Source organism: Festucalex cinctus, chromosome 2, assembly GCF_051991245.1.
Source record: "Festucalex cinctus isolate MCC-2025b chromosome 2, RoL_Fcin_1.0, whole genome shotgun sequence".
NCBI classification, from domain to species: domain Eukaryota; kingdom Metazoa; phylum Chordata; class Actinopteri; order Syngnathiformes; family Syngnathidae; genus Festucalex; species Festucalex cinctus.
In genome coordinates, this window is record NC_135412.1 from 35,823,936 (window position 1) to 35,891,090 (window position 67,155).

At 40.6% G+C, this 67,155-nt stretch overlaps 5 protein-coding genes across 7 annotated transcripts in view; 3 read left to right on the plus strand and 2 right to left on the minus strand.

Moving 5' to 3' along the window:
• Positions 1-5,253, minus strand: part of dnajc16 (DnaJ (Hsp40) homolog, subfamily C, member 16) — a 9,367-nt gene extending 4,114 nt beyond the window's left edge. The window contains exons 1-13 of one of the 3 annotated variants that reach the window (XM_077514876.1): positions 4,963-5,244; positions 4,206-4,349; positions 3,170-3,351; positions 3,034-3,100; positions 2,637-2,964; positions 1,545-1,729; positions 1,361-1,465; positions 1,132-1,290; positions 930-1,060; positions 674-860; positions 420-599; positions 234-310; positions 1-34 (exon numbers count right to left, since the gene is read on the minus strand). The exon at positions 1-34 is cut by the window's left edge and continues 47 nt beyond it. In XM_077514876.1, coding sequence (XP_077371002.1) covers positions 1-34; positions 234-310; positions 420-599; positions 674-860; positions 930-1,060; positions 1,132-1,290; positions 1,361-1,465; positions 1,545-1,729; positions 2,637-2,964; positions 3,034-3,100; positions 3,170-3,342 — 1,626 coding nt within the window. In that variant the 5' untranslated portion in view covers positions 3,343-3,351; positions 4,206-4,349; positions 4,963-5,244. Of the gene's footprint in view, positions 35-233; positions 311-419; positions 600-673; positions 861-929; positions 1,061-1,131; positions 1,291-1,360; positions 1,466-1,544; positions 1,730-2,636; positions 2,965-3,033; positions 3,101-3,169; positions 3,352-4,205 lie in introns of all 3 variants that reach the window. The other 2 variants (XM_077514877.1, XM_077514875.1) reach the window with 2 other exon arrangements.
• On the plus strand, positions 4,582-10,377 carry casp9 (caspase 9, apoptosis-related cysteine peptidase). The gene is made up of 10 exons (XM_077514878.1): positions 4,582-5,292; positions 6,274-6,478; positions 6,574-6,642; positions 6,724-6,803; positions 7,682-7,858; positions 7,933-8,022; positions 8,235-8,382; positions 9,210-9,398; positions 9,538-9,647; positions 9,746-10,377. Exons 1-10 carry the CDS (start codon positions 5,161-5,163, stop codon positions 9,860-9,862), a joined length of 1,317 nt encoding a protein of 438 aa, XP_077371004.1. The 5' UTR covers positions 4,582-5,160; the 3' UTR covers positions 9,863-10,377.
• Positions 10,378-27,682: 17,305 nt separating this feature from the next.
• Positions 27,683-33,965, plus strand: LOC144014694 (L-rhamnose-binding lectin SML-like). The gene is made up of 10 exons (XM_077514881.1): positions 27,683-27,767; positions 28,288-28,352; positions 28,923-28,955; positions 29,037-29,105; positions 29,313-29,448; positions 31,922-32,031; positions 32,115-32,159; positions 32,304-32,436; positions 33,293-33,396; positions 33,806-33,965. Exons 2-10 carry the CDS (start codon positions 28,319-28,321, stop codon positions 33,817-33,819), a joined length of 678 nt encoding a protein of 225 aa, XP_077371007.1. The 5' UTR covers positions 27,683-27,767; positions 28,288-28,318; the 3' UTR covers positions 33,820-33,965.
• Positions 33,966-41,554: 7,589 nt separating this feature from the next.
• On the plus strand, positions 41,555-60,716 carry LOC144013221 (rhamnose-binding lectin-like). The gene is made up of 18 exons (XM_077511816.1): positions 41,555-41,680; positions 43,046-43,078; positions 43,154-43,222; positions 43,997-44,132; positions 45,525-45,634; positions 45,717-45,761; positions 45,925-46,057; positions 46,479-46,582; positions 46,963-46,997; positions 52,765-52,819; positions 58,408-58,440; positions 58,544-58,609; positions 58,798-58,933; positions 59,443-59,552; positions 59,630-59,674; positions 60,078-60,213; positions 60,282-60,405; positions 60,609-60,716. Exons 1-17 carry the CDS (start codon positions 41,647-41,649, stop codon positions 60,391-60,393), a joined length of 1,392 nt encoding a protein of 463 aa, XP_077367942.1. The 5' UTR covers positions 41,555-41,646; the 3' UTR covers positions 60,394-60,405; positions 60,609-60,716.
• On the minus strand, positions 50,571-53,358 carry LOC144014697 (L-rhamnose-binding lectin SML-like). The gene is made up of 9 exons (XM_077514885.1): positions 53,226-53,358; positions 52,893-52,925; positions 52,724-52,789; positions 52,401-52,536; positions 51,754-51,863; positions 51,608-51,652; positions 51,078-51,213; positions 50,884-51,018; positions 50,571-50,691 (listed from the first exon to the last, which is right to left on the minus strand). Exons 1-8 carry the CDS (start codon positions 53,257-53,259, stop codon positions 50,913-50,915), a joined length of 666 nt encoding a protein of 221 aa, XP_077371011.1. The 5' UTR covers positions 53,260-53,358; the 3' UTR covers positions 50,571-50,691; positions 50,884-50,912.
• Positions 60,717-67,155: the final 6,439 nt, after the last annotated feature.

Genomic DNA, 67,155 nt, shown 5'->3' on the forward strand with positions numbered 1-67,155 from the left:
AAAGATGAGTGACAGTAAAGGCATCATCTCACGCCTGCAAATCACCAAAAACGTAAATCACCAAAATGTGTCATTTTCACACTTTGTTATGCTGTCCGATGAACGAAGCAAAGTTTTGTTTCTACGGCCACTGAAATGCATCGAATTGAACAGTCACTGCAAGTGGATGTAACACACAGTACACTAAAGTGTACAGTAACTCTCGCAAAAGTTTTGTAAAATCTCCCACTCACCAGTTGTTGTGCAGAATGTCATCAATGACTTCAGAGAGGTAATCATAAAATGCATAGATCCATTGGATAACAAACATCTACAGAGAGACAACATTAGTTAGTGGCAGTGCTCAGTTCATTACCAAAAAAATGTCATATTCTTAGCACATTTGTGCAGCCAAACTATTTTTCAGTCAAATAGCATACCGATGCAAACTCATTGTTGAGCTCAGGCAGCATGGCATCATGGATCAGAATGGACGGGTCCTTCTGGAGTCGCTCCAACTCCTCCACCAGGCGCTGCTTGTCTTCCTCACTGCCATTCCAAGGAGTCACTGGCTTGAAAAAGGCCTTCCCGGCAGCATTGCGCCTCTCCAGGATCACCACCTGCAGAAAAGGTGCACATATACAAAGGTCAATCTGAAAGTAATAATACCTTATATATACACAGTGTGACATACCTGCGGTGGAGGTGTCTGTGTGCTGTCCTTACTGCTCATCAGGATGTTACAAAGCGGCTGCTGTAGCTGTTGGTAAACATAAGCAAATCTCACAACTTCCTTCGCGTTGCGCGAGGCAAAAGACAGAAAGGCTCGGTTCCCTGAAGAAAAGCCTTCGTCGTCGCGCGTAATCAGCAGCACGCAGTACCTGACAGGAAGAAAAAACGCAGTGATGAAGATAGCGTTTGAGGGTGCAGACAAACGCACATTCTCTTACTTCCTTCGTCTGTGGAACTGCTTGACGGGACAGAGCTCATCAAAGAGTTTCTGATTCACCAACCTCGGTGCCAGGAGAAATTTGTTGTTTGACATGAACTCGTCAATAATCTGCTTTTTCATTCCCTTAGTCTGCAAAGACCAATGGCAGCTTGGTTGCAAAAAGTCTCGCCTCTTCTCTCCTTTCTTTCGCCGTGACTCACCTGTATAATGTCAGCGGGGTTGTCTGTGTTCTCTTTGAAAACCAGCATGGTCGGGGCGTAGGTGTTGATATTAAACTGTCTCTGCAGATTGACCGTCTCCGACAGGCCCTGGTCCACATAGCCAAATTGCATGTAGTCCTTATACGCAAAAGCTGCCAACTATGAAAAGCGAGAGATTAAAACCAATCAACACATTTGAGCTGCGTAAGCAGTCGTGAAGTCACCTCACTTTATAAAGTAAGGGAACGACTGGCACTTGGTCAAACAGGAGCACGTGTGGCTTGTTGATTTCATGCCAACTGTTCAAGAACTGCTTGTTGTTCTTGTCGCTGACCTGAAAAGATAAAATCATAATTTGACAAAACTTTTTTATCCACGAGTATAGTACATAGTATAGAAATTGAGCTGCGTACCCACTCCACGAGTCTTTGAGGGAGAAGATCTTCCACAAACTGCCTCAGGTGCTCCTTTGCCACAGCGTAATGGAAGAACGTCACTTTGCCATTGATAACTCCCAGTATTGATGGCGTGCGATGAGCGCCGAGGTGATTGGCTAACCGTCTCTCATAGCCAACATCCACCACGCCGACTCCGACACCTGTGACGAGGAGATGTACGCCCTTTGACTTTCATCATTTATGTCAAAATATCAAGGCTGCTAAATCAGGGTTTCTGCAGGGATAAGCTAATCGAATTATTTTTTTAATGCCATTTTTAAAGTGACTTAAAACTGATTTAATGCTGATGTCATACTGCATACACATACGCACACGTATAGATAAATATATGCATTACTGTTTATATATTAGGTCTGTCAGTCAATTACAATTTTTAATTGTAATTAATCACATGATTTCCAAAAACTTATGAATAATTTTAAAATAATCACACGTTATAAATGTACATAAGGTTTTTCATATTTTTGTTAATTAAGTAAACAAATTGCTACCAAATCCTAATGTGATTGCATCTTTTAAATTATTGGTAGAGTAATTTTAAAAATGTAATTCATAGTTATTTGAAGTTTTGAAAAAGTACACTAACCAGTTAAGAGTGTGAAACACCAAGTCAGATTTGTGTTGAGGCAATTTTCTGCCACTAGGTGGCATTAGTGTTTCATGTTGGACATTGGGGACAAGAATAGTACATTTTGCTTTTCAGATTCAGAGCAACTGGTATTTGGAACATGAAGCAACTTGTGGATTCCAGGCCATTTTAATTACTGTAAATTACAACTTGTCACCAACAAATACACAGATATTAATCACATTTATTATTGCCATATTGTGTTATGAAGACATCTTTGCACAACGTATGTAAAATAAAGTATGATAAACAATGTATTTACATCAATAGTATTTAAAGTTTTAATGCCTCTTGACATCACATTTAATGCCTTTTAATGTCATGTTTAATGCCTCAATTTGAGCAAAATATATAAATAAATAAATAAATAAATAAAAATAATAATAATAATAATAGTAAATAATTTGTTGATTCCGAACCTAGCGTCTCCATTTCTTGCACCACCTCTTTCCACACAGGCTCGATGTGGATGCAGTTGAAGCACCAGTCAGAGGTGATCTTGATCAGGTACGGTCTCCTGAAGCTGTCAGGCACCACATCGTTGACATATTGGTTAAAGTGCAGCGAGTACTTGTTGTCGGAAAAATCCCGCTGGTTCTTGCTGTTGAATGGGAAGTTAAAGAAGGACTCTTCAAAGTTGAAGTTATCGTGACGGTAACCGCTATAGCGGCCCCTGCCATACGGCTGGGTGTCATCCGTCTGTCCGTAGCGGTCATAGTTGGCACGTTTGTCCTCATTGGATAGAATCTAGATAGTGTGTAAAACAGATATTTGTTTCTGTGACAATTAGAAGACCTGTCTGACAACTTTACTCACCTCGTACGATTTGGTAATGCTGATAAACATGTCCTCAGATCCCGGATTTTTATTTTTGTCAGGATGCCTTGAAAAGAACATATTTATTACATAGCTGTTAGCAAGCCTATGCTGTTTTTGTTTTAAATATACTCACCATTCTCTAGCAAGTCGCTTGTAAACTTTCTTAATCTCAGCCTGACTTGCGCTTCTAGTGACGCCCAAGGTTTTGTATGGGTCCAGCTCTGGTCCAGCGTGGGTCGCTCCTAGCTCCAGTACAGAGATAAGCACCACGGCAGCCAATTGCAGTGACATCTTTATTTCTGCCATCACTGTTACCTTAACAACATAAGATAATCTGTCACCATCAACTGTTGCATCTCAAGATGTTCAAATTTAAATGGCAAGACTTAGGATACTTAATTTCATTGCGGGCTACATCATAGACCCCACTGGGACCTCTCAGAGTTCTGGTTATAACAGTTGTATATGTGTAATTGCTAGGGTGTAGTATGCAAAAATCGAGGTTTGGTTTGTGCCTGATTTATAAGGTCACAGTTTGGTTAACATCGATACAATAATATAACAAAATGCAAAAACCTGTTTATATTTTGAGCACACCGGAGCACATTTTATGGCATTTAAAATGCAACATCAATAGCTTCAATGGTAAAATCAAAATTTTGTCTTGTTTTTATGAAATGAACGATACAGACAAGTGCAACAGTAACAGCTTGAAGTGGAAAAGTGAATTATTACACTTTTTGCCTTTTACCTAGTAATTTGTTGTAGGATATACTGTATACAACAGATGTGGGTTGGGAACCCCAATAATTGCCAATACATTTGCATTCGTTTTCATTTATGGCTAAGTATTTTTGAACAGAATGACGCTCACAGAATATTCACACTTCAAATTACTGTACATTACATCATCTTAATCTTAATATCACGCGAACAGAACCATTGGCCGTGATTAGAATGGAAGGAGGCAAGAGAGAAAAAAAATGTAGTGTAGTATACAGAACAAATAACAGTATGCCACCGTATGGGATGCCACTATATGTCACCATGCTACCGTCTTATCGGAATACTACCGGATGTAAAATGTTGTGTACAGCATGTATTTTGACTGTTTTAATCGCGTTGCTACAAAAATTGTCAATTTCTGATGAAAATACAAACTCGGGCACCTTAAACAGCTGCAGTCAACCAGCACTACGCCACATTTTTACGGCAGGTGTTGTTGGTCGTCGGGGTCTTGGTGGATGCTGGACGACGGCAATCACAAGGTGTGTTCGGCGGCAATTCCTCGCTCCTCCAGGGCACGGATACATCTACGAAGACGACAAATCCAAAGTACTGTTGGGAGGTTGAGTACTGTATTTCATAAACCCATCTGCATTTATGTATTCGTGATTGGTTTATATACCGTCGCGCCCCGACATTTACTATAACCCAATGTGTTCCTTGCTGAACTGTGGTTTACTAGAGTTCGGTAGATGTCAAACAAATCAAACGCACCTCTTTTTTTTTAGCGTATCCTCCGAGTTGGCCAATCACAAACAAGAGTGATGTAAACAAGGAAGTAAGACTTGTAATCGACCATAAACAAGATGCATTAAAAGAACGTGTATTTTACAATAGTTTGTTATAATTTTAACATATTTTAGCGAAAGGTCACATGACAGCTAGATGTGTTGAAAAATTAGTTTGTGTTTTGAAAAGCTAAATCTTTTAATTTTAACGCACTACAGAAACAAAAGCTGGTCAAGGAGAAAACCATTGCATATCCAATGGTTTGAATTTGGACACGAAATCCGATGCGATGTGGAAAGCTGCTGAGATAGGCTTGTTAAAGAGAACGTTCATAAATGGGATACAACGAAAAATACTTGAAACAATAACAGCGAGTCACCGATTGAAGGCAGAAAACGTGCCAAACCGTACCAATTCTCCCTGGAAATACGTCGTAGAAGAAGGAGAAAGGTGGCGCCAACCAACACGGTGACGTCATTCTGAAAACAATCGAGAAACCAGACCAGGAAGTAGAAGCTCTCGTCGGCACAAATCCCACCAAAATAACAATTACGGCTTTGTCTGTTTTTATTGCACCGTTTATGACACTCGGAAAGTATTTAATGGAGAATGGAGGAAGGCCACAAGAAGATTCTTCAGCGCTACAGGATAAATATTGTCACGAGTTTAGACCCATCAAGTCTGTATGACCTCCTCCTTCAGAAAGGGGTCTTCACTCCAGACATGATCGAGAAAATAAAGGTAGGATTGCATTTGGGTAGTTTAATTAAAGACTAGTGATAATCAGTTGTGATTCTTCCATTTAAAATTGCGGAGAATGGTGAAAAGTTCCGTGCAGCAGATCGTCAACATCACCGTTCGGGTCGGTTCTGGGTTCGAATCTCTCCTGAAGTCTTGTTCTGGACATGCTTGCGTAGACTTTCCAAAATATGCATGTTGCTGTAGTGTAAAGTTACTTGATGGCTAAAAAGTGTGAATGTATTGAAAGCTTTTGATTGTTGTTTAAAATGGAAACCAAAACCAAAACGTGTTTTAAAACAAATATCCAGAAATAATAATGGAATTATGAAGTAAATCACCGATATATAACGCCCCTAGATTTAATTACAGCCATGATAAAACGTAAAATCACTATCCTGTAAATTGACAAATATGGAATTTGCCCCCTTGATTGACTGCCAACGAGTCCAGGGTGTGACCCACTTCTCGCCCATTGTCAGCTGGGATAGGCTACAACTCACCTTTAAAAATAACAATCTACCCAAGAAAATAGGTGAATGTAAAAAAGAAAAAAAAGATGAGTGTTTCATATACACTGTTATGTACATCCATCCATCCATTTTCTTGACCGCTTATTCCTCACAAAGGTCGCGGGGGGTGCTGGCGCCTATCTCAGCTGGCTCTGGGCAGTAGGTGGGGGACACCCTGGACTGGTTGCCAGCCAGCCGCAGGGCACACAGAGACGAACAACCATCCACACTCACATGCACACCTAGGGACAATACCCTGCCCAATTAACCTGCCACGCATGTCTTTGGAATGTGGGAGGAGACCGGAGTACCCGGAGAAGACCCACGGGGGCACGGGGAGAACATGCAAACTCCACCTTGGAAGGCCGGAGTCCTCAGAACTGGGAGGAGGATGTGCTAACCACTCGACCACCGTGCCGCCCTGTTATGTACATATGTATTCAAAAATTAGTTGGTCAATATATCTTAACAGAGCTCAGGACCTAGACGGGACCAAGCCAGACAGCTGGTGCGGGACCTGGCGACCCGTGGGAGTCGCGCCTTCCCTCTCTTTCTGGAATGTCTTCAGGATTCAGAACAGCACAGTTTGGCAGAGCTCCTCCAAAGTGGAGCGCCTGTGGTACAGGGCTCAGTGTCCAACCGCCTCATTCACCCTGTTGTCCGGACTCTTCCAGTTTGTAAGTGCACATTACTCATGTACATTGACCCATAATTACTAATAATCATGTTTATGGTCAGTGGATGTGTTTAAAAACTACTTCAACTTGTACAGCCACTGCAGTGGATTTTCAGAAGCAAATAAAGACGGTCCCTATCTATCCAATAAAGACTCCCACTCCATGTAAGCTACCGTATGTGTGTTGGCTCTGAAGTTTGGGTGATTGACCTATTAATTGACCATGAACGGATGCTTTTGCCACAGCACCTGATTCGGAGAACCTGCGAGCGCAGACGCAGGTCAGAACTCGCATGCAAGGCAGGACACGGCGGGACAGCCTTCAGGTAAGCACTATTTACACCCAGTTTGTTGAATGGGGTAAGGGAGCTGTCATTTATTAATTTCCACTGTAGGTAGCAACACATTTTAAACTTTTTTTTTAATTATTATTTTTTAAATTGCACCACACCTACAAATGATCGGGACCATCTGTCTGTTATTAAAAATAATGCTGTGTGTATTGAAATGCGAGCAAAAATCCACATGCTGTCGTAAAGTTTACATTGTGGACATCAACAGCCATTTAGACTTAATACAACTTTGGGTATTATGTATTAGATTATGGGGTGGAAAAGTTCAGTTAAATTTTATGGAAAGTTTCTGGTAAATTTTCATGGAAATTTGGAAATATTTCAAATTGGAAACTTTCCATGGTAATAATTTATGAGGACTAACTTGGGGTTTGGGGTTAATCTACCAGTATGCTATCATATTCAGGCATAAATGTAAACATTTTGTTTTGTTATGGGCAGATATCCATGCAAAATAGATAACTCTCATTGGTTGCATGACAGGGCATCACAGTCCCTAATTTCTCCATTTTCTCTTACTTGACTTGAGCGGTGCCATATCGGAGCCTTGCTCGGCCAGCAAAGAAAAAAAATTTAACCAAGAAGTATCTCGTAGATTGAGACACACTGATAAATCAAACTACCACTGTCACTGCATGAAATGTGGTCGTTTTGGTTTGGATTTTACTAAAACATATTTTCGCCAATTATATTTAATTTCCCTTTTAAGAGCCAACCTTCGCATTTGCAATTTCCTGATTTATTCCTGTTTTTATATTTTGTTTTACATTGTGAGGCATACGTCATATTGTGAGCAGCCAACGTAAACACGTTGATTTCATGGCTAACACCATTCCCCCTTTGCACGCCAGAGCTACAAAATGGACGCCAGCCCGTGCGGACACTGCCTCATTATCAACAACGTGGATTTTGAGCCACAGAGCGAGCTGAGTAATCGCACGGGGTCCAACATCGACTGCGACAGGTTGGAGAGACGATTCCAAGCACTCGGCTTTCTGGTGGAAGTGAGGACAAACCTCAAGCAACGAGTAAGAATCACTTTTTGTTCTCGCGTGATGCTGAAGTAGCGGGCGTGATGCTAACCGTTCTCCCCACGTTACAGCGGATCAAACACGAGCTGTCTGATTTATCGAAGAAGGACCATTCTCCATATGATTGCTGCGTGGTTATCATTCTGTCTCATGGGACAGAGGTAAGATGTCTTTGTATTCATAAGACCAATTGACAATAACGTTCACCCCATCAAACAAGGTGTCACTAGCTTCTTCAGTTATTGAGCACTTTGTTTATGTTGTGTATTTTTATTATTACAGTCAATACAGTAGTTGTGCCACTGCCCAATCACTTCAGTTGTGCCCTTGTCACAGCCAAATGAGTGCAATAAATCTCACTCCTCAATTGCAGGTGAGTCACAACCGCTTCCCTGGTGCAGTTTATGGAGTAGACGGCCAGTATGTTCCAGTGCAGTACATCACAAACTACCTCAATGGGAAACACTGTCCCTCCCTGCAAGGGAAACCAAAACTTTTCTTCATCCAGGCCTGTGGAGGAGGTAACGCATTGTGATGATTAACTCCTTTGATAGCATTTGTAATAATATCTTTTTTTTTTTTTTTTTCTGTCATGAAGGTGTGCGTGTGTGGAAATCTGGGGAAATGCATATAAAACACACACTAACTCTGTTTTCAAATTGCAAAAAAGAGCCATAAGGATTATTAATCGATCAAAATATACAGAATCAACACATCCATTATTTATCAAATTAAATACAATGAAATTTTATGACTTGGTTGAGTTTAAAATAGCACAAATAATGTACAAAGTATATAATAATCTACTCTGCTATAGTACTCAGACGTTGTTTGAAATTAGACACAGTCCCAAAACAAGAACAAATATTAAGCAAAGGTGTGTTTCTGAAAAAGGTGTTAATTTGTGGAATAATCTGGGAATTGACTTGAAAAGATGTGACTCACTTGTTGAGTTTAAAAAATTGTTTGAATGCAAAGTTCCAAAAAATTACTTATGTCAAATAAGAGCATGAAAATTGTATATAATGAGTATGAGTATATGATTTATAAATGTCTTATGATATATGTCTAGGAATTTCATGTACATATGTTGCTGGATAATGCACGCATCATTTTATTTTTAAAAATATTAACTTAGTATTGTATTAATAATGAAATAAGTTTAAATGTATATTGTATGAGGGGTAGGACTAGATAAGTTTTTAACTTCTTCCTACTCCCTCTTGAACATTTAAACTATGATGAGTTTATTTTTTGTTTTTCTTTTCTTTTCTTTTTTAACTTTTGTTGCTCTGCTGTTTGTTTTTATGTTTATATGTTCAATCAATCAATCAATCAATCAATCAAGGTGAAAGAGACAGAGGCTTCGAGGTGCCGTCTGACGAGGCGGAACCGTCTAGTGGCGGAGCCGACGACCAGACAGACGCCATCCCCGCGTCCTCCAGCAGCGACTCACTGAGCACATCTGATGAACCCGACGCCGGCGCCACGCTGCCCACTCCGAGTGACATTCTCGTGTCCTATTCTACTTTTCCGGGTATTTTCCATTAACAGAGTTCAGAAAGAGCAGAATTTGTGTGTTGGCATTCTGGTCCACCTGATGGCAGTAGTGCACTTCAGGGCGTGTATGAAGAAGCAGGCAATAAATGTTCCCTCATGTTTTTGACACCACACAGGTTACGTATCTTGGAGGGACGCTCAGTCAGGTTCCTGGTACATCGAGACGCTGGATCACATCCTTGAGGAAAATGCTGCCACTGATGATTTGGTCACAATGTTAATGATGGTGAGCTGTTATTCGCAATATAGAAGTAACCATGTACTGTATTTGGTAAAATAAGTGGAGTCATTATTTTATTATTCTGATTTGTTCTTTCTTTGTAGGTTAACAATGAAGTCTCTCAGAACTCTGCAAAAGGCATCTACAAGCAAATGCCGGGGTCCTTTAACTTCCTTCGAAAACTTCTTTACTTTCAAACCTCAACAGTGGGACAAAATTAAATGTTACTGCACAAGCTCATTTTTAATGATAATAAGACAGCAATCCATTGTAATAATATATTTTCTTTAACATTTTGTTATTTAAAAAATAATTGTGTCTTGTGTTTTGTATACTGATATGTTTCAACGGTAGATGACAGTAATTCCTTGGGTCTTAATATAAATTTATAAAACCAGGAATTTTTGTGAATTTGTACATTGTTTGTATGATTTCTTTTTAGGATTTTATATATATATATATATATTTTTTTTTTAGACTGGGTGTAATTTTTACAATGTGGTAGGGGGTGATCTTTTTAATCAACCACTTACAGTATGCCGTTCTTTAGAAGTGGCATTTGCATTTCTGTGTCACCATCTCTGCAAAAACAGGTGCTTTTCATGTACAGTAAAAAAAAATTTTTTATTTAGAACCAAACGCCAAATAAAATATTTTTGTTACTGTCCTATCACGGTACTTTTGACCCCCCCCCCCCCCCCCCAAAAAAAAGTAAATAAATAATTCTCTAAAATGATGACTGACTGATTATGTTGAATGGTTCAATGTATCCCCTTATTTGTAAGCGCAAAAATAAGCTCAACTAAATACTGTAAATGTACATTTCAAGCTCATATATCTCACACTGGTTGACTCTGCAACCAAAAGAACCACTGCCAAAAACTCAAGATCAGACTGCAGTAAGTGTTAAACTTAGCTTGTATGTTAACTTGTTCACCGAGTTCATGTCAAACTGTGACACCCACCCACCGCTCCGCCATCACATTTCTCTTTTCTAGTAACAAAAAGAAAAAACACATTTCTCAATTGTCAGATCAGAGTCATAAAACCTGAAAGTTGTCATTCTTCTCTTACATATGCATCCTAAAAATGCATGATGTTTACATGGTGATTACATTGTACGTGCACTGCATGCACACAATGCACCACAATTCATAGGGTTTCTGTAGTCAGCATGTACTGTAGGTACTTTACAGGTAATACAAGTTTCTCATCTAATCTGACTTCTTCCCCTTAAACTCTGTTAAAAGACAAAGGAGTGATGATGATGTTCTGTTGTTGATGGCTGCTATCTTCCTCCACTGTTTTTCCTGTTTTGCAACTCAGCCCTGTTGTGAAAGTGCATCGAGTTCTTTCATCACCGCTGATTGTCACAACAAATCTTTCTGCAAGATAAAAGCAATGGGTAAAACATTTAATGCATGAATATTGTTATAATTATGTAATTTATTATTGTGCATATTGGAATTGGTGGCTACTTTTAGTTGAGAAGACATGAAACGGTATTTTATTTGTGATTTAGGTACACTAACAACTAAACGTGATAAACTTACAGTGCCATGAATGGGTATGGACTATAATGCACAGATTGGTGTGACGTATATTTGGCCCTCTTCTTGAATTCTTACTTTTTGGCCATAATCCAAAACAAAATTCAAAAACAGTTGAGAAAGAAAGTAATTGACATCATTCAATCTGAAGAGCGTTAGTCATTCCAAAAGCTTGAGACCTCAAGCAAACCACAATGAGAGCAACTATCCACAAACACGAAACAGTGATGAACCATCCCAAGAGTGCTTAAAGAACAATAGCAGTCATGACACATCCAAGTGGTCACAAAGGAACCCAGGAAAACATCTAAAGAACTGTAGGCCTCCCTCACCTCAGTTAATGTTCACATCTCAGAACATCAGGTGGAACTTTCGGGATGTGATCAGGTGTAATTTTTGGGGAGTTCACATAAGTTTGGTGTGTTTTGGTCCAACCTGTTCTGTACCTGGTTGTCATCATAGCCTCTGGTGATTGTTGGTGTTTCCTGCTCTGCTAGTGCTTTGACCACCAACGTCACGAACCTGTGCTTCTGGACTTTTCCATTGTTTGGATAGCAAACCAACCAGGTGCGGCTGTTTTTGACACACCCAACAAAGAATCCCTTCTTAAATTAAACAAAAAGTGTAGTTTATTTTTGTACTCTTTATAATCTCTGAGTACCAAATTTTGCCATCTCCTTGTTAGCATTTGCTGAATGTTTTGTTTGGTTGTTGTTGCTGTCTGAATTATGTAAACAGGCCTTGATTAGCATGCACTTGAACATATCAAACCATAGGCACTACTAGCGCTCAGCAGTGCCATTTTGGTGTGGAAAACATGGCACTGATCAATAGAAAAATTATTGACAGTACTGTATATAAATAACAGCCTACAGTTTCTGTTTGTAAATGGGGAATTGTTGCTCATGCTGTTAGCTAACTCAATGCAGTGTGTCTCGGATGTATCAGGATTCAGGCCCGACTTCTTAAGACTGTGCCCTTGTTAGATATGACAATTTCGATGCTAAGACAGTTAGCGTTAAATAGGGGTGTGTAAAAAAATAATAATAATCGATTCGGCGATATATCGCGATACTACATCGCGCGATTCTCGAATCGATTCAATAATCGGCAAAATCGATTTTTTTTTTGATTTTTTTTTTTATTTTTTTTTTATTTATTTATTTTTTTTAGGATTCACACCTTAAGCATGGAAGAATGTTATATGAACGGAACATTAAGCCTTAATATTTTAGTTCAATGCTGTTCAAACATGAAACAAATTACAACCTCTATAAGACTGAAATTTCGGATAAATAAATAATACATTTTCATATAAATCTTACACTCTACAAGCTTACTGATTAGTATTTTCTAAATTTGAATGAAAAAAAATCGCAACAATCGACTTATAAATTCGTATCGGGATTAATCGGTATCGAATCGAATCGTGACCTGTGAATCGTGATACGAATCGAATCGTCAGGTACTAGGCAATTCACACCCCTAGCGTTACATATTTGTAAGATTTTATATTTTTAAAATAAAAGTCAACCTTAAACATTTCTTGACAATGTTATATTTGACCTCACAGTCTAAACATGACATTCTGATTATTACATTAGTGGACTATGAGTTATGAAGCAAAATTCATCCGTTTTTATCCATCTAAGGGGGCGGCCATTTGCTGTTAACAGCAAGTGGAAAATGGTCGCCATAAAAACTGCTGGATTTTGCTACTTAACTCATATTCCATTAAGGCAGTGCTTCTCAAATAGTGGGGTGGGGTGGGGGTGGGGGGCCCACCCCCCAGGGGAGCGCGAGGCTCCATCAAGGGGGGCGCGTTTGACCCCGGGGAACATGCTTTTTAATTTTTTTTATTTAGATTTTTTTTTACTGTCCTAGAATAAAGTGCCATTGCACCTCCACTACACTAGGGGGCAGTGGCGCTCTCATTATTGACAGAGTGTGCGTAGGGAGCATTCGTTTGGTGGTGTAGGGGTTTTGTTTGCACTGAGGATGCGCGATTTGCACACAGCAAAAAAAAAAAAAAAAAATCAGCACAAATTATTTTAGATATTTGTTGTTTTGTAGGTTAAAGTGTTTATTTATATATATATATATATATATATATATATATATTGTGCTCCTGAGTTAATGTTGGTGATCAGTTTTTATGCATTATTATTTATTGATTTTATGTAATTTTATTTTTCCGTATCATATGGTTTGACATGGTCAGTCAAAAAATGTTTATAGTTTAATTTAGGATTTAATTTTATTTTTGAATTTCATATGCACTTTAAATCTTTTCTGTTACAGTTAATAAAGTTATTCTATGTTGTAAGTTGGTCCATATTTCTTTCTTTCTTTTTTATTCTCTTATACGTTAATAAGGATACACTGTTATGCAGAGGTATGCTTATAACTTATAGGCGTTGGGGGGCGTGAGATGTTTTCTTCTTACTGGGGGGGCATGACAGAAAATAATTGAGAAGCACTGCATTAAGGCAATATTAACCAGAATACCATATTTGAACTCGTGGGGCTACATAGAACATATTATTGGGGGGTTGACTTCCCCTATAAGTAACCATTGGCAAGCTGGTTCCGAATTAGTGTTTAAAAAAAAAAAAAAAAACGAACTCATTCAGATGGCCTCTTAAATCACCATCTCCCATGATGCGAAGCAAATGCTGTGCTGCATTGTTGGTTGGTGGCCATTTAGGTCGAGCAGTAGGTCTAATCACAGCAAACTGACAAGGCGGGGTCAAGTAGGACTCAGACGCAGGCGTAAGGTAGGCCACCAAGGCAGCAGGTTTATTTCCGGCCAACAGTGGTCTCCTCTCAAACTGAGAGGAGAACAGGGAGGGGAAAAAGTGGAGAACAAAAAGCGCTCCACTAGGGAGGAAAAAACAGGCAAAAGGTACTGGGGACAACAGAAAGCGCTCCGCTAGGGAGGAAAAAGGGCACAAGGCAAAAGGGGTAACTAAAGGCGCTCCAAAAGGGAGGAAAAGGCACAAAAACAAGGCAACAACGCTAGGCAACATGAACGAGGACATAAGGACTGTGGACGCTTCCATGCACTGACGGTGACACTTCGGCAACGGAGGGGAGAATGCAGGTGGCTTTTATTGTGTGGGTTGATAGGTGGCAGGTGGTGATAATCATGGGCGGGGACCGGTAATGAGTGAGCGGCAGGAAGGGCAAGTGACCTGGGGTGAGAGGAGAGTTTAGGATTTCAGAGTAAAACGGGAAACAGAGACACAAAAATAAAAGCATGAGCCGCCACGCCTGGTAGCGGCGTGACAGTACCCCCCCCTCAACGGCCGGCTCTTGACGGCCCAGGAATGTCAGGGTGATCTTCATAAAATTCTTCAATTAACGAGGGATCCACGATGAACCGGGAGGGGACCCATTGCCTTTCCTCCGGGCCGTATCCCTCCCAGTCCACCAGGTATTGTCTTCGGAGGGCACCAGTGTGCTTTCATGAACAGGCTTGACTTGGCTGACGTGGAATGTAGGATGAACTCTGAGGGATCGTGGCAGACGGAGTCGAACGGCGGCAGGTCCTATGGACTTGGTTACTGGAAAAGGCCCCACAAAGCGCGGGGCCAACTTTGGACATGGTACCTTGAGCCTGAGGTGTTTGGCTGATAGCCAAACTCGCTGGCCTGGGCGGTATTCTGGTGCCGGTCTCCTCTTCCGGTCGGCGGCCCTCTTCACCCGGTCTCCCTGGCGTTGAAGCGCCGTCCGGGCCGCCGACCAGACCTTGTGGCACCGACGGATCATGGCCTTGACCGAGGGGACCGTTGCCTCCTCTTCCAGTTCGGCGAAGAATGGCGGATCGTAGCCGTGGACGCATTTAAAAGGGGTGAGACCTGTGGCAGATGTGGGCAAAGAGTTGTGCGCGAGCTCGACCCATACTAGATACTTGCTCCAGGTTGTCGGGTTCTGGGAGACGAGGCATCGGAGACCGGTTTCGAGCTGCTGGTTCAGCCGTTCTGCCTGCCCATTGGCCTCAGGATGGTACCCAGAAGTCAGGTTGGCTTTGGCACCTAGGGCTTTACAAAATTGAGTCCAAAAACGGGAGACGAACTGTGGTCCACGGTCGGAAACGATGTGTAAGGGGAAACCATAAAACCTGAATATGTGGTGGATCATGATGTCGGCTGTGGTCTTGGCGGATGGGAGCTTGGTTAATGGGATGAAACGAACCATCTTAGAGAATCTGTCGACGACTGTGAGGATTGTGGTTTTACCATGGGATGGTGGTAGTCCGGTCACAAAATCCACTGAAATTTCTGCCCATGGTCTGGATGGAATTGGTAGTGGCTGGAGTAGACCCATCCGGGACTGGTTTGACGTCTTGTTGCGGGCACAGGTAGGACAAGCAGCTACGTAGTCCTTGATTGTGGTCTCCATTGCCGGCCACCAGAATCTCCGGGCGACAGCATACACGGTCCTGCGAACTCCAGGGTGGCAAAATAAACGTGAAGTATGGGCCCAGTGTATTACCTGGGCCCTCAGTTCCTCAGGCACAAAGAGTCGGCGTGGTGGGCATGACGTGGGGGGAGTGACGTTCCGTAGTGCCTCTTTGACGTCGTCCTCAATTTGCCACCTCATGGCCCCGACTATGCAGTCCCGGGGCAGAATGGTCTCAGGCTCGGCTTCCAGTGGTTCGGACTCGTGAATTCTTGATAAAGCGTCAGCCTTGATGTTCTTACTGCCGGGTCTGTAGGTCAGAGAGAAAACGAAGCGGTTAAAAAACAAAGACCATCTGGCCTGTCGAGGGTTGAGTCTTTTGGCCTGGCGTAAGTATTCCAGATTTCGGTGGTCGGTCCAAATCACGAAGGGGAGTTCGGCGCCTTCCAGCCAGTGTCTCCATTCTTCGAGAGCCACCTTCACAGCTAGGAGCTCCCGATCACCGACCGAGTAGTTGCGTTCCGCTTTTGATAATTTTCGTGAGAGGAAAGCGCAGGGATGTGTCTTGCCGTCCTCTTGACAACGCTGGGACAGGACTGCCCCAATACCAATACTCGAGGCGTCCACCTCCACCACGAACTGGCGCTTGGGGTCAGGGACTCTGAGGATAGGGGCATTAGTGAAGCGAGATTTTAAGTCGTTGAATGCCCCTTCAGCTTCCGTGTTACACCTAAATCGAACTTGCGGGGAGGTCAAGGCGTGCAGGGGGGCAGCAATGGTGCTGAAGTTTCTGATAAATCGCCGGTAGAAGTTGGCGAATCCGAGGAATTGTTGTACCTTCTTTCGTGAGTCCGGCGTGGGCCAATCCCGCACGGCGCTGACCTTGTCCGCTTCCATCTCCACTTTTCCGGGTGACACGACGAATCCCAAGAAGGAGATGGAGTTGACGTGGAACAGGCTCTTTTCTGCCTTCACGTAAAGCTGGTGATCCAGCAGGCGTTGCAAGACTCGGTCCACGTGGCTTCGATGGCTTGCTTGGTCAGGAGAGTAGATTAGGATATCATCCAGGTAGACATACACAAAGTGGTCGATGAAATCTTTGAGTACTTCGTTAATCATGGCCTGGAAGACTGCGGGAGCGTTCGTGAGGCCGAAAGGCATGACCAGGTACTCGTAATGTCCCCGGGGAGTGTTAAAACCAGTCTTCCATTCATCTCCCTCGCGGATCCGGATGAGGTGATAGGCGTTGCGGAGATCGAGCTTCGTGAAGATTCTAGCTTGTTGCAGCTGGTCAAACACAGAGGACATCAATGGCAAGGGGTACCGGTTCTTAACAGTGATGTCATTCAGGGGACTGTAATCAATGCATGGGCGTAGGGATCCATCCTTTTTACTCACGAAGAAAAAACCTGCGCCTGCAGGTGAGGAAGACGGTCGGATGAGGCCGGCCTTCAAGGAGTCGTCAATATAAATGTTCATGGCTTGGCGTTCGGGTCCTGAGACCGAGTACAGTCTCCCCTTGGGGATGGTTGATCCGGGGATCAGGTCAATCGGGCAGTCATACGGTCGATGGGGAGGAAGAGTCATGGCCTTGGTTTTGCTGAAAACCTCCCGCAGGTGGTGGTAGCAGGAGGGAACGGTGTGCAGGTTCGGGTATTCCTCTTGAGCGGACGAGGCGAGGGACACCTGGTGAACCTGGGCTGTGGTGTTCCGGGGTGCGGGTTGTTCCAATCTGTGAGTCATGCAGTCCTTTCCCCACTCCAGAATGACTCCAGAGTTCCAGTCGATTCTGGGATTATGTAGACGCAGCCAAGGGTGACCCAGAACCAAAGTGGGGGAAGCAGAATGGAACACATGGAAGCGAAGGGTCTCGAGGTGCTGTCCGATGTGCACTTCCAGAGGTTCAGTGATGTGGGTGATTCTGAAAAGTTCCTTGCCGTTCAGCGCTCGAGCCTGGATGGTTGACAGAAGTGGCTCGGTGGAGACTCGTAGTTGCCTCACGAGCTCCCAGTCCATGAGGCTCTCGTCGGAACCGGAATCGATGAGGGCTGACAGATTTGTGGTGACATTGTGGTGGTTTATCTGCATTGGCGTAAGTCTGTGATTCTTGGCGGGTCGGGGTGACGGAGGACTCACCGGAGAGTGAGCCTTTGTGGTGCAGGATTCCACCAAGTGCCCAAGACCACCACAATAGTAGCAGCGGCCCTCTCGGCGTCGGCGCTGCCTCTCCTCCGGCGAAAGCCGAGCCCTTCCCAGTTGCATGGGTTCGTCGCTAGCGAGGTCCACCTCTCCTGGTTCCGGTCGGGAAGGAGCGATGAATCGCGGCCTTCTGGCCTCCGGTGTCCGCGTCCAGGGGATAGGTTCCTCCCTCCTTCGCGGTCCGCCGATCTTGGCCAGCTCCTGGCGACGATGATCGGTCCGGATGGCGAGGGAAATCAAGGCGTCCAAGTCCGCGGGGAGATCTACGGGAACCAGAAGCTCTTGAATGGCGGGTGAGAGTCCTTTCAGAAAATGGTCGTGAAGTGCGATGGCGTTCCAGCCACTGCTCGTTGCCAACGTTCGAAAGCGAACTGCATAGTCGCTGACAGATTCGTTGCCTTGCTGAAGTCGGCTCAGTGCTCGTGCCTTCTCTCGGTCATTGTTTTCTGGATCAAAGACTTGGCGCAAAGCGATTCGAAAGTCCTGTACGCTTTGGCAGACCGAGGAACCCCTGGCCCATTCCGCGGTCGCCCAGGTTTTGGCCCGTCCCGTCAGGTGAGACAACATGAAGGCCACTCGGGATCGGGCTGTGGGAAATGCCTGTGGTAACTGTTCAAAATGAATGTCACATTCTGTGAGGAAAGTCTGACAGCGTCCGGTTTCACCGGAGTATCGTTCTGGGGAGGCCAGTCTCAATCCTACCCCGGTGAATGGCGTGGTCGGTACCGAGAACTCAGGGTGAGGAATCTGTCCAGTGGGAGCTGGCGCTCGACGCCGTGAAAGGCCTACCAGCTCGTGGACCTGGCTGGTCAATTCCTCCATCCGGGACAGCATGGTCTGTTGGATCCGGTCCTGGTTGTTGAGCCGGGCCTCCTGGCTCTGCAGTGCGGCCTCGACCATGCCTGCTGGGTCCATGCTGGCCGAAGTGTACTGACAAGGCGGGGTCAAGTAGGACTCAGACGCAGGCGTAAGGTAGGCCACCAAGGCAGCAGGTTTATTTCCGGCCAACAGTGGTCTCCTCTCAAACTGAGAGGAGAACAGGGAGGGGAAAAAGTGGAGAACAAAAAGCGCTCCACTAGGGAGGAAAAAACAGGCAAAAGGTACTGGGGACAACAGAAAGCGCTCCGCTAGGGAGGAAAAAGGGCACAAGGCAAAAGGGGTAACTAAAGGCGCTCCAAAAGGGAGGAAAAGGCACAAAAACAAGGCAACAACGCTAGGCAACATGAACGAGGACATAAGGACTGTGGACGCTTCCATGCACTGACGGTGACACTTCGGCAACGGAGGGGAGAATGCAGGTGGCTTTTATTGTGTGGGTTGATAGGTGGCAGGTGGTGATAATCATGGGCGGGGACCGGTAATGAGTGAGCGGCAGGAAGGGCAAGTGACCTGGGGTGAGAGGAGAGTTTAGGATTTCAGAGTAAAACGGGAAACAGAGACACAAAAATAAAAGCATGAGCCGCCACGCCTGGTAGCGGCGTGACACAAACGCTAATAGTTTTACTGTCTTGGCTGTTACAGGTGTGCATTTGGTGAACTCTATTTTAAAAGCTTTTTCTTCCTATCATACTTTGCTGCGCTCTTCATAAATAATGGCAGTAAATCGGCTTCCGTCGCTCAGGATGTAGATATAGATGGTCGTCCAGTCACTGCTGTCTAATTCCCACTCTCTCCAAGTTATTAGTGTGAATCTGAGTGCATAATGTATCATATCCATTTTAAAGTGTGTCCACAAAAGCACTATGGAAATCTGATGGATTATTATTATTATTATTATTGAAACCAGCTAAACATGGCTCTTCATTTCTTTCTGCCTGTGTTATGTTTTCTACGTGTACTGTGTACATTTTATTTCAGGGAATGGTTAATCGACTAATCGGTACTAGCATGAAACTCTTTTCCCTTTGCATTGTGAATGTATATATCATGCACAGTTGAATGTATGTTATGTTAATGTCTTTGAGCACCCACAATAGCTACTTTTCTGTATCTTCCTTTCTGACATGACGTAGAAAGGTAGGACTCAGATGCAGGGTGAGTGTAGGCCACCAAGGTAGCAGTTTTGTTTTCTCCAAACAGCAATATCCTCTCAAGCTGAGAGGAGAAGGGGCACTCAAAAATGGAGAACAAAAAACATTCCACTGGGGAGGATAAAACACTAAAGGCGCTCCACTGGGGAGGAAAAGGTACAAAGGCAAGGCAAGGCAAGGCAAGGCAAGGCAAGGCAAGGCAAGGCAAGGCAAGGCAAGGCAAGGCAAGGCAAGGCAAGGCAAGGCAAGATGCTCAAGGACACGATGACTGTGGAACGCTTCCATGCACTGATGTGACACTTCGGCAAACTGAGGGAGGAGGCTGATGGCTTTTATTGCAGGGGATAATTGGTGGCAGGTGGCGACAATCATGGGCGGGGACGGTAATGAGCGGGCAGCAGGAAGGGCAAGTGACCTGGGGTGAGAAGGGATTTAAGTGATTTTCAAAGTAAACACGAAATAATGCAACAAAATAAAAGCATGGGCTGGCCCGACTGTGGCGCCGTGACACTTTGACACTGTTTTGTATGTTTTATTTTTTCTTGTGGCCACTATTGTTACTGAAACAATGCAAATTTCTCCATCATGAGACTATTTAAGGTCATCTTAGATTATATAATGCATGTCCATTTCTTGAAAATAACTGCCGTCTTCAAATAAACGTAACTATTTTTGCATCACATAACTTAGCAGACTGGTCTAACTTGGACTGATGTCATCGGGCGTTCAGTGATGTCTCCTTGGGGTGAGATCTCATATAATCTCACAATGTAACCTCTTTTTTTTCTGACTACGGCACATTTAAGGTTCCTGTCATTTGCCTTTTAGGTTGTAAAGCGGAAGCAATATGGATCACAATAAATAGCTCTAGAAAATTTGATGTCGGCAAAAAAGAGAAATTGTTGCTAGAGGGGCGTGGCTATTGCTTGCCAATTTGGATGGAAGTCTTGTGGTCATTGTAGAAGTAGGTATGCGGGACTACATGTCCCATAATGCTTTGTGCTCTTCGCTGTTATGGAGACTTTCGGGGTAACGACTAAAGTGTATTAACAAGAGCTCACGGTGTCTCGTGTTGTTATTATACAGTCATTACTGTATAAATATAGCACCTTCTCTGAACATCAGTGGCGCTACACATCAGATCGTGTGAAACATGCCCTCCTGCTTCAGACTCATCTCAGCACTGTGTGAGTATTTACTTTTGAAATTAATATGCTCCAAGGTAATTGTTGTTTCAATCACGTGAAAAAAAAAAAAAAAAAATCCAACAGACTGGGAATTGCTTACAAAAGCCTGTGCGTCAACATGGAGAATTAATGAGTTAGGTGGTTGATTGCTAGCACTATTTATATGCATAATAACATTTCTAAGATAGGCTATCTATTGATCTCTCGTGGTGCAGTGGATGAGTGCCGTGCAAAAACGAAGTACGAACAGATTTATTTTATTTTTTTTAAGAGACTGGCTTTTTGTGTAGAAAAAGTTTTCAATCTTTGAGTTCAGCTCTCGAAAAAAAGAGAAAAAAACAAAACAAAAGTAATTGTTTCATATTTTGATTCAGTGAAAAATAGATACAGTGCAACAGCATTAATCTGTAAAGTAAAGGAATATTGGCACACTCGTGCTCAGTATTTGTATGCTTATTGTCTCGTTTGTGATAAATGATTATGTAAAACAAATAAACCAAATAAAATAATCTAAAAAGTAATCAGGTCATAAGGTCGTGCATAGGCGCTATGTGCATGTATGTTTCCTGTTCTATACAATAAACTCCATCTTGCATAATAAAACAAAAACAAGAAATATTCCACAGTCGAAAATGTACACATTTGTCATGTTTTGGTTCTGTGGGGGTGGGATTTTGTTTTCTTTTGGTGTTTTGGGGTATTAGTCATTTATTCCTTGTCTCTTCCCTTGTCTCGTTATGTCTAACCACGTCCACCTGAGTGTGTCTTCACTTCCTAGTGGGTTGACCAATCAGCTCCCCAAGCCTCTTGTATCTTGCCCAGGTGTCTGTTGTTATCTCGTTACCATGTGTATTTAGTTGCCCTGCTTTCTTTTAGTTGTTGTTGAGTCACTTCCCTTCCCTTCCCTTCCGTTTTTGTTGCTTTAGTCTGTTTTTTTTTCTTTGTTCTTGTTAATTTTATTTTCACAGAGTACCTTGTTTGCCTTTTTGTTAATTCAATCCCTTTGTTACTTGCATCCCTGCCTTGCCTGTTTTTTTTTTTTTTGCCCCCTGCATTTGAGTCCTGCCTCTGACACCCCCCCCCAAACATGACACACATTTCTTTTTCTGTTCATCTCTTTAAACCAATGCTAAAATTTTCCAGTGCTGACAGCAACGTGTTTTCGCCTCACAGTAGGTGACAAAGATCATTCAGGTACAACGTCAAATAGCCTGCAGTATCCTAAAGAACATGTTGCTCTCTGCAGTTGTTGATTCTTTACAAGTGATCACTTGTTGGAATTGGAGCAGAAGGATTGTAATAATCTTAGACTGTTAGATTTACTCTTTATTACAAAATCAATAAAACGACATAATTGTTTTAAAAACCCAATGATAGCCGCCACCCTGACTGCCTGGTGGAAGGCATTAGAAATTACAAATTCCCAATTGGCGCCCTGTGGGCTCTCTCCCATTTAGCATTAACCCTGACTTTCAACTTAATAATCAGTCGTTCCATTTAAGCTTATGGGAGCAGAAAGGAATTACACACCTTCATCATCTTTTCTCAGATAATAAGTTTATATCGTATACAAACTTGGTCCAGAAATATGAAATAAAAAATGGAAATTTCTTACATTATCTGCAAGTTAAAAGTATGGTTAAGAAACAAATCCCAACACTTCAGGATACGCTCCAACTGCCTGTCTTAGCTAAAGATATTATAAAGCTTTCTCCAACAACAATAAAGAAAATATCAAAAATATATAAGTTATTTTTATACACAAATAAAACGTATTTACCGACTTTAAAATGGGAAAAAGACTTGTCTATAGTTCCGGAACCAGACTTTTGGACCCAAATCTGTGAAAATGTATTTAAAATGACCAAACAGACAAATTTGCAACTTATCCAATATAAGATACTTCATAGAACATATATTACACAATATATGATGAAAAAAATGGGACTCTCTGACTCCGACATTTGTCTCCAGTGCTCACAAAACACTGCCGATACTTATCTTCATGCTTTATAGTCATGTACTCCAGTGCTGCATTTCTGGACTAAAATCTTGGAAAAGCTCACTGATATATTAAACTGTAGGCTTCCTTTATCTCCAAGATTGTGTTTACTAGGTGACTTAACAATAACTGAGCTACCATGTAAACAATCCCAATCTATATTTATAGCCCTTACTATAGCTAAAAAAATAATCCTTGTCAATTGGAAAAATAAACAATCTCTGAATATCGACCACTGGTTAAACTTACTAATAAATTATATCTCAATGGAAAAAATCTCTGCCTTAAATAAAAATCAAGTATCAAGATTTAAACAAATATGGTCTATGTACATAGAATATTTTAATCTTAATTTGGCAACTTAATCCTGCCAAGATTCTGCCTGTTAACGAGAGCCACCACGTCGTCACAACTTCTGTTTTCGCTGCTTCTGTATTTGGTATTTTGTATCTGATTGTTTTTATTTTTATATAGTCAGTAACCTAGTTGCTGCTAGTGGGCTCAAGCATACCACACTATACGACACTTTACTCACTAAGGGGTGTGTGTGTGTGTGGGGGGGGCTCGCGGGGGGCCGGGTTCGCGGGGGGGTTGGCGGTCGTCAGGGGGGGGGGGCTTGTTTGGGGGGGGTGGAGGTATGGGTGGGTGGGGGGTTGGGTGTTGGGGGTCGGGGTGTGTTCGAGGGTTTGGGGGCCGGGGGGGTCGTGGGGGGATGGGGGCTGGGGACCGGTGGGGCGCTGTGGGGGCCCGCTGGGCCTCGTTCTGCGACCTTGGGCTCGGGGATGTGGGCCGGGGCTGGGGCGGGGGTGTTCCGGGCGTCTGGGTCGGCTCGCCGACCGGTGTCCGCTCGGGTAGCTTGGGGGTGGCCTTGGTGCTGCCGCGGCCTGGGGATTTCGGGGGGGGCGGTGCTCGCTTTGCTGGACCGCGGTTGACATCCTCTTTTTTGCCTTGTTTCCTCTTGCCTGGCATGATGACCACTATGGAAAATATATGCTGCTGATATATACAACAGGCCCATCTGAATAGAGGGCCATATGGAGAGTTGTGAAAATTCCCGGTGGGGTGCTCGGGGGCGCTATATCAGTCCGCTAGTTTGTTTCAAATTCAGCAAATAAAATGCTTTTGGTAGACTTAGCCAGTCCCAAAGTGACTATCGGAGCGGCGTAAAGTTTGCCGCCTACTTTACGGACCGTTCAGGCCGCTATTTTTTGCACACTGTCGAGGAATAGATCACACATGCATTTGCACTTTTTTATGCCAACTTTGTCCATTTCAATTCATACAATCAGTCTTCTTTAAATAATACATTGATCAATATCACATTTATTTCACTATCATTGCTGAAACATGAGCGAATGTTAGCATCATCCATCCATCCATTTTCTTGACTGCTTATTCCTCACAAGGGTCGCGGGGGGGTGCTGGCGCCTATCTCAGCTGGCTTTGGGCAGTAGGCGGGGGACACCCTGGACTGGTTGCCAGCCAATCGTAGGGCACACAGAGACGAACAACCATCCATATGCACAAGCACACCTAGGGACAATTTGGAGCGCCCAATTAACCCGGCGATGTCTGGCAGGTGTCGCTTGGGGGCGATGAACAGTGCAGGGGTGCATCTGGTAGTGAAACTGGTGGTGGTGGTTGTGGTGACGTTTGGCAGATGTCGTTCGGTAGCAGGGGAGCTGGATGGGCGGTGTTTGGAGTGTGGGCAGTTGAGGACAAATCAATCTGTTCTGAAGGACAGGGAGTGGAAGATAGTAAGCCAGCCGCTCTCTTCTTATCGGTTGTTGTGCTTCATGTCCTTTGTTTTGGGAACATAGCGTCCAGTGACGCACGCTATGGAAGATGTTGGCTGTCAGTAATCTGACTCCCTGCTTATTGAGATAAATCCCATTGCGTTGGAAAAGATGGCGGCGTTCATAAAACATGGAAAAATTGTCAATAAAGTTCACTGAGTAAGAAGCACAGATGCTTTTCAGCCATCTCGAGAGTGACATAATCCGACTGAAACGCTCATCACCTGGTCGGACAGTAGGCAGAGGACCACTCAGAAAAAACTCTGTGTTTAGGCATATCATTTTGTGTAGAAGGGTAATAAAGTCTTGCTTGACTGTTTTTTCAACACATCGAATGCTCCTGTGTGAATCACAACCGATCTAACAGTCGGATAGTCAGCAATCTTGTCGACTTTTTCAGAAATGTCCAGCACCATGTCATTAGCAAAACACAGAACCTTTGTGTTTTTTCTGCTACACAGACGTTTAACACCAAACAAGGCTTTGTCGCCTATTATCAGTGTTTGTGTCTCAGTAGCTGAACGCATTTACCGAGAAGGTCCACTTTCATACCTTTGACTGGTGCTGTGATCCCCCCGAGGCTTGCTCTCAGTTCTATATCAGTGTTTTGTCTTCGTCGACCATGAGACAGTTTCCTTTTTCTTGCTGGTACCAACGTCCAAGACTGATTTCTTGGGGTTGAAGAAGCCTTTTGCATAGGCCGACGTGTTTCCTCAGACATTAGTTGGCAGTCAGGTCCAGCTGTTGTGCGACGACTTCTCAGTTTTGGCTTTGCTCCCAGCTAGGTTTGCCAACTGTCCCGTATTAGCCAGGACGCCCGGTATTTTGGGCTAAATTGTTATGTCCCGTAAGGGACCGCAAAAGTCCTGTAAAATAATTCTCAATTCTTACACTAAATGCAGCGAACGACATCTTAGCCATTTTTTGGACCACGGGTGCTCCCGGAGGTTGACAAGTGACAACGAAGTTGCTCGTAGCCATTAAAATGAGTAGCTGGGTGTGACGTTATATGTGGAGATCTTGCAAGGTAGAGAGGCAACTAATAAAAAACAAATTAATAAAAAAAAAAATTAAAAAAAAAAGAGAGAGAGGCATTTCCTGGTTTCGTCACAGCTTCATGTCGCCTACACTCACTCTAAACGCCGATCTGCCTTCGGTGCCGGTTGGCGTGGGTTCACTTCATCACCTGGGAGACCATGTGTGTGGCTTACAAGATGGAAGCTTGTGTGAGTGATTTAAAAAAAACAAAAAACAACCTAAACGCCGATCTTATGCTGCATTCGAGGGTGGTCGGAAGTCGGACTTTTCCGAGTTCAAACCAGGAAAGCGTGTACGGGAACGCCCCCTTGAAGTCGGAAATTCCACTTGCGAAGTCGGAAGAAAAAAAGGACCCCGACTTCACAGGCGGACTACAATGTGACGTCACTCTGAATGGCAAAACACAATTTACTCGAGTATAAAAATAGATAGCTTTCTTCATTCATAAATATTCAACATAACTCCACGTAGCGCAACGTATGTAACAGTATTGCCGCTATCTCCCTGCATGAAATTATACGGTCAACTACTTAATGTATGGAAGGCTTAGGAAATAAGATTAAAACAATAAATGAAGTGAGGTCCAACATAAAAAACAATTTATCACTATCTGCCATTTTGATTGTTTACGGTTGCCTCGAACGCCTTCAGGACCGATTTGGGAAGAAACACGACTTCCGACCATCCTCGAACGCAGCTTTAATACGTAGGCTGCGAACGGGGCGGGAGCAATATAAGCTGTATTCTCGTACTATTTATGATACTGCGAGAAGGGCAGAAAGACTGCTCGAATCAGCCAGAAGCAGCAAAAAGTATCCATGGAAAAAGTACATTTGGTGAGTCACGCTCCTCTTTTGCAATTTATTTATTTATTTATTTTTTACCTGTTTTTATTTATTTATTTATTTATTTTAGGGGAAAAAGACAAATTGTGGTTTCTTTGAGGTTTAGTATGAGGTTACATAATGATGGCCTGCAGTAAGGATTAAAGGGAATGTACAAACTTTGTGCATTTCGAGTCTAATCAGAATATACACTGATTTCACACATCATGCTCACACCACCATGGCACCGTGCCGTGCACCTGTCCCTTATTTCGAGATGAGAAAGTTGGCAACCCTACTCCCAGCACATTCCACGGAGGGTCGGTGGATGGAGCTAGCTGTTTGTTAGCATGCGCATGACCACTGTTTGGAGACATTGGCAGTGTGGTGTCATTCCACGATTTTCCATTCACCTCCACAAACATTTCAAGGCGGTGCATTTTTGTCTCCAGCACTGCCATGTTCTGAAGAAGTTTGTGGTATTTATCGGTGGAGATGGAAGGCATCATTCGTCCATCCATGCTGTTAGTAGCAGTCGCGTGCTAATTAGCAGGCCGTGCTCACGTTATCGTGAGGAGTTTCCAAAAAATGTTGAAAAAAATGAGCCCAGCTAGCTGTATCTACCAAACAAAAAGGTAACACAGCCACATTAAGGCAAATGTCCAGGAGAAATCCCAGAAAAAGAAAGAAAACAGCAGCAAACCCCATAATGCAATTCTTCCTTGCAAATGATTAAACAAAAATACCACCTTTAACAGTAAACAAATGTACATAACAGAAAGCAGCACGACATCATTTTAATTTGGTCTGATAACATTGAGTGTCCCAGGAAATATGCATGTCACTTCCTGAAATAAAAGTTTTCCTTGATTAAAACTTTCCCGCAACAGTTCCCTTTCAGAGTTGCGTGTCCAGACGCTCATCATCTGACAATGTAACCTATTGTTCAACCTTGTTTTCCTGCATGCGGTGCAAGGCTCTTCGCTATTATATGTTGTGGAGGTTGAGTACCTGAAGCAATCTACATCATAAAAAAGAGCTCAGCAACATTTGATACGGAAAAATATTTAGGGTAAAGAGAGAGACAGGGATAAAGGTTAGTTGGGCGTGACTTTTACCCAGTGTTGTCACTAACGCGTAACGCGTTATTGTAATCTGATTACTTTCTTTCAATAACAAGCAATCTAACGCGTTCATTTTTCCAAACCAGTAATCTGATTAAAGTTACTTTCCTAAGTGACTGTGCGTTACTATTTTTTTTAATTATATCATAATTTATGTAGAATGCAAAATTTTGTTGTCCATTTCGAAGATAATTTTCGAGGAGAAAATGTTTCTCATTTTCATAAGTATTATTTAAGTAACCGGTTGTCATTCTTATGTTAAGGCAGCAAAGAGGGAAATTGGTACTAAAAAGTAACTGATAAGTTACTTTTTGAGTAACTTAGTTACTTTGACAATAAAGTAATCAGTAAAGTATTTAGATTACTTTTTTGAGGAATAATCAGTAATCACATTACTTTTTCAAGTTATCTGTGACAACACTGCTTTTACCTTATCAGCTTCGGTGGAAGTCTATCAGTCATTATAAATACAAGCGTTGCCCATCTGTCCAGCATTCGTGCTCCAGACCGAATAGTGTGGAACATGCCGTCCTGCTTCAGACTCAGCTCAGCACTGTGTGAGTATTCACTTTTAAAATAAATCTTTCCTGAGCAGAGGAATCAAATCCAGCACAGCGGCTTGAAGCACATGTTGCTAAAGCCAAACTGTGACAGGGTTTTTACTTCCTGGACCTGGATTTGGCACCTCTGGTTTCAAGGCACTTGTTGACTTCAAGGAGAAACAGACTTTGGAAATTACTCGATAAAGTTGTGTGAGTCGAAATAGAGATGGATAAGTTAGGTTGTTGATCGCTTGCTCTTTTAATAGCCATAAAAATATATTTGTCGTTCTAGATCCAAACGTATACATTTTAGAGTGGCTTAGAATTGTGGGCAGCATAAGGAACACCTGTGCAATTATCATGCTGTCTAATTAGAATCTTGGTATGCTTTAACTGTGAGGTGAATGTATTATCTCAGCAAAGAAGATGTGCTCACTAATACAGATTTAAACTTGTCTAGTGTTTTAGGTCTTTGAGTTCAGCTCATTAAAAATGTGAGCAAAGACAAGTGTGTTTATATTTTTTTAATATTTAATCAACAAAGTAAAAGAAGATAACCACTGTCAAAAATGTTTTGTTTTCTAGTGCTGGCAGCAACATGTTTTCTCTTCACAGCAGGTGACTCTCAAAGTTCATGTCCAACATATACAGTGTACTGTATATATTTCCTTGTTTATACATTCATTTTGGTTTGCGCAGTTGTTTATTCTGTAGAGCAAGTAACCACCTGTGATGGGGACGCTTCATTCAACCATCGCCTAAACTGCGGTAAAACTTCAGCCTTTGTCTAAATAGTGCCTTTCAACACCAAGACATACACTGACTGAAATGAGATAAAGCTGCTTTACTTCTCAAATACAACCTTCAGAGATTTGTACCACATAAACACAGCTTCCAACGGGGGCTGATCACTTTGAATGCACTACAGTACAGGACAGTTCCGGAATGATTTCTTTCTCTCTTGTCACGTGACAGAACAAGGAGTCATCAGCGTGCAGCAGGCTTTATACGGCCGTTCAAACTCACTGATTTGCAGCGAGGGCAGACCGCCACGGCAGCTGGCTAACACGCGCTGCGCTCGGCAAGGCACTGTAGACTACCTCAGGAAAAGGTATTCTTTAACTGCCTTAAAGTTGTTATTTCATGTTTTTTTTGTTTTTTGTTTTTGTAAAAAAACAAAACAAAAAAAACCTTGAATTTAATATACCCTGCTGCATTTGGTATGGTGACTGTGAAACAAAACCATCTTTATTAAGATATTTGGTTATCAAATGGCACTCACAGTTCTGAGATTCACCCCGGGTTTTCACTGGATGCGGTTGCGGTGCTGTTGCAGTGCGGTCCGGCGACGCAAGCAATTAGATTCCATTCATTCGAATGGTGCAGTCTACACCGCTTGCGGGTGCGTTGCGTGTTGACTGCGGAAGGCTTGCGGCGTGCCGCAAGCCTTCCGCAAGGATAGCCTATTTTCTATTTTTGCCGGACGCCGCAGCGGTAGGCCTCCGGCAAATGGCAAGCTAGCACAAAACACATCGAGCGCGACAGGAAGACCGAGGCAGTTTCAAAATAAATTTCCGGTTACCTTTCAGAATAAAATACTCTCCAGCTCCTATTTCGCAAGTTTTTCAGCAAAACGTGACGTGGGCGTCGCCGGGCCATGTGCTCATTCACGGTTTAGACACCAGCGAACATGGACGAGGAGAGGTTTATATTGGAGGTGGAAAACCACAAAATAATATATGACACGGCACATCCTTTTTATAAGGACTGTAATGTATTGTGAGTTTGATGTTCGCGATTGCTTGTTGTGCCCGTCTCGCTTGCCGTACTGAGCGGCAGCCGGACCCGGAAGACAGAAATAAAGAGTGGGCCCGCACTGACCCGACTCTCGTTATTAATATACTTTACAAGGACAACCAAAAAAAGGATGCTGCATGGAATCTCATATCTTTCTGCTTCTCTGTTGAGCAGACTTTCTGTATGTTTGTCGTTGTGAAATGCCACATGATCGCGCGCGCGCGGTCCCGCGAGACACGTTGGGAAGTGGGCGGCGACGGAGCCGCCGGACCGCAGCTGTGCGGAGCCGGTGTGGATTGACAAAAAAATTGACCCGTCCGGAGCACGCAGTCAAGACGCACCGCACCGCAACCGCACCGCAACCGCATCCAGTGAAAACCCGGGGTCAGGGTTCCAATCTCTCCTCAGCCATGTAAAGTTTGCATGTACGCTTACATTTGAGGACTTGATAACAACTATACCAATACTTGATAATACTCTTATGTCTTACAATTTTCATGAAAATGTTTTATTTTAATAAAAATATTGTTCAAAACACAATTCATACAAAATTTTACTTAGCATAAGTTTCACTGAAATATAACAATTCTTTCACACACAATTTAATATTGTCCAAAATTTTTAATAGAACACAAAATAGATTTCACTCCGATATAACAATTTATTATGCTATTATTATTGTTGTTGTTGTTGTTGTTGTTGTGTTTTTATGTTCAATTATTTGTAATGTATTGGAGTCTGAATTTCTCTGTTTATGCATTTTAACTCATTCACTACCAGCCATTTTCACAGAAGCAGTCCCGTTCGCTCCCGGCTGTTTTACTGGATTTTGACTGATTTTGCAAGGCCCACAGAATATTCTGTTCTATTGCTATAAAAGCATGGAACCTATCAAAAGAAAGATTAAAGTATCTTCTTTCATCAGGAAAAAAAAGTATGTTTCTATCTGTTTCCGTTTTGCAGCAATTAGCATTAGAAGAGAGCTAAGTCTCATCAGTTTTCACAAATCTATTCAAAATTGTACGTAATTGAGCTTTTTTTCTACATGGCCCTGGTTGATCTCCTTTGCTCTGCTGCCACCCTGCTGGCCGTTTGTGTAATAACTACCATTTCTGCAACCGGTCTTTGCAGTTGAGAGGCTGCATCAAAGCCTTCTGTATGCTCTAGCACAAGGGTGGCAAACTGCGGTCCTCGAGGGCCGGAGTGCTGCAGGTTTTATAGATTTCCCTACTCGAAGTGCAGCTGATTCCAATTAACAGGCTCGTTATCAGGCTTCTGCAGAGCTCGCTGATGAGCTGATCATGAATCAGCTGTGTTGAAGAAGTGAAATATCCAAAACCTGCAGGACTGCGGCCCTCAAGGACCGGATCTCGCCACCCTTGCAGTCTAGCATAAAAAAAAACAAAAAAAACAAAAAAACAAAAAAAACGTATAAATACGTCTTTGGGACACTTAGAACATTAAAAAAACAAAACTTATTTATACGTTATTGGGAGTAAATGAGTTAAAGTGCTCTATAAATAAAGTGGAGTTGTGCTCCAGTTGCCCAAGTAGGTACAGATTTGCTGCAATAGCGCTTGCTTTAAAAAAAAAAAAAAAAAAATATATATATATATATATATATATATATATATATATATATAATTTACATTTTCACAGCAGGTGGCATAGTGGCCGACTGGTTAGCACGTCTGCCTGATATTGTAGAAATAAAATTTGTTGTTAATAAATTGTCATTGCCTTTGTGTTTCTTCTGCTGACTCCTGCTTTTATGATTATGTTTCCAGATGCAATGGCAAAAAATCATGTGAAGTGGTCACAGGGGAGTTCTGCAGTCCTGATCCCTGTTTTGGCACGTTTAAATATTTGCAGACCAATTTCACCTGCTTCCCTGCAAGTATGTTTCATATGTGAAATTATGTGTGACATAAAAAAATGTGTATCATTTTATATCTAATGTTTTTAATTTACTCTAAACAGTTACTGTGGTGGCATGTGAGGAATCTTTGGCATATTTGTTTTGTGGTGAGATTAACCTTTTTTTTTTCATGATTAATTCCTGTATATTACAGCATTATATTTTATAGTGTGTTTATTCATTATTAATGCTCTTGATTTTGACTACCCACATTGCCATCACCAACTTTCTTTCTGTCATCTCGATGCCAGATGTAGGACAAATAATTTCCATCTTGGGTGCTGACTATGGACGCCGAGACCGGACGACATGTTCATTCAAAAAGCTTCCGGGCCAGATTCAAAATGTTGAATGCCTCAGCCCAAATGACATCGTCGCCACCAGGTACGATGGCACACTTGGGAATAAATCACAGCCTGACTTAGAGAGGATTTAGTGAGGTTTTGTAAAGGGTAAAAAAACAGATCTATAAAACGGTTATGCTTTGAATGTGGATGGCACAATGGAGCAATTGGTTAAAGCGTATCTGGCTCATTGTTGTTGAAGGTTTGAATTTCATCTTAAGGCTTCCTGTGGGACATTTGCTTGTTCTCCTCATGATTATGTAGGGGTTTTCCTCCCACATACTTCTTCGGTAACGGACTTATATGTGTGAATGCAGGTGTGTCAAGGTGTGCCCCACCTGATGGCAAAAGCCAGCCTGAAAAAAACTCTGCAGATGGAAACTTACTTTGAACAGGCCAAGGACGATCCCATTAGGAAGATCCCGGGGGCGGCATGGCTCAGTGGTAGAGTGGTCATGTCCCAACCAAGAGGTTGTGGGTTTGATCCCATGCCATTGTGATCACGTTGAAATCCTTGAGCAAGATACTGAGCCTCCAGTTGCTCCTGATGTTGTCATTAGTAGGTGAATGAGTACTTGAATGTAAAGCACTTTGAGGACCTTGTAAGGAGGAAAAGTGCTATATAAATGAAGAACCAGGTACCATTTTATTTCGGCTATTTTCTGTTCTTGTAGCCTGCTTGCGCCAGGGCCAAGTGGGGGAATTTGACCACCAGATCCAGTAGAAGGAACATAATGAAACAGTAACGTTTCCTGTGTGTAGCATAAGGCAGTCACATTATAATCCACATCATTACCGCCTCCTGCAGGAAAGGAGTAAAACTTTACTGCCCTATCAAATGTCTTCGCCTGACAGTTTTTAGCACAGTAATAAGCCTATTTCTTTTGCATCCATAGGTGCAATGGGGAAAACAGCTGTACAATCAGAGCAAGCAACGGTGTGTTTGGAGACCCCTGTGTTGGCACCTATAAGTACTTGGAGGTTGCTTACAGGTGTCTATGTGAGTAATCAACCACCCATGACAAGGTTTTGCCTGTAGGAGAAGAAAATAATGCTTGATTTCTATTTTTTAAATTCACAATTCGATTCAACAATATTCAACCATCATAGCAAATCATATTTATTGAAATATGTGGGATTTGTGTACTTGTCATGTACTGTAATGCACATGAGCATGGCCGGTTATGGAAAATTTGGACATTTTTCAAATGTACTTTGGAAATGGGGGAGTTTGAAGAATTTCGAGTGCAACTGTATAATAAATCACATAATTCTAAGAGGAAATGTTTATTAAAATGTAATTTTCGCTATTTAAACCAAGTCATTCCAAAGAGAAACAGAAACAATCAAAAACATATTTCTTTGAACACAGCTCGAGTCTGAATAACTATTTTGTGCTTTTTTTGCAGATCCTGGGACCTAACCCTCACATTAATTTGACTTTGTTAACATATGTGGAGTATTGCCACATTATCAATGTGTCATCAAGTCCATGTTTTCTGTATTTTGCAGTATGTTGCTCATTTAATTGATACACCTTTTTTCCATAAATAAAATAAACATGTTGTATACATGTGTCCATCACTTTGCATATGTAAGTATGACATCATTGATCATGTGATATTTGCAGAACGATACACACACCGAAGCACAATTTCAAGGCAGTATCTGAAACAAGCTGTAAGGTATCAATTTCATTTAATCTGTACTAGGTGGGTTGGAAACACAATCTGAATTTGAAATAAGAATTAAGAGAACCTTACAGTTAGAAACTCAGAAATCTCACCATTGCCAATTTATGCTACCAGTTATTGTCCATTATGTATTGTGCATCACCTGCTTTAAAAAACAAAACAAAACAAAAACGCAGCAAGCTGGTATGCCTGAAAGTAGTGGTATCCAAACTACGGCCCGGGGGCCATTTGCGGCCCGCCATCCATTTTTCAGTGGCCCGCAGCATATGCTAAAAATGGCATTTGACTCAGTTCAAATAAATTAACAAAAACAAAAATGTTTGGAGATGGTCAAAGTAAGAAGGGAGGGTATCGAAAAACAGGTCCCATTAAAGGTTATTTTAGTTAACTAAAACTAATGAAATAACTAAAACTAAAATTCAAAAAACAATTTAATTAACAAAATAAAATAAAAACGAAAATGATTTAAAAAAAAAACGAAAACTAACTAAAACTACATTTTATGTTTACAAAACTAACTAAAATTAACTAGAATTATAGGAAAAATGTCCTTCATTTTAGTCTGGTAATTCATTTACTTCATGAGCCTTTGGGGATGATTTTAAATGTGATTTTTAGTAGATTTATTTTGATATAAACCGGAATAATGACGTTTGAAAGTTTGGTGTTTTTTAAATATTGCGTACAAGTAGTACACATTTAAAAAATATATAATAAAAAAATAAAACTAATACTGAAACTAACAAACTAAACTAAAACTAAGCATTTATGAAATAACTAAAACTAATAAAAACTAACAGAACTACCCTGAAAACTAATTAATTAAAACTGTTACTATTAAAAACAAAACTCAAAACGAAATAAAAAATAACTAAAAAAATCCAAAACTATAATAACAATCCTGCCATATTACAAATAAATTGGTTTATATATTGTAGCATTTTTATATGCAAAATATGCAAAAGCACAAATAAATAATTTGTACAATTTTAGGACTAAACACAATTTCTCTTCATAACATTATGTGGCCCTTGCGTCCTTCTGATTTTCGGTATGTGGCCCTCAAATGAAAAAGGTTTGGACACCCCTGCCATAAAGCATGGCATCAAACCTAATAGCGCTCCATTCTGACGAATGGATTGTTTTTAAAGATGACTCTAAAGACTCACAAAGCAAATGCACAGGTGCTTGTTTTTGTTTGGCAGTAAGAAAAGGCCCTCAGATCATCTGTCTGTATATATTCTTTCCTTGTATGCTGATCCTGTTTTATTGTCCTGTGTTAATCTTGTGTCACCACACTGTCTGATGCAATAAGTATATTTCTGAGTTTATGTTCTTCAGTGTATAAGCTTCCAATATCACTTACATTTTAACAGTGCATGTTCTATTTGTGTTCCTGTTCATGTAGGAGTAGAAGAGAATGCAGATATTCTGGCCAAACAAGATGTCAAATTGAAAACAATTACCCTACAAATCCTATTAGGCAAGGCTGGATGCAATATGAAATTACTAATTAAACATTCAAGAGAACTGAAATGAAACAGAAGACAAATTATACAAATAAGAGAAGCAAGTTGGTTTAGGGCACAAGACAGGAACGGAAGGGAAGAAACTATTTTCACTGATCTCCAGATTGGACATACTGCATCAATAAAAACCACACTTTCCAAAATAGTATAGCAGCCTACTGGTATGTGATGTGTGCGGCCAGAAGAAGACTTTGTTTGGCATGTGTTGATGGTGTACAGAGCTAACAAAAACGCAAGAAAGAAATTGACAACAGTCCGAAAGTAAGACAAATTTGCTTTTCAGCACTGAAAATATGCTTGGGGCTGAAGCAACAAGCAAAACTCAAAACCAGTTATTTACGTAAAAGAAACAAGATTTAAGGGGGGAAAAAAAGGAATCTGGATTTGGACTAACCCTTTCTTGCACCTGTCATCACATACTCTGCCTCTTCCTGCCTACCTACCTAGCCCGTCTTGCTCATTGAAAATGAAATTTTCAGATCTAAATTTTTGGGTCTTGGATACCTGATTATTGGCTTTTAGGCCCAGCTATAGAAAAGTGGATTTGGATTTTCATTGCCTACTACTGCTACTCCCACCTGGCAAATCACAAAGCCCCACAGTACATAATAGTATTGTGTTTTCTAGCTCATCTGTAGTCTTCTCTTCCTGTCACTACCCCTGTCATACCCACCAAACATCGCCCAGAACATTTCATTCCAGTCCACATCAACCACAGACAGTTGAAATTCTCTCAGCAGTCAGCCATAACTCACGGTAACCAGAACAACGCAATCAAAATTCATCACCATCATTTGCCATCTTTTGGATTTTGAATGTCAGATATTAAATCATTTTGAAGTTCTAATTTTATGACTGACCATTTTGTTCTTGTTGTTGTTTCCTGCACATGAACTTAACGAAATCTGTTTCTGCCTGTCTGAATAAAAGAAAAAATAGGTAGATCTTATTTTTCATACCCAACAAAGTTTCCATCTGCACTTCAAGTCGTCTCCTTGTTAGCATTTGGTATGCTGTCGGTTTGTTCAGCAGTTGAAGAATCTTTTCGTCAGACTCTGTAATGCTTAAATCTGCAACTTTGCGTGTTGTAACGTCTTTACATTTACATATAGGCAAGGCAAGTTTATTTGTATAGCACATTTCATACACAAGGCAACTCAATGTGTTTTACACAAGGAAAGACAACACATAAGCATCAAGAAACAGTAGTTAACATTCAGAGGAAGAAAAATAAATGAAAATAGGTTACAAAATTTACGAAAAAGAACATACAATAACAATCTTAAAACATTGTTCAACAAACTTTCAAACATTTAACATAAGGAAGTTTAAAATAATAATAATAATAATAAAAAAAAAACAGTTAATTAAAATTGTTTAAAAGTCCCTAATCAAAGGTATCTGAAAAAAGCAAAGTTTTTAACCTGGATTTGAAAGCATTTACACTCGGGGCTGACTTCACTTCTGTTGGTAGCCTATTCCATCTGTGTGCAGCATAATAGCTAAATGCAGCTTCACCATGTTTGCTTCGAACTCTGGGTTCCACTAGTTGGCCCAAGTCTGTAGATCTCAGAGCCCTGCTGGGTTTGTACTCAATCAGCATTTCTTGGATATATTCAGGACCCAAACCATTTAGTGATTTATAGACGAGTAGCAGAACTTTAAAATCGATTCTACAGCTGACAGGGAGCCAGTGTAAATCCTTAAGTACTGGAGTAATATGTTCTGATCTCTTTGTTCTGGTCAGAACTCGAGCTGCAGCGTTCTGAATGAGCTGCAATTGTCTCATGTTCTTTTGAGAGAGTCCAGTCAGAAGACCGTTACAGTAATCTAGTCTGCTGGAGATAAAAGCATGGATAAGCTTCTCTTGGTCTGCTTGAAGCATGCAGTCCTTCAGTCTGGATATGTTTTTCAGCTGGTAAAAGGCTGTTTTAGTGATAAATTTAATACGATTGCTGAAGGTCAGATCTGAGTCTATTAGTACCCCAAGATTTCGAACTTGGTCTTTAGTTTCTAAAGACAGTGACTCAAGCTGTTTTTTAACAGCAATCCTCTTTTCTTTATTGCCGAAAACAATGAGCTCCGTTTTGTTTTCGTTCAGCTGAAGGAAATTTTGGTTCATCCAGTTATTAACTTGCTCTAGAGAATGACACAATACGTTAATAGGACTGCTGTCATTTGGGGACATTGATAAATACAGTTGTGTGTCATCTGCATAACTATGATAGTCAACATCGGTGTTCTGAAGCATTTGACCCAAAGGTAATTAATTATTTGTTGTAAATCGATCTGAACAGATTTCACAATGGTTTTGAAAAAGCCAGATGGAATTGTGTCAAGACAGCTCGTGGAAGGTTTCAATTGCTGAACCAAGTCTACTACAGTATTTTGATCCACTGAGTCAAATTCTGTCATGGTAATTAAATTATTCCTAGGTGATTTTAAGTGCAGCATCGTTTTGTTATTTTGCTGTTGTAACAATATTTGACCTGATGGCTGATGGCTGATGGCTGATGACTTTTTCACTAAAGTAGCAGGCAAATTCATTGCATTTATCTGTTGAGAGGAGTTCTGGCGCTGTTTGATTTGGGGGATTTGTAAGTTTGTCAACCACGGCAAATAGAGTGCGTGTATTGTTGAGGTTCCTACTAATAATTTCAGAAAAGTGTTGTTGTCTAGCTATTACTAACTCTTGGTTAAAATGACAAAGACATTGTCTGTACAGGTCAAAATGAACTTGGAGTTTAGTTTTTCTCCACTTTCGCTCTGCTTTTCTGCATTTAGATTTCAAAGTCATTATGTTGGTAGTACACCTCCAAGGTGTTTTAGTTCGGGATGAAATGGTCTTAGTTTTAATAGGAGCAACAGCATCCAAAACATTTGAGATTTTTGAGGTGAATTCATCCAGAAGTTCATCAACAGTCTCTGCATTTACAGTTGGTGATGCAGCCATTAATTCCATAAACATGTTGCTTGTATTCTCATTTATGGACCTTTTTTTAATAGAGACAGTAGTTGTTTGAGCTTCTGGGATTGTTTGTAATTCAAAAAACACACATGAATGATCTGAAATAGCCAGATCTTTCACCTCAACAGATAAAATGTCAACACCTTTAGAGATGATGAGATCAAGAATGTGACCTTGATTGTGTGTTGGACCTTTTACATGTTGTGAGAGACCAAAAGTATCAAGTATATTACAAAATTCTTTGCTATTTTTATCCAAGTTGTTGTCAACATGAATGTTAAAGTCTCCAGTTAAGACCAGATAATCATAGTCGGTACAAATTACTGACAGCATTTCTTCAAATTCCTCCATGAATCTGCCTTTTTGTTTTGGAAGTCTATAAATTATGACAATGACGATGTTTGGTTCACCTTTTACCAAAAGACTAAGATATTCAAATGAATTAAAGCTTCCCAATGAAATTTCTTTACACTGAAATAGAGATTTAAAAATGGCAGCAAGTCCACCGCCTTTTTTGCCATTACGACATTTGTTCATGAAACTAAAATTTGTTGGTGTTGCCTCATTGAGAACCGTGTTGCAGGAACCTTCTGCTAGCCATGTTTCACTGAGGAGAAATAAGTCAAGATCATATGTCATAATAATGTCATGAATCAACAATGATTTGTTAACTAGTGATCTTGTATTTAGTAGCGCTAGTCTCACAGTGGCAATCGAAGACGCTGGTTTAGTCAGAGGTTCACAAGCTATACTGACTAGGTTTGTAGCTTCTGACTTATTTCTTCTAATTTCTTTTGCCAACTTTCTATTTCTTGTAATCACAGGAATGCTACAAGCTTCCTTGGGTCCTGACTTATTCTGGGAACACACATTTTTTATATTGTATATGTAGTCTGGACCCAAAACATATCAGACCGAGCTGTAGTTGAGATTCTCCATAGCCAAAGATGGAGGTCGGCGGGTGGGGAGCTGTATGCTGAGGCTTGGTGGAGTCAGATGATTAGTAGATAGCTAAATGTGGCGTCTTGGGGGGAGCATGGGCGAACCGTCATCAGCAGGCAGCTGCCTGGAGAGACTTTTATTTAGCTGTATGGACAGATTGACCAGATTGCTCAACCTATTGGTGAGACTCGCTGGCGAGTCAGTCATCGGGTCATTCGGGGGCGGTGCACAGCGCGGGGGTGCATCCGGCAGTGAATCCGGTAGTGGTGCTGTCTGGCAGGCGTCGCTTGGGGGCGATGAACAGCGCAGGGGTGCATCTGGTAGTGAAACTGGTGGTGGTGGTCGTGGTGGTGTTTGGCAGGTGTCGTTCGGGAGCAGGGGAGCTGGATGGTCAGTGTTTGGAGTGTGGGCAGATGAGGACAAATCAATCTGTTCTGAAGGGCAGGGAGTGCAAGATAGTGAGCCACCCTCACCAGATCCTCTTCTTATCGGTTGTTGTGTTTCATGTCCTTTGTTTTGGGAACATAGCGTCCAGTGACGCACGCTATGGAAGATGTTGGCTGTCAGTAATCTGACTCCCTGCTTATTGAGATAAATCCCATTGCGTTGGAAAAGATGGCGACATTCACAAAACATAGAAAAATATTCAATAAAGTTCACTGAGTAAGAAGCACAGATGCTTTATAGTCGTATTACATGCCACATAAAGGAAAAAACATACAGCGTACATAATGTATTTGCTTGACTTTTCTTTCAGAATATCAGAATCAATATTTCAAAGACAAGAGAAGACAAAAAAAAACCATTGGGAAAGTAACACAACTTAGAATTAAGACAAGCCATCTTTAGCGTTTTCAAATAGCCTTAGATGTCACAAAGCACTTTACAGAAACACAACAAAACAAAGGGTAGCCTTTCATCCTTTGAAACGCAATAAATTATATCTTGAGCAATGGAGGCAATCTTCCTTTTAGTGGTCACTAACGTGGCCAGAAGTATAGTTCAACACTTTCCCCCATGCACCAGGCAAGTACGTTGAAGAGAGGAAGTGGTATTATCTTCAAAGCAGTTTCTAAATTCAACTGTGATGCAGTAGGGGGCCACTTCTTCAAAAAGGCTGGTGCTTCCTTAACTTCGGTATTCAGAAATTGGCTGGCAGTGAACATTGTTTTGATGATCTCTTCTTGAGAATGTCGAATTTGAGTAACTTCTTGATCACTCTCAGCTCAGCTGCAGTTTCAGATTCAGATAAAAATAAATAAATAAATAAATCACTTTCCTGCATAGTCTGGGTTCATTTTGCTCAGATTTGAAACCCACAGATTCTGCAAACGTCCGATTCTTGTTTTTCAGGAACTGCAGGTCTGTGAACTTTGCCTCAAGCCTTTGCTTTAACTGAGCGTTAGTGTACGTCCAAGATTTAGGACTGATACCTGCATGGATTTCATGAACAGTGGTTTTGCAAAGTTTTGTGAGTTGGTTCATGATAGGACTTGCTTGCCCTGAATAATACTTACATGGACCACAGGTTGTACAACAAACCTTTTGAAAGCTTCATCATAAAAAAAAAAAAAAGTCTCATGGGACATTTTGTCCAAGTTTCTTTTGTATGTTTGTGTAGCTCTGATAGAAAGATTTATGTTTTTTGGCTTATTTGGTGAACAGATGAGCTCAAAATTGCTTTCTCTTTGGATAGCATTGAAAAAGTGTCTACTGCTCGGTCCTCACTGCACAACTGAAGCTTCTGTATGCTTTTGATTTTCCAGTAACTCCGCATGCCACTTCTTGAAACCAAAAGTTTCTGCAACATTTCCTTGTGTAAGATTTTTCCGCAACAGTGTACTTTTGAGAGTTACGCGCAATGTGTGATCACAGACTCATCTCTCAAAATCTTGCAATGTAACCTATTGTTCAACCGTCTTTTCCTGAATGTGGTGTATTTAAGTTTCATTGCCATTGTTTGTGGTGGAGGTTTGGTGTGGAGGAAATAAAAGGGAAGAAAGGTTAGGGGGTGTAACTTTTGCCATACCGACTTTGGTGATAGCCTTGCCGTCAGTATAAATACAAGTGATCCGCCTTTGAACATCGTCAGTGCGACAGACTGGATCGTGTGAAACATGCCCTCCTTCTTCAGACTCAGATCAGCATTGTGTAAGTATTCACATCTGCAAGAAATATGTCACTTGTTGACTTCAAGAAGGAGAAACAAACTATGGTAATTGCTCACAAAAGTCAGTCAAAATAGAGACTTAGATTGTTGATTGCTTGCTCTTGTCTGTCTAAAAACTAATTTTGCAATTTTACAATGGGATGCAGAAAGAGTGCTATTAGAACTCTTTCATAAAAATTCAGTGCAAAATCCTGATCAACTTTCGGTGAACATTGTAATGAAATAATTCTTGTAAAATTTCATTTAATTACTGTAATATTACATTATATTACTGTATTTTTACAAGTATTTATTGTAAATAAATTAGTCTATTTACTTTTTTGTAAAACAAACATTATTCACTGTAATCTAGTTTACAACTGTTTCTTGTATTCTAATTTACTAAATAATAACTAAATAATACAATATGTCGTAAAACCCATCCCTCCATTTTCTTAATCATATTCCTCACAAGGGTTGTAGGGGTGCTGGAGCCAATCCCAGTCAGCTTCTGGGTACACCCAGAACTGGTTGCCAGCCAATCGCAGGGCACACAGACACAAATAACCGTCCACACACACATTTTGGTAATGTTGTGTTGTGATATATGAGTGACTGTTGAAAACAACTTTTATGTTCAGACAGATTGTATGGAATGGACATCAATAAGTTAATGTTGTTTTGCATAAGCTAAAAAATAAATGCGTGAGCTGAATGACGGATGGAGACGTGAAACAGGAAACAGAATTACAGAGCGGTGCCGTAACGTTTTTTATTCTAGAAGCGTGGGAAAACATTATGTGGCTGTAAATAAAGTGGTAGTAAGAGGAACAATTTTAATACTTTTTTCCACAGAGTGTACAGAAAACAAAATAAGTGGGCAAAATCTGACTTTAAACAAACGTACTTCATGCGTTAAATTTCATTCATGTTAAACATTGATGTTAATTATTTCATAGACTTTGAATGTTTTTGTACATTGTTAATAAACAGCACATCATGTGCAAAAATCTCCTGTGTGCTTTAATATAGAGTTAAATATATTTCAACATTTAGAAACTCCGATTGAAATTAATTTATTATGGAACGAATTATTTGGCATAATCTTTGGATACCCTGAAGTATCCTTGACCCGCCCCCCCCCGATTTATGAAAGTCTGGTTCCGCCAATGCCCGGCTGGGGAAGCAAACCCACACCGCCTGCACCGAAAGGATGCAACATTACCACTCCGCCGCACCCAGAGCCCAATCAAATAAAACTTTCCCTGCCAACATCAACTTTATTATAAGTCTCGCTATGAAAAATTTGCAACACAAATATAGGAGTAAAATAGAACTAATTTTGCCACCTACTGTTTGTTTTCCAGTGCTGACAGCAACATGTTATCTCCTCACAGCAGGTGACTATCAAAGTGCATGTCCAACATATGCAGTTCTTAAATAACCTGTTCATACATTCATTTTGGTTTCCACAGTTGTTGATTCTGTAGAGCAAGCAACCACCTGCGATTCGCACCATTTGAACGTCCATCACCTGAACTGCGGTAAAACATCAACCTTTGTCTTAAATAATCTTAATAGACATAAAGTTGCTTTACTTCCCAAAGACAACCTTGCATTTAACTCTGACTGCCGAAGACAATTAATAATGATTAAAGGCGCTGTCTGCCAGTTTCACTCTGGAAAAGGCACTTTTTAAATACAGGATGCACACACTTTAACCTCTTCTCAGTCTACTCCTCTAGGCTTAAGTTAATGTATGGTTGTGATTTTTTTTTATTTCCCCCCAACCTCCAGCCTATATTTTACCATTTTTTGTTTGTTTTGTCAACAACGGGACGTTTCTGGGTGGTGTCTGTGGACAGACGGTTGTTTCCCCCTCCACCCAAACGCAGAGCGGGGGTTGGGAGTGGGCGTGGCTGGAGCGGTGGGGGGCGTGTAGGCAGACGGGTTGTTTGTTTACGAGTAGAGTGATTAGAGTGATCAGAGGCAGGGGGGTGGTGGGCAGAGGCAGTGGGTGTGAATGCTGAGCTCGTGTGGGTTGAGCCATTTTGAATTGTTTGTTTACAAACAGAAACGGTTCGTTTACTAACAGAAACTGTCAAACCTACTGACAGGCCCTTTAATAAAATTACGATGAATGGAATGCGATCTTTCATTTTTTGTTTTTTTGATAACGTGTGGCAGTCAGAGTTTTAACAATAAAATGTTCAGGTCAGCCCTGAAGAACTGATTTCCAATAGGGGGTTGGTCATTTTGAGTGCAGTACAAGACAGGACATTTCCTGGATGATTGCTGTTCCTCTTGTCATGTGACAGAACAAGGAGTCATCAGCGTGCAGCAGGCTTTGTATGGCCGTTCAAGCTCACAGGTTTGCAGTGAGGGCAGACCTCCACAGCAGCTGGCTAACACGCAATGCGCTCGGCCAGACACCGTGGACGACCTCAAGAAGAGGTATGCATTGTGCTCATTTGAAAAGTGTTATTAGTAAAACGAAAATGCTTGTTTAAGTTTAAAAGTGGATAAATATAATGGTATTGTAATAACCTGAAAAAGGAGATTAGGCATGCGGCTGTTGTCGTCATCTGTCTCCATTGAATCACATCAACATAACATCAATACATTTGTACTTACAGATCACTTATAGTACGATATACACAATAATGTACATGTCATGACACTTTCCATTTTAAAGTATAAGTTACCTTAAACATTTCTTGATATGTTATATGTGACCTCACTAGCCTAAACATGACATTCAGATTAATATTACATTTGTAGAATATGAGTTATGCAGCAAAATCCATTTGTATTCATCTCAGAGGGCGACCATTTTGCCACTTGCTGTCAACTGAAGATGACATCACAGTTGCTCAGGGCTCAGGCAACGACCAATCACAGCTCAGTTGTCTTGATTATATCGTATTTTGCAAAATGGTGTCTTTGTCATGTGTACACCTTCTCTACTCCATTTGCCTGACCGTTTTCGTGAGACCCAGAGGAGATATGCTAGAGTCGGAGGTGCCAGGATACTGCCCATCGTCTGTTGCCAGCGATGGAGTGGGAGTGGGGTCGCCAAAAAACTTGTGAAACTAGCATCTCTTCTTTTGAATTTGTCCACATTTAAGGAAACTCAAGGTCTTAGATTCTTTTTCTTAAAAACTGATCACATTCTATTGGTTTGGACTATGAAACAAGGGGTCATTTTTGGCCGCTTTTTGAAGTCTTTAAAAATGTCATAACTTCCTTAATTCTTTATATATTGACAAAATTTTAAATGAATAAAATTGTTCTTTTTTTAAGTTTGTTTGTCACACACCTAACTCATGGGTTGCAAAGATGACACAGCACCAGTTGTATAGCGTGAAGGAACCACAAGGTTACCTGCCGCTAGCTTAAACCATGCTCGAGTTCCTGTTACTTTTTTGATGAAACGAAATTAAAACAGTCATTATCTATATTTCCATTACCAGACAATCAGAACGATAACATTTCACATATTCTGGTTGTACTGAGAGTGTTATGTGGTTGCCTTAAAAAGGAGAATAGAAATGGGAAAGAATGACAGCATGAAGCTGTTGTCTGCACTCATCTGTGTTGAATAAATGCGAGGTGAGTGGATCCCCGCTTCCTCCCAAGACATCACCAGCAGACTGCTACTTGCTTTTTGATGTTTCTGTATGTTTTATTATTATTATTATTATTATTATTATTGCAGTGGGCGGCATGGTGGTTAGCACATCTGTGTCACAATCCATAATATACATAACATGTTAAAGAGAAACTATGTTGTGACTACCCTTGTATTTCTTCTGCTGACCCATGCTTTTATCATTATGTCTGCAGATGCAATGGCAAAAAAACATGTGTTACAAACACGGACGCTTTCCGCAATCCTGATCCCTGTGTTGGCACCTTTAAATATTTGCAGACCAATTTCACCTGCGTGCCTGCAAGTATGTTGCGTGTGAAAAATTATTTGTGACAAAGGGAATGCATGCCATTTTATATCTAATGTTTTTAATTTACTTTAAACAGTTACTGTGGTGGCATGTGAGTCATCTTTGGCATATTTGTTTTGCGGTGAGATTAACCTTTTTTTCATAATGAATTCCTGGATAACAAACATCATTGCATAGATTGTATTTTATTGTGTGTTTATTATTAATGCTCTTGAATACTTATTTGGATTTTGACGACCCATTACCAACATCAACCAACCTTCTTTCTCTCATCTTAATACCAGATGAAGGACTCGAAATTTCCGTCTTGGGTGCTGACTATGGACGCCGCGACCGGACCACATGCACGTTCAGAAGGCCCCCGGGCCAGATACAAAATGATGACTGCAGGCGTCCAACTGAAATTGTTTCAACTAGGTACAATGGCACACTTCGGAAGAAATCACAGCCTGATCTAATGAGAATTTAGTGAGGTTTTATAATGGGGAAAAAACACATTATCAAGCAGTTATGTTTTGATTGTAGATTGCAAAATGGAGCAAGGGGTTAGCGTGTCTGGGTCATAGCCAAGAGAGTTCGAATTTCAACTGAAGCTTTCCTGTGTGATGTTCTCATTGTGTGGGTTTTCTTTGGGCCTCCTGCAGGAGTGGAGTTGAACTTTAGTGCCCTATCAAACATGTCCGCCTGATATTATCAGTTTGCTTTTATTAACTTAGTCATTTTTAAATAGTGATATTAAAGACCTGATTTCCCAATATTAGTTTTGAAATGAATCAATTATGTCATCAAAATAGTAGTAGTTAGCACAGTAATAAACCTATTTCGTCTACATCCATAGGTGCAATGGGAAAAACAACTGTACAATCAGGGCCAGCAATCGCGTGTTTGGAGACCCTTGTGCCGGCACCTACAAGTACTTGGAGGTTGCTTACGTGTGCCAATGTAAGTAATCAGCACTATATCTACTAGTATTGCTATATTTTTCTTATTCACAAGTGCATTCAACATTATTCAGCCATCATAGCAAATCATATTCATTGTGTCGTACGTGATTTTTTTTCTAGATATAATGTAATGTTGCACACAAGCGGCCATTTATGAAAGATTTGTACATTTTGTAAACATACTGAATTTTTTTTGAGTGTGATTGTATATAATTGACAGTCCATACTAATTTTCAAAGGAGATATTTCTTAAAACAGAATTTTAAAATTGTATTTATGCATCAAGTCAAAAGAAACAAAAAAGCAAAAAAAAAAAAAAAAATTCTTTGAACATTGCTTTCTTACATTAACTGAGTGACTATTTTTTGCTTTTTGCAGATCCTGAGTGCCATCCGCCCTCACATTACGAACCGGTAGTTTGACTTGATAAACAAAGTGGATTAGTGTGGTATTGACTCCATTTCTTTCTGTATTTTCAAAATATTGGTCATTTAAATGATATACATTCTGAATTGTAAGTGCAGATTCAGTCAGTACCAGTTGAAAACATCACTGTATACTTGTAAAAAAAAAAAAAACAACACAATCACATTGTTTCTTGAAACGATGACTCAATAAAGATATTTGAAAGCAAGACTATATAATTGATTGAAAGCAGCCTTTCCCACCCAAACCAGGCACGCTTGAAAGAATTTGTCTTTGGCACTGCAACTGTTTGAAAAAAATAAAATAAAATAATAATAATAAGAAGAAGAAGCAAAACAAATACAATGTTGCTCTTATTAGGTTTTCCTCTCTACACACACGCACCCTAGCCCCTTACCCTAAACCCAACCATAACCCAAATCAAACCTAAACTCTCAAACTGTTGTGTGCTGAAGGGTTGGATCCCAAAGCACAGACACAAAAAAAGGTTTTAACTATTCATTCACATAACTAAACGAAAAACGAGAATGCATCGAAAATCACTAGACACCAAGCCCCCGTGGGCTGCGGAGAAGCACAGAGGAACAGAGAGCAATAATCCGGCAACCACACATACATTTTTCAGGCATCTTATATAGACAGTAAATCAATCCCATTGGTTGTGGCTAGATATGTGGGTACCAGTACTGACATGGAGTTATCTGATTGGCTGTTGACCCAGTAACGCGATTAAAGATTCTTGACATCACATAGTTCTTACAGATAGTTCTTGACATCACATAGCATTAAAGATTCTTGACACCACATAACATCACATAGCATTAAAGATTCTTGACATCACATAGTCTTAAACTAGTTGAAACTAGATGATGGTTACATCAGTACAAAACAGACACTTGACCTCAAACTTAACAGGTCATGAACTCAAACCTAACCCAGGCGTGACCCCAGACATGAGACAAGACCCGAACATTACTCCTGCATGACCCGAGTCATGACAAAAGCCAAATATTGACCCTCAAAAAGAAGTCGTAAGTTGTGGGGCTATTTCGGAAGGCCCCACAAGCACAAGCGGGCCCCACAAGTCTGTAAAATCCTGGAATATGGACCTGACCATGTAGCCAAAAAAAACAAAAAAAAACAGACATCATCCAATCCAATGCAATATCCTCAGGGCTGCGAGGGTTACTTTTAAATTGTATTCCGATACAGTTACTAGTTGCCTGTAAAAAAAAAAAAAAAAAAAAAAAAAAAAAATTAGTTCGTACCGTACCCAAGTCCCATAGTTTTAAAGTAATGTACAGACTTGAATACTTTGCGTGACTTTTACTCCTATCCTACAACAAATATCCTAATACAGTACAGTATATATATATATATATATATATATATATATTTGTCAGGTGTTTAATATACATGATTTTGGAATGCCAAAGCACAAGAACAGCGAGGCAGACATGCTCACCACTTGTGTACCACATTTGAAACCTTTATAAAAAAAAAATAAAAAAATAAAAAAAGAGAAAATTAAAAAAGAACCTTCAATTTCCCCTGTCTCATATACATATTTTGATATGATACATGACATCAACCACTTAATAAATGTTTCCCGGTGATGAATTTAGCAGACAATATTGGCAATATGGCATTTAAATAGAAAATAGAAATAATAGAAAATAAATAGAAAAGATGTTGATTCGTTAAGGGAAGTTTTGTGTATTGTATATGCAAGTTGTGGCTATGGAGCTAGCAAATACCGGTACTGTAGATTTGTACAAGTAATCAGGCCGAGCAAGCAACGACTAAATAATTTGTAACCATTATTGTCGGCCTTATGTAACCATGCCAACACAACGACACTCTACCTGGTACGCAGCATAGCTTATCAATAAAGTCTCATGTCTTCACGGCCCCTCCAGACTATCAGAAACCAAAGAACCCCTGAACCATATACAAGGGTTGCTAGCTACAGTACTTTTCCAGAGATTTACAGCTCACCAATTCCATTTCATAACAAAAAAAAAAGAAGCTGTAGGCCTCATCAGGCATGAGAAGCTAAATGGGCTTCTTTAATCTTTTGACCACTCGGGAAGACAGATGTGATAGGAAGGTCAATGTGCTGCTTCAGTGATACAGCAAGCAGGGAAACCACTGCTCAATTCCAGCAGGATGGCTTTGACTAAATAAGTCTTAAACATTTTAGTTATAAGCACATCATGTTTCTGTTTGTCCTTCTGTTTTAGTGCACCACTTAAGTTTGCTAAACATGACGATGCCATTTAACGTCCGCTAGCTATCCCAACTCACATCACGTCATTGACTCAATCGCAAGTGACAGGTGCCATGCTCAGGTGATTGAACAAATGATCATTTCCTCCTCCCATACAAGCCATACATTGTGACTGACTGCTTCCCTCTGGAAATTCTGGACATTTTTTTTATGTAGGCCTATTTTCTGTATTTTATTCATCTGTATCACAATTATAAAGGTAAGTAAGCACACTTTTAGTTTACGTGTTACCTCGGTGGCGAGCCTAAATTCTACCTTCTTTACAGTATTTTTTTCCCCCCCCAAATCGATCACAGTTTCAAACAAGAACTCAGCAGTCATTACTATTTGATCTGAGTGCTTCACATTGAGTAAAACAAAAAACAAAAACTTCCCACACTGCGCCATAAGAGAAAGTCAACCTTTTTTTTTTTTTTTCCCCTGACAGATCAAGGTACTATGGAAGAGATTACTCGCGCTTTGTAAATTTTGTCTTCCAAATGAGCCATTTAAATAAAGCTGAGTTACTCAGTTTTTTTACATGCCAAATCTATACTGTACTTGCAGACTCACCCATCACCATTATGCTAAGATGGTGTTTAAAAAAAAAAAAGTTTATTGCAACCTGAGGCTTGTCACAAAAAAAAAAAAAAAAATTAAATTGGTAATTTGTGTAAAGTGAGTGCTTTGAGTCATACGACAGTAGATGTGTACATACTTTGTTTTAGGTATGGTTCTTTATGTAGTGAGCGACATGCAACATTTTAGGGATAAAAATAGCCCAACTCTTATTCTGTACTAATGGATTTTCACCTTGTTTAAGAGCTGATCGTTAGAGTTTGTAGCTGGTACAATGCTGTCAAAGTCAACTCATGTGACAGTACTTCTGTATAAAGATGGATCTCACCACCATTCCTCCAGTTCACAGCTGCACTGAGATGGAGCAGCAGTGGCATAAGCCAAGGATGGAAACTTAACAGCTTTGTTTAACTTCAATATTTGCATTTCACTGGAATTTACAGTAAATTTTTACTCTGGAAAAAATTTAAAAAATTCAGTCCCAGTCTAAGCTTTCACCTTTGAAGAGTAAAATGTTTAAACCAAGTAATCACTGGGGATTGATTAAAAAATAAAAATAAAAAAAATCCCAAAATATTCAGCATGGGAGATAGCCAGTTAGTCACTCTACCACAACATATTGCTGGTTTGAGAGTTTAAAAGTGAAGGATTGTGAACACCTTCCGCTACAGTAGCTTTATGTGCACCACCAAGGCCAATAAAGCACAAGGCATCAATTGAAGAAACATTTTATTTTAATACAAGTACAGAGGTCAACTGGCACAAGCTGTTTTACAATGGCTCCATGACATGGCAGTAACTGCCGTTTGAGCATTGTAGGGATGGGCCTCAATCTGCAGAGAGCACACTCAATCAATTCTGGCTAAGATCCAAGAAATATGCATTCATACAACAAAACTATTTCAATAGCGACATCTCCCAATTGTTCACATCCACCCGCTGAAAGTACGCATACACAAAAGTACAGTACAAAGCTTCAAGCACAGGTTTAACAATCTTGAATGCAACTATACAAGAGAAATTACCTTTTTGATAAATGGTTGACCAACTACTTCTATTCACACCAGTAAGAAATCACCAAGTACTTGTAGGTGCCATGACATGGGTCTCCAAACACATCATTGCTGGCTGCAATTGAACAGCTGTGTTTCCGATTGCAACTATAAATGAGAAAAGAGGAAGTGATTTATATAAAGAACAGAAAAAACTGCAATTTTACCTTTTGGCAACATAGTTTGTAGCTCGGTGAAGGCAGTCAACATTCTTTATACTATAAGAGTCCCTTTTCAAGACACATGTGGTCTGGTCACTGCGTCCATAAGATGCACTGGTGATGGAAATGAAACGTCCCGACTCTGTAGTGAGGATGAGGGAAAGAATAGTTAAGGGCATTGATTTCATATCCATTCAAACCTCAATTTAACAAAACAGACATAGCCAGTCCACTACAAACGCCCTTTGGCGCACCAGAGTGGCCAATTAAAACTATTAGCTGACAGACTGGTATACGTCTTTCCAGGTGGCACTGCCAAAGGAAATGCATGGTGATACGTTGCAATAGCCCCGTCAAACATGACTGTTTCATAGCGTGAGCTCATCTCAAACACTCCATTTGCTAGAGAAGTTTTGTCAAGTCCTTATCTAGAGCATTAAATAAGTAAAAAGAGGAAGCATGCCAACATTACAGCTCATGCCTCTTGTAAAATAATTTTACATGAGCAGTTTAAAATAATAAAAGTTACATCTTACCACAATACAAGTGTGCCACAGATCCCTCACATGCCACCACAGTCACTGTTGGAGTTTCAGGGGGAAAAAAAAAAAAAAAAAAAAAAAAAAAAAAAATAAAATGAGCCAAGTATTTCTGCACACTTTTCAGAACACCAGAGACATACTTGCAGACACGCAGGTGAAGTTGGTCTGTAAGTACTTTGAGGTACCAACACAGGGATCTGGCGTTCGGAAATCAGCCACACTTACTTCACAGGATTTCTTGCCATTGCAACTGCAGACAAAGAGCAAAGCCCATGTCACATCCTTAATGGGGTATATGCCATGGAAGAGGTGGGGCTTCCGTGATTTTGCACACAAGTTTGGTTCCGGTCCGGTCCCCGAACGCACAAGTATTTTGATGCAGCCCACACGTGGAAAATTGAACTGGAACCAAAGCTGATGTGCAAAAACGGTCCCGCCTCTTCCATGGTGTCTACCCAATTACCATGGGTGGAGGAAAAAAAATAAAATCCAGTTTTATACATAGTGAGAACTGGTTAAACATTTATATTGGGGGGGAAAAAAAAAAAAAAAAAAGTTTCATTCCAGTTGGTGGCATGACAAAATCGAGGCCAAGGCTGAAATTTATCCTAGCCAGTGGGACATTTGTAATTAAATCATCTACTCATTGCAGTCACATTTACAGCCACACATGTGGACAATTTGGCAAAAAAAAAAAAAAAAAAAAAAAAAAAAAGTAAAGGGTGAGCTATATTTGTCTTAAACAAAAACTAGCATCTCACAATTTAAGCTCAATGCAAAGGCCTACCTTGCCTCGAGGTCCTCCTTCGTGTTTTTGCGAGCACACTTCGTGTTGGCGAGTGCCTGTTGAGGTTTGCCCTCGGCGCAGACCAGTGAGCTTGAGCGACCAAACAAAGCCTGCTGCACTTTGAGGACTCCATGATCTGACACGCGACAAGAGGGACAGCAATCAAAATTGTACTTAGTTGCAATCACAATGATTCAACTCCAACTGATAATGTCTTGCGGGGAACAGTTCAGGGAAGAGAAAAACCAAAATAATAAAAAAAAAAAAAACTATTTAGGAAGTTGAAATCACTATCAAATCAGTGATTGTTCAGGCCAGCTTACCACAGGATAAACGATGGACTTGCCAGTGCTTTGTGTCACAGGTGGTCACTTGCTTTGCTGAGTCGACTGCAAGAGGGAAAGGAGAAGGCAAAGGGGGTGTGTAGTTCTCTATGAACAAGCTTGCAAGAAACTATTGTACTTCATTTAGGGAATGAACACTGATAGTCACCTGCAGTGAAGAGCAAACATGTTGCCAGCAGCACTGGAAAACACAAAACAATGGCTATTGACATTTTGGACAGTGGCTAATTTTATTCTGCTTTCTGCGATGGTGCAAGGTGGTTTGTCATTGATGACTGACAAGAGACCCATCCATGGATTGTGTGGAACAGTGAAAACAATGCCATGTCATCACAATGACACCATTTTAAGAGGAAAATTAAATTCTGCCCACACAACAATAGTCACCTCTTAACTACAGCAAGTTCTCAACATTCAATTATGACTGACTTCCTGAAAGGGACAGTTAATTTAGAGCAGATTAGCTTCAGTTAATACTCACACATGGCTAGGTTAATTCCAAAGCAGGAAGGCATGTTTCACACGAATCACTCCGTAGCAATTGTCAGATGATCAGAGGAAGGTCACTCCTATTTATAGTGACTCCAAGGTGTCCACTCAAGCTGCCAATCAAAAGCCACGCCCCGCCATGTGCTCTTGCCTTGCAACATGTCTGCAGCAGTCAGTTAATTGACTACAATTATTCAGGGGGCTGGCCACTGAGCACTTCGCAAATCTAATCTTTAAAGCCAAGAAAGTAATTCAGCCAGCTTGTTATATGTTGAAACATGTTTTTCAGGGTTGTTTTACCAGTAGTTTGACCAGCTCAACTATCAACGACACACTTTTTATGCGTTATTTTAACTTTCATATGTATATATATATATGAAGAACTTTAACCTGCAAAACAAGCGCGCATGCTGTGCAAACAAAACCCGAGCGAATGTTCCCTGCGCACACTCTACCAATAATGAGAGCGCCAATGTGGACAGTAAAAAAATAAAAATAAAAAAGCATTTTCCCCGAGGTCAAACGCGCCTCCCATTATGGAGCCCCTGGGGGGGCCCGCCCCACTATTTGAGAAGCACTGCATTAAATGAATGAGTGTGTGTGTGTGTGTGTGTGTGTGTTCTTGTACATAATATATAGCCGGAAAGTGGATCACGCGCCGTCTTGTATAATGAAGCCATGTGCGTAATATGAGAACCTCATATTGATAATTGTTATTAAATTATGGAGTCAATATGTTACTTTATGCGTCACTATAATAAATTATCAGTAAAATTGTGTCAAAAATATTTGAGGATGAGGAATTTAACAGTGCTATTTTGTTGTCTACTGGTCTAACAGAGAAGTGTAAGAAGAAAAAAAAAAATAAAAAATGTCAGCTTCCCCTTAATTTGTGAGAGGAATGTTTAGAAAAGAGAAATATTACATGTGATACGTGATTACATGTTTATTTTGATGGGAAAACATTTGAATTCCTTCATAATACAGCACTTGACAACTGGAGAATGTTTCAATGGCACCACCTAGCCATTGGAATCTGAAATAATTAGATATTTGATTGGATTTATTGTTTCAAGTTTATAAATACAGTACATTGTGATGAATATTCAATTTACTTTCAGGAAAACCACATCCTTATGATGTGTCACATTCAGACTGGGCTCCCAACAAACACCTTGGCTATGATGGGAAAGAATCACCCACTAAATCAGCTGCACGCCATGCTAGACTGCAAAGCAGAAAGGAAGCTGCTAAGAAGAATGAGGCTGCACTTGGTCTCTTTGAACTGCAAAAAAAGAAAGGAAGCTACTAAGAAGACAGAGGCTGACGCTGAGTCTGCGTGAACTTGCCGCACACTTGGAAGGTGAATCTGATCCGAGACACTGACTGTTGAAGATGAACCAACAGTCACAGAGAAACTGGAGCTAGCTTATCAAGAAATAATTGCATTAAAACAAGAAAATAAACCACTAATGGAACAGAATGAGTGTTTAATGAACATAATACAAAAAATGAAGTCATCTGATGACAGATGTACATTTCTTGACAAAATTGTTTTTGTATGCTGTGTACTTACAAACGTGTCCCTCTGTTGTGCCATTTGACTGAGATCCAGCAAAATGTGACTGACATTAACATAAGCAAAAAATGTGTCCAAAACAAATATGCCTTATGTGTGATGTCAAAATTCACAGATTACATTTCCATTTACTTTTACTCACGTTATTTTTATGACTACCTGACCACCTTGGTAAATAATAAAGTAAAAAAAAAAAAAACGTCTGCAGTTAAGCCACTGTACGTCCATCCTTCCATTTTGTTAACCGCTTACTCCTCACAAGGGGCGCTGGAGCCTATCCCAGCTGGCTTCGGACAGTAGGCAACCCTGAACTGGTTGCCAGCCAATCACAGTCACAATGAGCTGAGGTCACATTTGCCTCGTTATCTGTAATAATCCACAATGTCAAAATTGGATCAAACAGCTTTTGAGAATGCGTTATGCCGATGTCAGACTACACGAAAACAGCCCGATTTCAGCCCGACCGACGTGTCGCGGACAAACGGGGCATGTCGTAAACGATTTTGGGTTGACTTGACGTAGCGTCGTCCGTGTAGTGCGACACATTCAACGACTGGTCGCCGGTTGTCCGGGACGGTTCACGACCATCACGACGAAAGTAGAATTTTTGCTCGTCTTGACGCAACAGACGTCGTCCGTTTGGTTCCACAGCATTGACCAATAGCGAGAGGGAGCGAAACGTCAATCACACACCGAACAGCACTTTATAGCTCTTTTTATTTGTATTTTTATTTTATTTTATTAGCATTTGTTTATTCGTTTATATATTTATTTATTTATCCCCTGGATATTTAATGGGATGGGGCCAGACAGGTGCATCTCGGGGGGGGGGGGGGGGGGGGGGGAGCGCCCCGCTGCAGCTGCATGGAGCGCGCACGCCTCCGTGCAACCCGTCAGGCAACGGCGACGTGAATAGAGGACCAAAATATATTGTGACTGTTGTTCTAATAATTTCAGAAATTTGGGCATATGAGATGGGCACATATTTCGTGAGGATCGATTACATTTTCATATAGTCGGGCCAGGCCTCGCCGCCTTAACTGTCACCCGCTCTCACTTGAAAGTTTCCCCCCTCGGAGTGAGTGGCCTACTGTCCAATGCACCGTACTAAAACAAGTCAAATATGAATAAATGAAGCAGTAAAAAATACTCAAACAATATAATATTTCAGTGTTTGATAAAATAATAAAACAAGATGTCATCCCGCAAATTAATTAACAAAATCAGCTATAATTACCCCGGCTCATATAGGCCTAAATAAATTAAAATACAGTGTTGGCTACTAAATCACATTTTAAACACAATTACGGAGCAGGGAGTGCAAGCAATGTGCTCACATCACACTTGTCCCATGCGTGTTCCATTCACGCAAACACTCCGTGTCCTTGCCTCTTTTATTTATTTATTTATTTATTTATTTATTTATTTATTTATTTATTTATTTATTTATTTATTTATTTGTTTGTTTGTTTATTTTTTTTTGGGTCCCACCTCCCCGACAAACAGTGGCCGACGCGTCTCTCTTGGCAAGACAACGCGCGATGATCGGCTGGTGTCTTGTCGCGTTCAGACGTGCAGTGTGACTACACGCCCCGTCCACGACACGGAGCGAATTTGTCGGGTAATGTGACAGCGCAACTGTCGTGTAAGACAAAAAAATCGCGTAGTCTGACATTGGCATTACTCTTCCCTTGATAACACAGTTTTCACTTGGTTTATTCTCTAGGTACACACAAACGTCACAAACCCATCCACAAACAAACCAGTCATAGCTTTCTAGACTCTTGTAATTCTGAAAGTCCTTCAAAGTGTAAAATGGGCTGGGGTGAAAAAATAGATAATGTAACAAGTCCGTATGCATGCATCGTATGCATCGAGGCTCATCTGCTGGGAAGATGTCATGCTCATTGTTCCACTTAGACTTGTCGAGCTGATAGGATCTTGACCCCGGATCACAGCGATTTTTCTCCTTGTATCTTAAAAAAAAGCCTTCTAGTCGAGTAAGTCGGAATATTTCTCCATCGTACTAAATTCGATGACGTTATATTCAAATTGTGAGAGCAAGGTTAGCGTGGCCACGTACCTCTCGGAAAACAAGAGCCTTCGAAAATGGACGACCGTACGGGTTTGTGGGATATGTCACTATTTTGAGCACGAAGGGCAAACCCCTCTATAGGATTGTATACTGAGGAACGTTTCTTTCTTGGGAGTAGTAATATGGCGGCCTCGCGGCTTCAAATGTCTTGGCTTTGCTATCCAGTAATACATACAGATCAGTGAAGTTAACCCGCAACGAAGCTCTGAGGGCCTGTAAGCCGCCAGCGCTTTTAAACACGACTATATTTGACTGTTGCGAATCAGTGTATTTTGGTTATGATGGGTGTACAATAATTTCCATCAAAATACGATAATTTTGAGTCTATGGTACGATAGTCCTGTATTTCCCACTTGGCAACACTGTACCCCATAGGGTCCCATGTAGCATCCTGGGTTGAAATAAAGGTGGTCTCTCCAACTGATGGTTCACAATCTTTTATTGACCTTCCCTTATTGTGAACTCACCGTAAGAACTACAATACAAAATAAAATAAAATACCATTAACAACTCAAACAGCATGTTCTGTGCATATATTTTACCCTATTTAAACACTGTACCATAAATGAATTGCCTTATTGTTCTATAGCCTTTACAATATCTTTCTGCCAAGTCCTCAGAACTGGGAGGCGGACGTACGCTAACCTGTCATCCACCGTGCCGCCATTATATTTAAGTATTATGATAAAATTAGATTAGCATTCAAATAAGAAGTGATTTTCTATATATTATTTTAAATAATTCTGAACTATTTTTTGTTTTGCAGGTGCAGTGCCCGAGCCCTTTTTGCCAAACACAGCAAAATATAGGCCAATATGAAAGTTAAAATAACACATAAAAAGTGTGTCGTTGATAGTCAAACTACTGGTAAAACAACTCTGAAAAACATGTTCCAACATATTACAAGCTGGCTGAATTACTTTCTTGGCTTTAAAGGTTGGTGATGTTGAGATACACAGGTGTTAGATTTGCAAAGTGCTCACTGGCCAGCCCCCTAAATAATTGTAGTCAATTAACTGACTGCTGCAGACATGTTGCAAGGCTAGAGCACATGGCGGGGCGTGGCTTTTGATTAACAGCTTGAGTGGACACCTTGGAGTCACTATAAATAGGAGTGACCTTCCTCTGATCATCTGACAATTGCTACGGAGTGATTCGTGTGAAACATGCCTTCCTGCTTTGGAATTAACCTAGCCATGTGTGAGTATTAACTGAAGCTAATCTGCTCTAAATTAACTGTCCCTTTCAGGAAGTCAGTCATAATTGAATGTTGATAACTTGCTGTAGTTAAGAGGTGACTATTGTTGTGTGGGCAGAATTTAATTTTCCTCTCAAAATGGTGTCATCGTAATGACATGGCATTGTTTTCACTGTTCCACACAATCCATGGATGGGTCTCTTGTCAGTTATCAATGACAAACCACCTTGCACCATCGCAGAAAGCAGAATAAAATTAGCCACTGTCCAAAATGTCAATAGCCATTGTTTTGTGTTTTCCAGTGCTGCTGGCAACATGTTTGCTCTTCACTGCAGGTGACTATCAGTGTTCATTCCCTAAATGAAGTACAATAGTTTCTTGCAAGCTTGTTCATAGAGAACTACACACCCCCTTTGCCTTCTCCTTTCCCCCTTGCAGTCGACTCAGCAAAGCAAGTGACCACCTGTGACACAAAGCACTGGCAAGTCCATCGTTTATCCTGTGGTAAGCTGGCCTGAACAAACAATCACTGATTTGATAGTGATTTCAACTTCCTAAATATTTTTTTTTTATTTTTTTGGTTTGCTCCCCCCTGAACTGTTCCCCGCAAGACATTATTTTCAGTTGGAGTTGAATAATTGTGATTGCAACTAAGTACAATTTTGATTGCTGTCCCTCTTGTCGCGTGTCAGATCATGGAGTCCTCAAAGTGCAGCAGGCTTTGTTTGGTCGCTCAAGCTCACTGGTCTGCGCCAAGGGCAAACCTCAACAGGCACTCGCCAACACTAAGTGTGCTCGCAAAAACACGAAGGAGGACCTCGAGGCAAGGTAGGCCTTTGCATTGAGCTTAAATTGTGAGATGCTAGTTTTTGTTTAAGATAAATATAGCTCACCTTTTTTTTTTTTTTTTTTTTGGCCAAATTGTCCACATGTGTGGCTGTAAATGTGACTGCAATGAGTAGATGATTTAATTACAAATGTCCCACTGGCTAGGATAAATTTCAGCCTTGGCCACGATTTTGTCGTGCCACCAACTGGGATGAAACTTTTTTTCCCAATATAAATGTTTAACCAGTTCTCACTATGTATAAAACTGGATTTATTTTTTTCCTCCACCCATATGGTAATTGGGTAGACGCCATGGAAGAGGCGGGACCGTTTTTGCACATCAGCTTTGGTTCCAGTTCAATTTTCCACATGTGGGCTGCATCAAAATACTTGTGCGTTCAGGGACCGGACCGGAACCAAACTTGTGTGCAAAATCACGGAAGCCCCCACCTCTTCCGTGGCATATGCCCCATTAAGGATGTGACGTGGGCTTTGCTCTTTGTCTGCAGTTGCAATGGCAAGAAATCCTGTGAAGTAAGTGTGGCTGATTTCCGAACGCCAGATCCCTGTGTTGGTACCTCAAAGTACTTACAGACCAACTTCACCTGCGTGTCTGCAAGTATGTCTCCGGTGTTCTGAAAGGTGTGCAGAAATACTTGGCTCATTTTTATTTATTTTTTTCTGAAACTCCAACAGTGACTGTGGTGGCATGTGAGGGATCTGTGGCACACTTGTATTGTGGTAAGATGTAACTTTTATTATTTTATATTTTAAACTGCTCATGTAAAATTATTTTACAAGAGGCATGAGCTGTGATGTTGGCATGCTTCCTCTTTTTACTTATTTAATGCTCTAGATAAGGACTTGACAAAACTATTCTCTAGCAAATGGAGTGTTTGAGATGAGCTCACGCTATGAAATAGTCATGTTTGACGGGGCTATTGCAACTTATCGCCATGCATTTACTTTGGCAGTGCCACCTGGAAAGACGTATACCAGTCTGTCAGCTAATAGTTTTAATTGGCCACTCTGGTGCGCCAAAGGGCGTTTGTAGTGGACTGGCTATGTCTGTTTTGTTAAATTGAGTTTTGAATGGATGTGAAATCAATGCCCTTAACTATTCTTTCCCTCATCCTCACTACAGAGTCAGGACGTTTCATTTCCATCACCAGTGCATCTTATGGACGCAGTGACCAGACCACATGTGTCTTGAAAAGGGACTCTTATAGTATAAAGAATGTTGACTGCCTTCACCGAGCTACAAACTACGTTGCCAAAAGGTAAAATGGCAGTTTTTTTTCTGTTTTCTTCTTTATAGAAATCACTTATTCTCTTTTCTCATTTATAGTTGCAATCGGAAACACAGCTGTTCAATTGCAGCCAGCAATGATGTGTTTGGAGACCCATGTCATGGCACCTACAAGTACTTGGCGATTTCTTACTGGTGTGAATTGAAGTAGTTAATCAACAAGGTAATTTCTATTGTATGACATCAACACTTGTATTAGTTGCGTTCAAGATTGTTGAACCTGTGCTTGAAGGTTTGTACTGTACTTGTGTATGCATACTTTGAGCAGGTGGGTGTGAACAATTTAGAGATGTCGCTATTGAAATATTTTGTTGTGTGAATGCATATTTTATCTAAGCCAGAATTAATTGATTGTGCTCTCTGCAGATTGAGGCCCATCCCTACAATGCTCAAACGGGAGTACTGCCATGTTATGGAGCCATTGTAAAAGGGCTTGTGCCAGTTGACCTGCAAATAAAATGTTTCTTCAATTGATGCTTTATTAGTCTTAATGGTGCACATAAAGCTAGTGTAAGGTATTCACAATGCTTCAATTTTTAAATTCTCACACCAGCAGTATGTTGTGGTAGCGTGACTAACTGGCTATCTCCCATGCTGAATGTTTTGGGATCATTCTTATCTCCTTAGTGATTTACTTGAACATTTTACTCTTACAAATGTAAAGCTTAGGCTTTGACTGAATTTTTTTTTTTTTCAAAGACTAAAGTTTACTGTGTAAATTCCAGTGAAATGCAAATATTTAAGATAAACAAAGCTGTTAAGTTTCCATGCTTGGCTTATGCCACTGCTGCTCCATCTCAGTGCAGCTGTGAACTGGAGCAATGGTGGTGAGATCCATCTTTATACAGAAGTACTGTCACATGAGTAGACTGACAGCATTGTACCAGCTACAAACTCTCACAAGCAGCTCTTAAACAAGGTGAAAATCCATTAGTACAGAGTGAGAGTTGGGCTGTTTTAATCCCTAAAATGGTTGCTTATGTTGCTTTCTACATAAAGAACCATACCTAAAAGTGTCCACATGTACTGTAGTATGACTCGCAGCACTCACTTTACACAAAGTACCAATTGTGGAAATTTGTGACTAACATAACAATCTCTTCAGGTTGTAAAACTTGTTCAAAGCCAGATAAAGCCTTATCTGGGCTTGAACTGTTTTGAAAAGGAGCCATAAGCGGCTTTAGAACTTAAAACACTGGAATTAATAGTTTTGTTTTTAACACTATCTTAGCATGATGGCGAGTATACAAGTACAGTATAGATTTGGCATGTCAAACTTTATTTCATAACTAAGCTTTGTTTAAATAGCTCTTTAGGAAGACCAAATTCACAAAGCGTGAGTAATCTTCCATAGCAACTTGAACTGTCGGGGGGGGGGGGGGGAATGGTCGACTTTCTCATGGTGCGGAGTGTTTTTTTTTTTTTTAATTTTTTTATATGCATTGACCTGAAAAGGGGTGTGAATTGCCTACTACCTGACGATTCGATCCGTATCAAGATTCAATTCGATACCGATTAATCCCGATATGAATTTGAGTCGACTGTTGCAATTTTTTTTCATTCAAATTTAGAAAATCAGTAAACATTTAGTGTGAGATTTGTATGAAAATGTATTATCTGAAACTTCAGTCTTATACAGGTTGTAATCTGTTTCATATTTAAACAGCATTAAAATAAAATATTAAAGCTTAATGTTCTGTTCATATAACATTCTTCCATGCTTAAGGTCGATTGTTACGATAATTTTTTTTACTCAATTTAGAAAATACCATTCAGTAAACTTGTACATGTACACTAAGATTTGTATGAAAATTTATTGATCTCAAACTTCAGTGTTATAACAGCCACTGTATTTAACAAACTGGTTGTAACATTTTTCATGTTAGAACGGCATTGAAAAAAAATATTCAGGCTTAATGTTCCATTAATTTAACATTCTTCCATGCTTAAGGTGTGGAAGTTAGACATTTTTTTCATCAAAAATGGATGTTAAATCGATTCGGCTGCCTATTGAATCGATTCGAGAATTGCGTGCTGTAGTATCACGATATATTGCCGAATCGATATATTTTTTTAACACCCCTAGACGTGGAGCACTCAGATAAAATAGTAATGACTGCTGAGTCTTTGAAACTAATATGACCGATTGGGGTGGGGGTGGGGATACTGTAAAGAAGGTAGCATTTAGAGCCACCGAGGCAACACATTGTAAACACAGTGTGCTTACTTACCTTCATAATTGTTATACAGATGAATAAAATACAGAAAATAGGCCTACATTAAAAAAAAAAAAAAAAGTCCATAATTTCCACAGGGAAGCAGTCAGTCACAATGTATGGCTTGTATGGGATCATTTGTTCAATCACCTGAGCATGGCACCTGTCACTTGTGATGAGTCAATGACGTGATGTGAGTTGGGATCGCTAGCGGACGTTAAATGGCATCGTCGATTCGTCATGTTTAGCAAACTTAAGTGGTGCACAAAAAGGACAAACAGAAACATGATGTGCTTTTAACTAGAATATTTAAATTGTTCTTTAGTCAAAGCCAGACAAACGCTAGCATCCCGCTGGAATTGAGCAGTGGTTTCCCTGCTTGCTGTATCACTGAAGCAGCACATTGACCCTCCTACCACATCACATCTGTCTTCCAGAGTGGTCAAAAGATTAAAGAAGCCCATTTAGCTTCTCATGCCTGATTAGGCCTACAGCTTCTTTTTTTTTTTTTTTTTTTTTTTTTTGTTATGAAATGGAATTGGTGAGAAATCTATGGAAAAGTACTGTAGCTAGCAACCCTTGTATATGGTTCAGGGGTTCTTTGGTTTCTGATAGTTTGGAGGGGCCGTGAAGACATGAGACTTTATTGATAAGCTACGCTGCGTACCAGGTAGTGTCGTTGTGTTGGCATGGTAACATAAGGCCGACAATAATCGTTACAAATTATTTAGTCGTTGCTTGCTCGGCCTGATTACTTGTACAAATCTACAGTACTGGTATTTTCTAGCTCCATAGCCGCAACTTGCATATACAATACACAAAACTTCCCTTAACGAATCAACATCTTTTCTAATTAAATGCCATATTGACAATATTGTCTGCTAAATTCATCACCGGGGGGAAAAAAAATTAAATTTTTTTTATAAGGGGTTGATGTCACGTATCATATCAAAATGTATATACGAGACAGGAGCTTCAATTTCCCCTTTTTAATTATCTCTTCTTTAAAGGCACTATCTGCCAGTTTCACTCTGGAAAAGGCACTTTTTAAATACAGGATGCACACACTTTAACTCCTTCTCAGTCTACTCCTCTAGGCTTAAGTTAATGTATGGTTGGGATTTTTTTTAATTTACCCCCAAACTCCAGCCTATATTTTACCATTTTGTGTTTGTTTTGTCAACAACGGGACGTTTCTGGGTGGTGTTTGACGGTTGTTTCCCCCTCCACCCAATCGCAGAGCGGGGGTTGGGAGTGGGCGTGGCTGGAGCGGTGGGGGGCGTGTAAGCAGACGGGTTGTTTGTTTACGAGTAGAGTGATCAGAGGCAGTGGGTGTGAACGTTGAGCTCGTGTGGGTTGAGCCATGGGAGGCGCCCATTTTGAATTGTTTGTTTACAAACAGAAACTGTTCGTTTACTAACAGAAACTGTCAAACCTACTGACAGGCCCTTTAAAAAAATAAAAATAAAAATAAATAAAAACGCACTAGTTGAGTTGAAAGGTTTCAAATGTGCACAATGGTACACAAGTGGTGAGCATGTCTGCCTCACTGTTCTTGTGCTTTGACATTCCAAAATCATGTATATTAAACATCTGTAAAGCAGAAAAGAGCAGATATTTATATATTGTACTGTATTGATTATTGGGATGGGATCCTGCCCCAAGTGGAGGAGTTTAAGTATCTTGGTGTCTTGTTCACGAGTGAGGGTAGGATGGAGCGGGAGGTCGACAGGCGGATCGGTGCAGCGTCTGCAGTGATGCGGACTCTGTATCGGTCCGCCGTGGTGAAGAAAGAGCTGAGCCAAAAGGCAAAGCTCTCGATTTACCGGTCGATCTACGTTCCAACCCTCACCTATGGTCACGAACTGTGGGTCGTGACCGAAATAACAAGATCCCGGATACAAGCTGTCATGTTTTGGTTCTGTTTGGGTTGGGTTTTGCTTTGTTTTTGTTGGGGTTCTAGTTTTGAGTTTGTCATGTTTATGTTCTGCTTTCCTTGTCTTCCCTAGTCTTGTTTAGCCTTGTCATGTCCACCTGTGTTTGCCTGCCCTTCCTCATATGTCAACCAATCAGCACCCCCTGCCATTTGTGTCTTGCCCAGCTGTGTCTAATCATTTTCAATTAGTGTGTGTACTTCGTTATCGGTTTTCGCTTCAGTTCTTTTCGGTTCATTGTTCTTGTTTGTGCACGTCCATGCTGCCATTGTTCTCTCGTCTGGTACCGTTTTCCCCTTCTGTATTTTGTTATTCTGAGTTACCAAGTACCCTGTTTGCCACTTTTGTTTTGTTTGGTTAAATTTACTCCTTTTTGAGCACCTCTGCCTCCCTGACTTGCTCACCTCCTGCACTTGGGTCCTCCACCACACTTCATAGCCTTGACAGAATGAACTGAAGCGAAAACCGATAACGAAGTACACACACTAATTGAAAATGATTAGACACAGTTGGGCAAGACACAAGTGGCAGGGGGTGCTGATTGGTTGACATATGAGGAAGGGCAGGCAAACACAGGTGGACACGACAAGGCTAAACAAGACTAGGGAAGACAAGGAAAGCAGAACATAAACATGACAAACTTAAAACTAGAACCCCAACAAAAACAAAGCAAAACCCAACCCAAACAGAACCAAAACATGACACAAGCGGCCGAAATGAGTTTCCTCCGCAGGGTGTCCGGGCTCTCCCTTAGAGATAGGGTGAGAAGCTCGGTCATCCGGGTGGGACTCAGAGTCGAGCCGCTTCTCCTCCGCCTTGAGAGGAGCCTGCTGAGGTGGCTCGGGCATCTGGTTCGGACGCTTCCCTGGTGAGGTGTTCCGGGCATGTCCAACCGGCGGGAGGCCCCGGGGTCGACCCAGGACACGCTGAGACTATGTCTCTCGGCGGGCCTAGGAACGCCTTGGGATCCCGCCGGCGGAGCTGGTTGAAGTGGCTGGGGAGAGGGAGGTCTGTTTATTATTTTTGTTTTTTTGTTTTTTAAATTTAATTTATTGAACATATAAACAGATGTACAGCAGAGATAAGAAGAAAAAAAAACAATCAAAAGAGAAGAAAATAATCATTCAATCAATCATAACTTACATGTTCAAAAGGGAGTAGGAAGAAGTTAGAAATTTAACTAGTCCTACCCCTTTTACTAAATATATTTAAACTTATTTCATTATTAATACAATTCTAATTTACTATTATTAAAATGAAATATATAAACCAAGTTATATATATACACAAGTGCACTTAAACATATTCACATTTGCCAAAAACATATATACATAAATTTCCTAAACATCATCTATCTAAATCATTTACACATACTCACATGTACAATTTTCATATTCTGGTCTGACATAGGTAATTTTTTTTAACTTTACTTTTAAACATTTTTTTTTAAACTCCAGCAGTGAGTCACAATTTTTCAGTTCAATTCCCAAATGATTCCACAAATTAACACCTTTTACAGATACACACCTTTGCTTAATATTTGTTCTTGTTTTGGGTTTTTTGTGCACACTTGTACCCCTTATATCATAAGGACTGTGTCTAATTTCAAATAACTTCTGAGTACTGTGGCAGAGTAAATTGTTATAAACTTTATACATTATTTGTGCTATTTTAAAATCCACCAAGTCATAAAATTTCATTGCATTTAATTTAATGACTAGTGGATGTGTTGGTTCTGTATATTTTCATCGATTAATAATTCTTATAGGTTTCTTTTGCAATTTGAAAACGGTGTTATTTGTTTAATATGCCATTCCCCAGAATTCCACACAATAGGTCAAATATGGTAATAATAGTGAACTATATAATATATATAATGATTTCATGTTTAAAACATCCTTACTTTTATAGAGTATCCCTATAATTTTTGACATTTTCCTTTTAACAGTTTCTATGTGTAGCTTCCAACATAATTTATCATCGATAACAACTCCAAGGAATTTATTTTCATTCACCCTTTCTATTTCAATTGAATTCACCATAATTTTAACTTGATAAGTGATTTGTCTAGTGCCAAAAACTATGAACTTGGTTTTATTTAAATTCAATGATAATTTATTCACATCAAACCAATTTTTTAATATATTCAATTCATACTCCACAGTAGTCAGAAGCTGCTTCAGGTTTTCTCCTGAACAGTAGAAAGTTGTATCATCAGCAAATAAGACACTTTTCAATATTTTTGAGGCACAGCAAATATCATTTATATACAGTATAAATAATTTAGGGCCGAGCACAGACCCTTGGGGAACTCCATGAGTGATCTTCATGTGTTCCGATTGTACATTATTAAACTGCACATACTGATATCTATTATCCAAATAACTTTTCATCCACTGATAAGCTAAACCTCTTATTCCATATTTCTCTAATTTATTCATTAATATAGAATGATCTATTACGGAGCCCCTAAAGTGACATGGGAGAAAAAAAAAAACATTTAAATGTTTCTCGTCCGGACGAGAAACTTTCTCGTCCGGACGTGAAACTTTCTCGTCCGGACGAGAAACTTTTCTTGTCCGGACGAGAAACTTTTCTTGTCCGGACGAGAAACTTTTCTCGTCCGAACGAGAAACTTTCTCGTCCGGACGAGAAACATTTAATTTTTATTTTTTTCTCCCATGTCACTTTAGGGGCTCCGTAGCAACTAGTAACTGTATCAGAATACAATTTAAAAGTAACCCACCCAGCCCTGAGGATATT

Bases quoted from the DNA above. Each gene is read 5' to 3' on its own strand.
- casp9 (XM_077514878.1), top strand. From the start codon at position 5,161: ATGGAGGAAGGCCACAAGAAGATTCTTCAGCGCTACAGGATAAATATT. The intron at 6,479-6,573 runs GTAAGTGCACAT...CAACTTGTACAG, and splicing joins TGTCCGGACTCTTCCAGTTT to CCACTGCAGTGGATTTTCAG. The intron at 9,399-9,537 runs GTATTTTCCATT...GACACCACACAG, and splicing joins GTCCTATTCTACTTTTCCGG to GTTACGTATCTTGGAGGGAC.
- LOC144014694 (XM_077514881.1), top strand. From the start codon at position 28,319: ATGCCGTCCTGCTTCAGACTCAGCTCAGCACTGT. The intron at 32,160-32,303 runs GTGAGATTAACC...TCTCGATGCCAG, and splicing joins TTTGGCATATTTGTTTTGTG to ATGTAGGACAAATAATTTCC. The intron at 32,437-33,292 runs GTACGATGGCAC...TTGCATCCATAG, and splicing joins AATGACATCGTCGCCACCAG to GTGCAATGGGGAAAACAGCT.
- LOC144013221 (XM_077511816.1), top strand. From the start codon at position 41,647: ATGCCCTCCTTCTTCAGACTCAGATCAGCATTGT. The intron at 41,681-43,045 runs GTAAGTATTCAC...TTTGTTTTCCAG, and splicing joins CAGACTCAGATCAGCATTGT to TGCTGACAGCAACATGTTAT. The intron at 43,079-43,153 runs GTGACTATCAAA...TGGTTTCCACAG, and splicing joins ATGTTATCTCCTCACAGCAG to TTGTTGATTCTGTAGAGCAA.
- LOC144014697 (XM_077514885.1), bottom strand. From the start codon at position 53,259: ATGCCTTCCTGCTTTGGAATTAACCTAGCCATGT. The intron at 52,790-52,892 runs GTGACTATCAGT...TCCCTCTTGCAG, and splicing joins ATGTTTGCTCTTCACTGCAG to TCGACTCAGCAAAGCAAGTG. The intron at 51,214-51,607 runs GTAAGATGTAAC...TCCTCACTACAG, and splicing joins TGTGGCACACTTGTATTGTG to AGTCGGGACGTTTCATTTCC.